We start from the raw sequence: 71276 nt of genomic DNA on the forward strand, positions 1-71276 counted from the left end.
ATCAAAGAAGTACAGAGATTAAATTAGCAATAAAGCCACTTCCCACAAGGAAAAACCCAAAACCAGATTGCTTCATTGGTAACTTCTACCAAAGTTTAAATAACAATTAACACCAATTCTTCACATACTCTTCCAAAAAACACAAGAGGAGGGAACACTCCCACTCATTCTATGAGGTTAGAATTACCCTGATACCAAACTTAAACAAGGACGTCACAAGAAAAGGAAATTACAGACCAATATTTCTTATGAATAAAGGTGAAGAAATTCTCAACAAAATACTAATAAACCAAAAACAGCAGCTTATAAATAGAATTATTATGCCATACCCAGGTGAGATTCATCCAAGGGATGCAAGATTGGTTCAACAAACAAAAAACAATTATTGTGCCACCGTATTAATAAAATAAAGGAAAAAATCCCATTAATCATCTCAATTGATATATTAGAAAAAAAACTTTAGACAAAATCTAACACCCTTTTATTGTCAAAAAGCAAAAACAAAAAAAAGAACTGGACAGACTAGGAATAGAAAGGAACTTCCTCAACCTGATAAGGGGCACCAGTGAAAAATTCACAGCTAACATTGACAGGTGAAGCTGGCTGGGCTTCTGGGTCAGGTAGGGACTTGGAGAACTTTTCTGTCTCGCTAAAGGATTGTAAACACACCAATTAGCACTCTGTGTCTGGCTAAAGATTTGTAAATGCACCAATCAGCACTCTGTAAAAACGCACCAATCAGCGCTCTGTGTCTAGCTAAAGCTTTGTAAACGCACCAATCAGCACTGTGTACAAACGCACCAATCAGCGCTCTGTGCCTAGCTAAAGGTTTGTAAACACGTCAATCAGCACTCTGTAAAAACGGACCAATCAGCACTCTGTAAAATGGACCAATCAGTGCTCTGTAAAATTGACCAATCAGCAGGACATTGGTGGGGCCAAATAAGGGAATAAAAGCTGGCCATGTGAGCCAGCAGCGGCAACCCGCTTGGGTCCCCTTTCACACTGTGGAAGCTTTTTTCTTTTGCTTTTCATAATAACTCTTGCTGCTGCTCACTCTTTGGGTCCACACTACCTTTATGAGCTGTAACACTCACTGCAAAGGTCTGCAGCTTCACTCCTAAAGTCAGTCAGACCATGAACCCACCAGGAGGAACAAACAACTCCAGCCACCTTTAAGAGCTGTAACACTCACTGTGAAGGTCTGTGGCTTCACTCCTGAAGTTAAGCAAGACCATGAACCCACTGGAAGGAAGAAACTCCGGACACATCTGAACATCTGAAGCAACAAACTCTGGAAACACCATCTTTAAGAACTGTAACACTCATCGCAAGGGTCTGCAGCTTCATTCTTGAAGTCAGCTAAGACCAAGAACCCACCGGGAGGAACCAATTCTGGACACATTTTGGCACCCAACGTGGGGCTATCATCTATCACCAAATGGTGAGTACCATCAGACCCGTTTCGCTTGTTATTCTGTCCTATTTTTCCTTAGAATTTGGGGGCTAAATACCGGGCACCTGTCGGCCAGCTAAAAGTGACTAGCATGGCTGCCAAACTAAAGACACGGGTGTCAGGCTTTCTGGGAAAGGGCTCTCTAACAACCCCCGACTCTTCGCAATTTGGAGCGTTGTTTGCCTGGAACCAGCTTCCACTTTTCCTGTACTTCTGGGCTGAGCTGAGGGTCAACAGACAGGAAAGCCATTCAGCTCCGGGGTTCCGACAATGAGTTGGCTGACTCTGCGGCCATAAGCAGAACTCTTAAACTCATGTTGCCCAAGTGAGACTTGCCCATCTATCCTATCTATGATGACCCTTGCCTCCTGGGTCCTAATGCTTGTCAGATAAACTTCCTCTCGCCTCTCTTCTCTGAAGCTAGTCCCACTTCTAAAAACCACTCCCTGTCTCTGGTGCTTTTCTAGTTTCTCCTATAAGAATGATTTCTAGTATAAACTCCAGGACTCTGTTACCTTCTTTAGGCACCCAGGCTCACCAATCAGAAAGACATAATTTTTGCCCAAAGCTCCACTGGGGCAGGGGACTATCTTATCTGGAATTTTAGGATCCCTCCTCAGACTAGCAGGCCTAACAAAAGCTATTCCAGAAGCTAGGATATGGGGAGCTTCAGAAATTATAGCCTTCCTATTCATATAAGTGAGGACAAAAATGCATCACTCTTCCAACTCTGGAGATCCCTCACCTCCCTCAGGGTATGGCCCTCCACTTCATTTTGGGGGCATAACATCTTTATAGGACGTGGGTAAAGTCCCAATACTAACAGGAGAACACTTAGGACTCTAACAGGTTTTCGAGAATGTGTCAGTAAGAGCCACTAAATCCATTTTTTCTCAGTCCTCTTTGTGGTCTAGGAAGACAGGCAAGGGTGCAGGTTTTTGAGAATGTGTCAGTAAGTGCCACTAAATCCTATATTCCTCGGTCCTCCTTGCGTTTTGGGAGGAAAACTAGTGTTTCTGCTGCTGCATCAGTGAGCGCAACTCTTCCAATCAGCAGGGTCCAGGAACCGTTGCAGGTTCTTGGGCAAGAGGTATTTCTGCTGCTGCATCAGTGAGTGCAACTATTCTGATCAGCAGGGTCCAGGGACTGTTGCAGGTTCTTGGGCAGGGGGAGAAACAAACAAACCAAAACCACGGGTGGTTTTGCCTTTCAGATGGGAAACACTCAGGCATCAACAGTCTCACCCTTGAAATGCATCCTAAGCCATTGGGGCCAATTTGACCCACAAACCCTGAAAAAGAGGCGGCTCATTTTTTTTCTGCACTACAGCTTGGCCCCAGTATGCTCTCTCTTATGGGGAAAAGTGGCCACCCAAGGGAAGTATAAATTACAATACTATCCCGCAGCTTGACATTTTCTGTAAGAGGGAAGGCAAATGGAGTGAAATACCTTATGTCCAAGCTCTCTTTTAATTGAAGAGAATACACAACTATGCAACGCTTGCAATTTACATCCCACAAGAGGACCCCTCAGCTTACCCCCATATCCTAGCCTCCCTATAGCTCCCCTTCCTATTAATGATAAGCCTCCTCTAATCTCCCCCACCCAGAAGGAAACAAGCAAAGAAATCTCCAAAGGACCACAAAAACCCCTGGGCTATCAGTTATGTCCCCTTCAAGCTGGAGGGGGAGGGGAATTTGGCCCAACCTGGGTACATGTCCCCTTCTCCCTCTCTGATTTAAAGCAGATCAAGGTAGACCTGGGGAAGTTTTCAGATGATCCTGATAGGTACATAGATGTCCTACAGGGTCTAGGACAAAAGTTCGATCTCACTTGGAGAGATGTCATGCTATTGTTAGATCAAACCCTGACCTTTAATTAAAAGAATGCAGCATTAGCTGCAGCCTGAGAGTTTGGAGATACCTGGTATCTTAGTCAAGTAAATGACAGAATGACAGCTGAAGAAAGGAACAAATTCCCTACCAGTCAGCAAGCTGTCCCCAGTATGGATCCCCACTGGGACCTCAACTCAGATCATGGGGACTGGAGTTGTAAACATCTGTTGACCTGTGTTCTGGAAGGACTAAGGAGAATTAGGAAAAAGCCCATGAATTATTCAATGATGTCTACCATAACTCAGGGAAAGGAAGAAAATCCTGCCTTTCTTAAGCGGCTACAGGAGGCCTTAAGAAAATATACTCCCCTGTCACCCGACTCACTCGACGGTCAGTTGATTCTAAAAGATAAGTTTATTACCTAATCAGCTGCAGATATCAGGAGAAAGCTCCAGAAGGGAGCCCTGGGCCCTGAACAAAATCTGGAGGCATTATTAAACCTGGAAACCTCGGTGTTCTATAATAGGGACCAAGAGGAACAGGCCCAAAAGGAAAAGCGAGATCAGAGACAGGCCACAGCCTTAGTCATGGCCCTCAGACAAACAAACCTTGGTGGTTCAGAGAGGACAGAAAATGGAGCAGGCCAATCACCCAGTAGGGCTTGTTATCAGTGTGGTTTTCAAGGACACCTTAAAAAAGATTGTCCAATGAGAAACAAGCTGCCCCTCACCCACGTCCACTATGCCGAGGCAATCACTGGAAGGCACACTGCCTCAGAAGACAAAGGTTCTCTGGACTGGAAGCCCCCAACCAGATGATCCAATAACAGGACTGAGGGTACCTGGGGCAAGTGCCAGCTCATGTCATCACCCTCATGGAGCCCCAGGTATGTTTAACCATTGAGGGCCATGAAATTGACTTCCTCCTGGACACTGGTGCAGCCTTCTCAGTGTTAATCTCCTGTCCTGGACAACTGTCCTCAAGATCCATTACCATCCAAAGAATCCTTGAACAGCCTGTAAGCAGGTATTTCTCCTACCTTCTCAGTTGTAATTGGGAGACTTTGCTCTTTTCACGTGCCTTTCTTATTATGCCTGAAAGTCCCACACCCTTATTAAGGAGGGATATATTAGCCAAACTTGGAGCTATTATTTACATGAATATGGGGAGCAAGTTACCCATTTGTTGTCCCCTACTTGATGAGGGAATCAACCCTGAAGTCTGGGCATTGGAAGGAACAAACTCAAGCTCCAGCCTTAAGCCTTCCCACAGGAAAAAACTTCTCTTTATACATCACAGGGAGAGCAGGAATAGTTCTTGGAGTCCTTACTCAGATTCATGGGACAACCCCACATCAGTGGCATACCTAAGTAAGGAAATTGATGTAGTAGCAAAAGGCTGGCCTCACTGTTTACAGGTAGTTGTGGTGGTGGGAATCTTAGTGTCAGAGGCTATCAAAATAATACAAGGAAAGGATCTCACTGTCTGGACTACTCATGATGTAAATGGTTTACTAGATGCCAAAGGAAGTTTATGGCTATCAGACAGCCGCCTGCTTAGATACCAGGCGCTACTCCTTGAGGGACCGGTGCTTCAAATACACACATGTATGGCCCTCAACTCTGCCACTTTTTTCCCAGAGAATGGGGAAACCAATCAAGCATGACTGCCAACAAATTATAGTCCAGACTTATGCCGCCCAAGATGATCTCTTAGAAGTCCCCTTAGCTAATCCTGACCTTAACCTATATACCGATGGAAGTTTATTTATGAAGAATGGGATATGAAGGGCAGGTTATGCCATAGTTAGTGATGTAACCATACTTGAAAGTAAGCCTCCTCCCCCAGGGACCAGCACCCAGTTAGGAGAACTAGTGGCACTTACCCAAGACTTAGAACTGGGAAGGGGAAAAAGAATAAATGTGTATACAGATAGCAAGTATGCTTATCTAATCCTACATGCCCATGCTGCAATATGGAAAGAAAGGGGGTTCCTAACCTCTGGGGGAACCCCCATTAAATACCACAAGGAAACCATGGAATTATTGCATGCAGTGCAAAAACCCAAGGAGGTGACAGTCTTACACTGCCAAAGCCATCAAAAGGGGAAGGAGAGGGGAGAACAGCAGCATAAGTGGCTGGCAGAGGCAGGGAAAGACCAGCAGAAAGGAAAGAGAGAAAGAGACAGAAAGTCAGAGAGAGAGAGAGAGGAAGAGAGAGACAAAGAGGGAGTCAGGGAGAGAGAGAAAGAGAGACACAGAAAGTCAAAGAGAGAGAGGAAGAGACAGACAAAGACGGAGTCAGAAAGAGAGAGACAAAGAAGAAGTCAAAGAGAAAGAGAGATAGAAGTAGTAAAGAAAAAACAGTGTACCCTATTCCTTTAGAAGCCAGGGTAAATTTAAAACCTATAATTGATAATTGAAGGTCTTCTCTGTAACCCTATAACACTCCAATACCACCTTGTTGTCAGTGTAAACAAGGGTATAGCCTGAAAGCACTGAGGCCACTGACAACACGTAGGCTTCCTATCAAAAATCCTTAACCCAGCAGGTTTCCTAACAGGGGATCTAAATCTTAATTAATTACCATACAAAGGTCAGACCAGATCTAGGAGGAACTCCCTTCAGGACAGGACGATAGATGGTTCCTCCCAGGCAATTAAGGAAAAAAGACACAATGGGTATTCAGTAAATGATAAGGAAACTCGTGTAGAAGCAGAGTTAGGAAAATTGGCTAATAATTGGTCTGCTCAAATGTGTGAGCTCTTTGCACTCAGCCAAACCTCAAAGAACTTACAGAATCAGGAAGGAGCCATCTATACCAATTCTAAGTTAATATGGACTGAACAAAGTCTTATTAATAGCAAAGAATAATTGAAATCCCAAACTTACAAGGTTTTCAACAAAAGTAAAGTTTGCTAAAAGTTAACAGTGTAAACATATATCATCCTAACTTCTAATCTTGTGGAAATCAGACCCTATCAGTACCCCTCAAAGCTCAAGTCCATCAGCACAGAGCCATACAACTAATACCCCTACTTATAAGGTTAGGAATGGCTACTGCTACAGGAACCGGAAGAGCCAGTTTATCTATTTCATAATCCTACTACCACACATTCTCAAAGGATTTCTCAGACAGTTTGTAAGAAATAATGAAATCTATCCTTACTCTAAAATCCCAAATAGACTCTTTGGCAGCAGTGACTCTCCAAACTGCCAAGGCCTAGACCTCCTCACTGCTGAGAAAGAAGGACTCTGCACCTTCTTAGGAGAAGAGTGTTGTTTTTACACTAACCAGTCAGGGAGAGTACAAGATGCCACCCGGCATTTACAGGAAAAGGCTTCTGAAATCAGACAATGCCTTTCAAACTCTTATACCAACCTCTAGAGTTGGGCAACATGACCTCTTCCCTTTCTAGGTCCCATGGCAGCCATCTTGCTATTACTCGCCTTTGGGCCCTGTATTTTTAACCTCTTTGTCAAATTTGTTTCCTCTAGGATCGAGGCCATTGAGCTACAGATGGTCTTACAAATGGAACCCCAAATGAGCTCAACTAACAACTTCTACCAAGGACCCCTGGACCAACCTGCTGGCCCTTTCACTGGCCTAAAGTGTTCCCCTCTGGAGGACATTAAAACTGCAGGGCCCCTTCTTCACCCCTGTCCAGCAGGAAGCTGCTAGAATGGTCATTGCCCAATTCCCAACAGCAGTTGGGTTGTCCTGTTTAGAGGGGGGATTGAGAAGTGAAGCCAGCTGGGCTTCTGGGTCAGGCGGGGACTCAGAGAACTTTTCTGTCTAGCTAAAGGATTGAAAACACACCAATCAGCACTCTGTGTCTAGCTAAAGGTTTGTAAACGCACCAATCAGCACTCTGTAAAAACGCACCAATCAGCACTCTGTGTCTACCTAAAGGTTTGTAAATGCACCAATCAGTACTCTGTAAAAACGCACCAATCAGTGCTCTGTGTCTAGCTAAAGTTTGTAAACACATCAATCAGCACTCTGTAAAAAGGGACCAATCAGCACTCTGAAAAATGGACCAATCAGTGCTCTGTAAAAGGGACTAATCAGCAAGACATGGGCGGGGCCAAATAAGGGAATAAAAGCTGGCCACCCAAGCCAGCAGCGGCAACCTGCTCGGGTCCCCTTCCATGCTGTGGAAGCTTTGTTCTTTCGCTCTTTACAATAAATCTTGCTGCTGCTCACTCTTTGGGTCCACGCTACCTTTATGAGCTGTAACACTCACTGCAAAGGTCTGCAGCTTCACTCCTGAAGTCAGCAAGACCACAAACCCACCGGAAGGAACAAACAACTCTGGACACACCACCTTTAAGAGCTGCAACACTCACTGCGAAGGTCTGTGGCTTCACTCCTGAAGTCAAGTGAGACCACGAACCCACTGGAAGGAAGAAACTCTGGACACATCTGAACATCTGAAGGAACAAACTCCAGACACACCATCTTTAGGAACTGTAACACTCGCTGCGAGGGTCTGCAGCTTCATTCTTGAAGTGAGTGAGACCAAGAACCGACCAGAAGGAACCAATTCTGGACACAACATCATACTTACTGGTGAAGTACTGAAAGCTTCCTCCCTAAGAACAGGAGCAAGACAAAAATGTCTACTCACCACTTGTATTCAACATTGTACTGGAGATTCCAGCCAGAACACTTAATCGAGAAAATTAATAAAGACATACAGATTAGGAGAGAAGAAGTAAAACTCACTATTTGCAGATTACATGATTCAAGGTTGCAGGATATAAGATCAATAACAAATAATGGTTGTATTTGTATATCAGCAATGAAAAAGCCAAAAATGAAATTAAGAAAACAATATCATTTACAACAGCATCAAAAAAGTACAATACTTAGGAATAAATTTTACACAAAAAGAGCAAGATCTGTACACTGAAAACTCCAAAACATTGTTGAAAGAAGTTTAAGAAGACCTAGACAGCGGAGGCCTAGGTGGCAGACAGGGGGCCCGGGCCGCTGCGTGTTGTCCACCCAAGATGGAGTTCCTCCTGGGGAACCCGTTCAGCACACCAGTGGGGCAGTGCTTCGAAAATGCCACACAAACACAACCATGGGTATTTAGCTCTACTGAAACAGATGAGGGAAGTAAGGCTGACAGAGGAGCTCAAATCAGTTCTGATTTTTCTCTTCATAAAAGAATTTCCATTCTGCAGCATTCATTCAGGAAGCACTCATGAAGAGCCTACCAGGTGCCGGCCCTGGCCTGGGGCTGGGCTTAGAGCCGGGGCAGGATGGCCCAGCATCTGCTCCATGGAGCTCACAGCCCAGCCTAGGCTGGCAACTCCAGTCTGCCCCAGTTTCCAGTTCTGTCCATTCCCCTTGCAGCTCAGCATGGATGAAGCTTTGAAATCCAGCTCTCCCTCTCCCTCTCCCTCTCCCTCTCCCTCTCCCATCTCCCCACGGTCTCCCCCGTCTCCCCACGGTCTCCCTCTCCCTCTCCCGTCTCCCCACGGTCTCCCTCTCCCTCTGTTTCCACGGTCTCCCTCTCATGCCGAGCCGAAGCTGGACTGTACTGCTGCCATCTCGGCTCACTGCAACCTCCCTGCCTGATTCTCCTGCCTCAGCCTGCCGAGTGCCTGCGATTGTAGGCACGCGCTGCCACGCCTGACTGGTTTTCGTATTTTTTTTGGTGGAGACGGGGTTTCGCTGTGTTGGCCTGGCCGGTCTCCAGCTCCTAACCGTGAGTGATCCGCCAGCCTCGGCCTCCCGAGGTGCCGGGATTGCAGACGGAGTCTCGTTCACTCAGTGCTCAATGGTGCCCCGGCTGGAGTGCAGTGGCATGATCTCGGCTCGCTACAACCTCCACCTCCCAGCCGCCTGCCTTGGCCTCCCAAAGTGCCGAGATTGCATCCTCTGCCCGGCCGCCACCCCGTCTGGGAAGTGAGGAGCGTCTCTGCCTGGCCGCCCATCGTCTGGGATGTGAGGAGCCCCTCTGCCTGGCTGCCCAGTCTGGGAAGTGAGGAGCGTCTCCGTCCGGCCGCCATCCCATCTAGGAAGTGAGGAGTGCCTCTTCCCGGCCGCCATCCCATCTAGGAAGTGAAGAGCGTCTCTGCCCGGCCGCCCATCGTCTGAGATGTGGGGAGCGCCTCTGCCCCGCCGCCCCGTCTGGGATGTGAGGAGCGCCTCTGCCCGGCCGTGACCCCATCTGGGAGGTGAGGAGCGTCTCTGCCCAGCCACCCCTTCTGAGAAGTGAGGAGACCCTCTGCCTGGCAACCGCCCCGTCTGAGAAGAGAGGAGCCCCTCTGCCCAGCAGCCACCCCGTCTGAGAAGTGAGGAGCCTCTCCGCCCGGCAGCCACCCCATCTGGGAAGTGAGGAGCGTCTCCGCCCGGCAGCCACCCCGTCCGGGAGGGAGGTGTGGGGGTCTCCCCCCCGCCCGGCCAGCCGCCCCGTCCGGGAGGTGAGGGGCGCCTCTGCCCGGCCGCCCCTACTGGGAAGTGAGGAGCCCCTCTGCCCGGCCAGCTGCCCCATCCGGGAGGGAGGTGGGGGGGTCAGCCCCCCGCCTGGCCAGCCGCCCCGTCCGGGAGGTGAGGGGCGCCTCTGCCCGGCCGCCCCTACTGGGAAGTGAGGAGCCCCTCTGCCTGGCCACCACCCCGTCTGGGAGGTGTGCCCAACAGCTCATTGAGAATGGGCCATGATGACAATGGCGGTTTTGTGGAATAGAAAAGGGGGAAAGGTGGGGAAAAGATTGAGAAATCGGATGGTTGCCATGTCTGTGTAGAAAGAGGTAGACATGGGAGACTTTTCATTTTGTTCTATACTAAGAAAAATTCTTCTGCCTTGGGATCCTGTTGATCTGTGACCTTACCCCCAACCCTGTGCTCTCTGAAACATGTGCTGTGTCCACTCAGGGTTAAATGGATTAAGGGCGGTGCAAGATGTGCTTTGTTAAACAGATGCTTGAAGGCAGCATGCTCGTTAAGAGTCGTCACCACTCCCTAATCTCAAGTACCCAGGGACACAAACACTGCGGAAGGCCGCAGGGTCCTCTGCCTAGGAAAACCAGAGACCTTTGTTCACTTGTTTATCTGCTGACCTTCCCTCCACTATTGTCCTATGACCCTGCCAAATTCCCCTCTCCAAGAAACACCCAAGAATGATCAATAAAAAATAAATTAAAAAAAAAAAAAAAGAAGTTTAAGAAGACCTAAATAAAGACATCTGTGTCTGTAGGTTAGAAGACTTAATATTGCTAAAATGACAATATTCCCCAAATTGATCTACAGATTTAGCATAATCCCTATCAGAATTCAGCTGACTTCTTTTGCAGAAATTGACAAGCTGGTTCTAAAATTCATATGGAAAGTCAAGGGATTCAGAATAGCCAAAGCAATCTTGAAAAAGAAAAACAAAGTGGGAGGGCTCACACTTCCTGATTTCAAAACTTACTACGAAGCTACAGTAATCAAACTGGTTTGGTACAGGCACAAACACAGACATATAGGTCAGTGAAATAGAATAGAGAGTCTGAAAGAAACCCATATATCTATGGTCAATTTAGTTTTGACAAGGGTGCCAAGTCCATTCAATGGGAAAACAATTGTCTTTTTGACAAATTATGCCAGAACAACTCGACATCCACATGTAAAAGAATGAATTTGAACCTAGCCTCACTCCATACACAAAACTTAAAATGGATCAAAGATCTAAATGTAAGAGCTAAAGCTATAAAACTCTTAGAATTTTAAATCGGCCAGGTATGGTGGTTCACACCTGTAATCCCAGCACTTTGGGAAGCTGAGGTGGGAGAATCACTTGAGCCCAGGAGTTTGAGACCAGCCCAATCAACATAGTGAGACCCCATATCTTAATAAATACATACTTTAAAAAATAAAAGAACAAAAAAATGAAAAAAATAAATAGCCAGGCATGGTGGTGTGTGCCTGTAGTCCCAGCTACTCAGGAGGCTGAGGTGGGAGGATCACCTGAGTCCAGGAAGGTCAAGCCTGCAGTGAGCCAAAGTTGCACCACTGCACTCCAGCCTGGACAACAGAGTGACACCCTATCTCCAAAAAAGAAAAAGAGAGAAAGAAAATCATTTTCTCTTAGTGTTCAAATTTGTCACCATCAATATTTCCTTGTATTTATTTAAATTTCCCTGTGGCTATTTCACCTTTTTCATTCCACTTCATTCTCTTGATTACCCAGGTTGGTAAACTGTGTATCTTTAAAACTGGTCTTGTCAGAATACTGCCTTTTAAATTTATTTTCCACTACCCATCTTTGTTTTCTATGCATTAATTTAAGTTTTGATCTTTATTTGACTGCTTTCCAGATTCATCTGGTGTATCTTTTTCTAGTTTCCTAAGGCTTTGTGAGGCACCGAGTCAAGGGAAGAGAGGAAGTGCTAAATCTCACCAGACGCTAGAGAGTGATATGGGGATGCACCGTCATGGTCCTCCCTGCTTTGCCATGCTGATGATAATGAGAAGGGACTGTGGATGGACTTCACATGAGGAGAGCCCTGCTATGGAATGGCACTCAAGTGCTCTATTTTTCCACCCTCAGCTCTGACACATCTCTGACAGGAGGCAAGCAGACACATGGTACTGAGGAGAGAGGCCATTTCTCTTACTGTCTCCTGTCTCTGAAGAGAATGAGGAAGTAAAAGCTGAAGAACAACAGGAATGAAGTCAGTGGCAAGACCAACTGGTGCCACTGACCAGACCTGAGATTGAAAGATTAACCCTCCCCACCCCCAACTCTAACCACATGTGCTCTCAATCTATCACAACACTTTCACATGGACCCCTTAGAGTTGAAAGCCCTAAAAAGGGCCAGGTTTCACATGGACCCCTTAGAGTTGAAAGCCCTTTAAAGGGCCAGGAACTCTTTCTTTAGGGAGCTCGGTTCTTGAGATGCAAGTCGGCCAATGCTCCCGGGGGAATAAAGCCTCTTCCTTCTTTAACCCAGTGTCTGAGGGGTTTTGTCTGCAGCTCATCCTGCTACAGTACAAGTTCCCCTGGAGTTTGTTTCTGACAGAGACACATCTCTGTGGCAGATGTCCCAATCCCTATGTCATAATGCAATTGTGAATTCAGAGCTCTCTCCTCACTCACGTTACTCATGCCAGACCTTGGGAAGCAGAGAAATCAGGGCTAATGAACCATCTAAGGACAGGCCATGAGGGTTCGATTTTGTGTAAGAGACATGGCCAGATCTATTAGGTGGACCAGGAATGGGTGGGTATCTCCCTGGGCTTTACAGGACTTGAGAAAAGAGAGGATGTTAAAGTAGTAATTGTCTTTGTATAGAGCCATAGAGAGAAACAGTCTTAACTCATTTATGTACTTCCCATTTAATTCTGATGACAGACCAAAGGCAATTTAATTTTGGTTATAATTGAGGATGTTGAAGAAAGCATTGAATGGAAGACATTGCAGAAGAAGAAACAGCAGAAAATCAAGGTGAGAAGAATTCCATGTACTTAAGAGAAATCCAGAACATTTATAACTACATCATAAGGTGTAGGACTTTGCCTCTTATCAATCCAGGGTCTAATTAGGAGTCAACTCAATGTTGGCTCATTTTTCCTCCATTCTCTTCTCAGTCTGGGCTGTCTGGATCTGGGCCTGACTGAGATATTGAGAGTGATTGGAAAGAATGAAAGCCTTGGGAGGCCGAGACAGGCAGATCATGAGGTCAGGAGATTGAGACCATCCTGGCTAACACGGTGAAACCCCATCTCTACTAAAAATACAAAAAATTAGCCGGGTGTGGTGGTGAGTGCCTGTAGTCCCAGCTATGCTACTCAGGAGGCTGAGGCAGGAGAATGGGTGAACCCGAGAAGCGGAGCTTGCAGTGAGCCAAGATCACGCCACTGCACTCCAGCCTGGGCAACAGAGCGAGACTCCTTCTCAAAAAAAAAAAAAAAAAAAAGAATGAAAGCCATCAAGAAATGCATAAGGCTGAGAGGTGAGAATGTGAGAACTTGGAATTAGAGAGTAGACTGTTCAAAATATGGAAAGACTTGGAGTAGAATATGTGGTCAGGGTATTGAAAACCTACCATAGTATCAAAATATGGTCATAGCAGACAGAAATCAGCCAGTGGTGGTTTGGGGCTGGAATTAGCAGATAATTACCAGGCAGAAGGTTATGAGGCCTTTCCAAACCCAGTGAGCACCAAAGAGGTGAGTGTGACTAACAAGGTCCCACACATCCCTATTGCACCCTTCTAGTTACTAATGGTTTTTCCCTTGATCCATGCACTGCAGAAATAGTCTGCAGAAGAACTCTGTGACTCTAAGATTGAAGTGATGTGCCCACAGTGGCAGAGGAAGGTCACCACCAGGTCTGATGGCTCCTAGTCAGTGTCCTGCTAACTTCCCTGAATTCTGAGGAAGGGCTGTGTTTTGAGAGAGAAAATCCAGGCTCCTTCCAGGAAGATCCTAGAAGTTGGTGGCAGGAAGTTTTCTGACTGATCGCTCTTGTCTCTGCCTAGGAAAAACTTAGAATAAGAACAAAAGCAGCTGTAAAGATCCAGGCCTGGTGGCGGGGCACCCTGGTGCGCAGGACACTGCTGCATGCAGCCCTCAGGGCCTGGATAATTCAGTGCTGGTGGCGGATGACGCTGTCGAGGGTGCTGGAGAAGAAACGGCAGGCAGCTCTGATCGCCTACGCAACCAGAGAGAGGGCAGTGATCAAGCTCCAGTCTTTGGTCCGTATGTGGCGTGTCCGCTGGCGATACTGCCAGGTGCTCAATGCCATCTACATCATCCAGGGCCACTGGCAATGCCACAACTGCCAGACCTGCGCTCTCCTCCAGGGCCACTGTGTGGTCACAGCCACTCACCTGCAGTTCCACATTGAGATCATCAACTCCTAAGGGCTGGCAAGAAGGGCACTGTGTCTACTGTCCCTATTAAAGGTCTAACCTGGTCTGGTGTGTCTCATGGGCTCCCCCAGCTAATGGGATTCTTGAGACTTGGACCTTGCTGCCTCCTCTTCTCCCTGAGAAAGAATTTCAGTGAGGTTTGCCCCCTGTGTCCAAGGACCCTGTTTTGGACTGACAATGGCCATAGGAAGCCCCAGTCTGCTCTGATATATGACAGAGCCAGAAATCCCAGTTCCCATCCCCAGCCTTATTTTCTTCTCACCGGGGGATCTGGGAGGCAGTTGGGCTCCATCTTCCTGAAGATTCTGGGCACCTCTGCACATATGGATGGACTATTGGGCCCTGCTCTGTCAACCTAGAATCAAGGTCGGCTGGGGTTTGGGATGCCTCAGTTTCCTCTTTGGCAAGCACCTAGATGGAAAGGCAATATTTGGCTGATTCTCCTGGGAGCAATGTAGTGCAGCCCCAGGTGAAGGATAAGAGGCTGGCCTTACTGGTAGGTGGGGCTGGGGCTAGGCATGCTAATGATTAGGTGGTGACCCTAAGGACTAGTGGAAAACAGAAGTTTACAGAAGTTCATCTTTTCTCTACAATTTCCTCACTAGAACTCGTCTCCCCAAGGGCCAGGTGACAAACAGGGCTCCCTCTGATATTACCCCCACCCCTACTCTTATCTCAATTATTGGTGATTTTATCATTGGTCAAGATGACCCTACAATCTCCTCCATTCTAACCTCAAACCTTTTCTGCTCTTCTCCTCAGCTATTCACTCCCACAGTCATACCAAAACAATGCTATTCTATGGAACTTCTGTGATGATGGAAATCTCTCTCTATGCTGTCCAACATAGTAGCCACTAGCCACATATAGTTGTGGTGCACCTGAAATGTGCCTAGTGCAACTGAGGAGTTGAATTTTTTATTTTATTTAAATTTAAATAATCATTGGACAATGATGCTCTAGACCTCATCATCACCAATAATTGTACTATTGCTCAAATTGCTTTTTCTAATTTTCCATTCTTTGATTACTTTCTTCTTTCAGTTCACCTTTTCAATAACCCCAATATTTCTTCAGATATGATAAGGTCTTCCAGTTTATTGATGCTATCATTTTTTTACAGCCACCACCCCTGACATGCTCTTGCATGTTTCTTTACCTAGTGCAGATTCCATGGTTAATTATCATCTCTCCCCTGCACTACCTCACTTCCTTGGCCCACTTTCTTTCTGCAAACATGTATGAGATGAAGGCAACCGTCTCCCTGTTCCATGCCTACAGAATAAGGGAACATGGCTGGGACAAAACCAACAACCATGAGGCATGGTCTTCATTTATATTCATGACCACATATATCAACTGGACTAATTTCCCAATGAATTTATTTAGTATGTTTGCATTTATATTTTCCGAGTTGAATAATTTACACCACCTCCTCTCCAAATGTTTGTTATTTCGGTTGGAATAAATGGTGTCAGAAATGAAACCTGAAAAAGAACACTATTGGAAGGGATTGGCAATTCTTGGAACTGGTGTGCAGGACCCACTAGAGCCCTTTGAGCTCTCTGCTTCCAAGGCTTGCCTGTTCTTCCCTGGTGAGTCTTCTCTCAGGCTGAGCCTCTCTCTTTTTGGTATTATTTGATATTATTTGGGATCTGGTTTGGATCACGCAACCTTAATAAAGACCATACATCTCTCCTTGAATGATAAAAAGACTTTTTGCCTTTTCTGGTAAGTTCTTTCTTGTATAAAGATGTGTGTCTTTCTGAATTGAGTACTCTTAGTTTCTACAGAATTTACAGTCAGCCTGTGAGGCATGTCTTTTCTGGTTTGTGGAACTCATTTAATATTTTGATCAGGATGCATAGGTTACAATTTTTGCAAACACTCTTATACTGGTTTCTTTTGATTTGGCTTAACTCTTTAGTTTCTGAAAATCTTCTGAAAGCAAAAACAAACATTCTGGATGGTGGGTGCAGGATGGCTAATTAAAAGCCACTAGGGCAGTCCCCACCATCTAAAGCACCAGCCTAAACTCCTGAAGTTCCCTAACAGGATTTATAGAATTTTCTTTGCTCTTGAGAGATTAATAAGAAACAGAGTGGAATTCTCAAACATTAAGGCATACCAGGTTTTCTGGGACTCCAGCTGGCCGCATATTACAGCCCACTCTTGTGAACATTTTAAAATTGATGAGCAAAATTATTTATTTTTATTTTTACTTTTTATTTTTGAGACAGTTTTGCTCTGTCACCCAGGCTGGAGTGCTGCGGCACCATCTCAGCTGACTGCAACCTCCACCTCTTGGGCTCAAGTGATCCTCCCCCCTCAGCCTCCCAAGTAGCTGGGACTACAGGCATGTGCCACTGCACCTGACTAATTTTTGTATTTTTGTAGAAATGGGGTTTCACCATGTTGGCCAGGCTGCTCTCGAACTCCTGGCCTCAAGTGATCCTCCTGCCACAGCCTCCCAAAGTGCTAGAATTACAGGCAGGAGCCACCACACCTGGCATCTGATGAGCAAAATTAAATCAGCAAAAATTCAGAACTGAAATGATAAATATTCTAAAAGCCTGCAATTGTAAAGTTAACATGTAGAGTCTTCTAAGTTCTCTGTGCATTTTTTTCTGCCTACTTTGAACCTGCTGACTTTTCTACTAGTGTTGAGATAAAACCTACTCCTTATGGCATTCTGGCCAAGTTTTTTTAAGCGTTAAAAGGCTTTCAAATTAATGACTTTACAAATTATAACAGTTTCATAGTAACCAAAACTTAGACACCTTGTAGAACTATAAATTTAGGGCCGGGCATGGTGGCTCATGCCTGTAATCCCCACACTTTGAGAGGCCAAGGTGGGCAGATCACCTGAGGTCAGGAGTTTGTGACCAGCCTGGCCAACATGGCGAAACCCTGTCTCTACTAAAAATACAAAAATTAGCTGGGAGTGGTAGCAGGCACCTGTAATCCCAGCTACTCGAGAGGCTAAAACAGGAGAATCACTTGAACCCAGGAGGTGGAGGTTGCAGTGAGCCAAGATCACACTACTGCACTCCAGCCTGGGCAACAGAGTAAGACTCCATCTTTAAAACAAAACAAAACAAAAAAAACTATAAATTTAGGTTTGCCTGACTAATAATTGCATATGGTAATGGAATGCTTAATTGAAAATTTAGTAATCTCAAGGAAAATATACTAGATAAATGTTTATAAAAGTTAGGCTCTCACATCAAACAGGTCAAAATCTTGAGTTCACAGCCATGCTATAAGGCATCTCTGTCCAGCATAAAAATTTTACTTTTTCGGCCACACAGAGGCCAAAGAGAAAAAGCTGGAAAAAAATTGCTAAAATCTTTCCCCTCCTGCATATGCTAATCAGGAAACCAGACCAGCAAACAAAAGATAGATTTGTTACTAGTTTAAGACTACTTGGAGATTTTGTTTTCCTTATACAATTCAGCCAGTCTTAGCTAAAATGTAAACCTGGAAAATTTAACCCTAAACTTTGAAATTTAAAAAGGACAAAAAGAAGGTAGGGGTGAAAGAAGCTTTTAAAAATCAATCTGCTATGGAAACTGCTTTCCCCAAAATTTTAGTTCACAGGCTTCATTAGAATACCTATAGGAAAAACAAAGTTAAGCCATATGAGTAGGTTCCTATTTTCTCCAAAATGTAATTTAGATCCAACTGTCTTTCATAAACCAGTGAGCTTGTGTTATTGTCTCATGAAAAAAATTCTAAAATGAAAGCTGTAGATCTCTCTCTCTCTGTCTCCTTCTCTCTCTCTCTCTCTGTCTCTGTGTGTGTGTGTGTGTGTGTGTGTGTGTGTGTGTGTGTGTGTTTGGATGTGTTTATGTAAGTATATATGTATTATATGTTTTGTCAACATGGTAAAATCTGACATAGTCATTCAGAAATCCCTTAAATTTGTTTTATTTAGATTGAATTAGGCAAACGGGACTGTATATAAAATATATAGGAATTAACCCACATGATTTTTAGTTCCTGTGACTTAAGTAAATATTTAATAAATAAGCTAATTTTAAAATTGTTTGTAAAATTGTAAAATGTGTTCAAAATTGTCAGTATACATTTTTGCCTGGATTTACTGGTCAGTTTTATATTTGTCTCTAAAAGATGTTTAAGGTGTCAGAGTTTGACACAATAGTTACAGAACCATAAACCCAGCCTAAAACAGAATTTTCTTTGTTTGTGTAATTTTTTATAAATAAAACCAATTTAATATTGTTGGTTTAGTGAAAATAGCTGTATCTTCTGAATTACCAGCAAAATAGCCATATATTTAACTTTAAGGTTCCTACTTAGGTGAACACTTGATATTCACAGGCTATAAAAATGGTTAACAAGAAAATAATGTGAAATAATGACTAGTTTGTCTAATATTCCATTTCTTGTAAGTAATACAGGTAAGCACTAAAAATAAATAAGTAATGCAAATATAAGCTAGATAAATGCATATAAATGAACTTTTAATGTAATTTGATGTCTTAAAGTTATGTTAAATTAAATAATAGATACCCACTAAACATTTGGGTTATTTCCACATAAGACTAAAAAATACTAAAACAAATTGCTGAACATAAATATGAGTTTGTTCTTGGCTTCTTAAATTCTATAGAAAGCCTAAATATATTTTAGACTCAATATACATTTTTAAACTATGGGGAAACATGTTTCTAAAAATTATAAAATGGTTCTCATTTATAAAATACTGATATGTGACAGACAATTCAAGGTTTCTTATTTCCAAGGTTTTTCACTACAATTTAAGTTTACTAAGAGTTAAAAATTCTAATTGATATATAATTGGCATGTAAAATGTGCCAAAAAAGTAAGATGTGCTTCATGTACCCTAAAACTTAAAGTATAATAAAAAAAGAAATAAATAAATAAAAAACCATTGACTTTTTAAAAATGGGAAAAAAAGTAAGATGTGCTTTTGATCAGAAAAAATATATAAGAAAAACATTAAAATATGTTCTTTATTTTAAACTAAATCACCTAATTTTGAAGCTATTTAAAGATTATTTGAAAATATGAAACAAGATAGGAAGCAGTAAAGAAAGTTATGGATATGAAGATGTATTTTTGGTAATGAAGGTTAAAAAGAAAAGATAATATTTTTGTATAAAAATCTTATGTGGCCTGGTGCGGTGGCTCATGCCTGTAATCCCAGCACTTTGGGAGACTGAGGTGGGTGGATCACGAGGTCAGGAGATTGAAACCATCTTGACTAACACAGTGAAACCCCATCTCTACTAAAAATACAAAAAATTAGCCGGGCACAGTGGCGGGCGCCTGTAGTCCCAGCTCCTTGGGAGGCTAAGGCAGGAGAATGGTGTGAACCCGGGAGGTGGAGCTTGCAGTGAGCCGAGATAGCGCCACTGCAGTCTGGCCTGGGTGAAAGAGCGAGACTTCATCTCAAAGAAAAAAACAAAACAAAACGACAACAACAACACAACATGAATAGAAGGAAATTACCTCAACATAATAAGGAGTATATGGGAAAAGCCCACAGCTAATAGTTGGTGGCAGCCAAAGCAACTTTATCTTGGATATTAATTCACCATGTTCACTTCCAATTAACCCCTGGTTCCAGGAATGCTTCTGATATGATTTGGCTCTGTGTCCGCACACAAATCTCACCTTGAATTGTAAAAATCCCCATGTGTCAAGGGTGGGACCAAGTGTAGGTAATTGTATCATGGGGCAGTTTCCCCCATGCTGTTCTTGTGATAGTGAGTCTCACAAGATCCAACAGTTTTATAAGCATCTGGCATTTCCCCTGCTTGCACTCACTCTGTCCTGCCACCCTGTGAAGAAGGTGCCTGCTTCTCCTTTGCCTTCTACCATGATTGTAAGTTTCCTGATGCCTCCCCAGCAATGCAGAACTGTGAGTCAATTAAACTTCTTTCTTTTATAAATTACCCAGTCTCAGGTATTTCTTCACAGCAGCATAAGAACAGACTAATACAGTTTCTAAGATTTCTACTTTATCTACTTTTACTGTAAATCCTTCCCTAAGGCAGATTCACATAGCATTCTCACCTTTTCCTGAGGGGTTGGTTTCAATCATCCTACACATTCCTTCCCTGTGATAGATAAGCCCTGGGTCTGGAGGGTGATGGTGCAGGGATCCACCATCTTATCTTGCTGCTACCGGAGACACAGACACGGCTTCTGTTTGTAAGGCCATATTAAATGTTTCTTTCTAAGAAACTGGATTTGTCATCCTCTTTCTTCAACCTCTCAGTTTCCTCAGACTTTGGGGACAGGTTTGCATAGATCTGCTCACCACAGAACATATCCTCAATGGTGGAAGACCGAAAGCTTTTCCTCTAAGATCAGGAACAAAGCAAAATGACTGCTTTCACCACTTCTATTCAGCATAGTATTGGAAGTTCTAGCCAGGACAACTAGGCAATAAAAAGAAATAAAAGGCATCCAGATTGGAAAGGAAGGTGTAAAATTATCTCTGTTTACACACAATATGATTTTATATGTAAACCCTGCAGATTACACACACACAAAAAAAACTTAGAATAAATGAATTCAGCAAAGTAGTAGGATACAAAATCAACACACACAAAAAATCAGCTGCATTTAAGGAATAAAAGACTAGAGAAATTAATAAATAAAATTTTTTAAATTAAAAAAAATTTAAATCAGTTGCACTTCTGTACACTAACAATAAACAATCCAAAAGGGAAAGTAAGAAAACAATTTCGGCCAGGCCTGGTGGCTCATGCCTGTAATCCCAGCACTTTGGGAGGCCGAGGCAGGCAGATCACGAGGTCAGGAGATCAAGACCATCCTGGCTAACACAGTGAAACCCTGTCTCTACTAAAAATACAAAAAATTAGCCGGGCATGGTGGCGGGTGCCTGTAGTCCCAGCTACTCAGGAGGCTGAAGCAGGAGAATGGCGTGAACCTGGGAGGCGGAGCTTGCAGTGAGCCAAGATCATGCCACTGCACTCCAGCCTGGGCAACAGAGCGAGACTCCGTCTCAAAAAAAAAAAAAAAGAAAAGAATTTCATTTACAATATCATCAAAAAGAATAAAATACTTAGGAATACTCTTACCCAAGGAAGTGAAAGACTTGTACTTTGAAAACTACAAAATGTTGCTGAAAGAAACAAAAGAAGGCACAAACAAATGTAAGGACATCCTGTGTGCTAGACTACAAGACTTTATGTTGTTAAAAATCCAGTACTACCCAAAGGAATCTACAGATTCATTGCCATCCCTATCAAAATCCCAATGACATTTTTTGCAGAAATAGAGAAATTATCCAAAACTGGAGAGAGGTATGAAAAAAAGAAAAAAAATGTATTCTAAAGTTTATTAATTTTTTTTTTTTTGAGACAGAGTCTTACTCTGTCACCCAGACTGGAGTGCAGTGGTGTGATCTGGGCTCACTGCAAACTTCACCTCCTGGGTTCAAGTGATTCTCCTGCCTCAGCCTCCTGAGTAGATGGGATTACAGGTGTGCCATACCACACCCGGCTAATTTTTGTGTTTTTAGTAGAGATGGGGTTTCACCATGTTGGCCAGGCTGATCTCGAACTCCTGACCTCAAGTGATCCTCCTGCCTTGGCCTCCCAAAGTGCTGAGATTACAGGCATGAGCCACCACACCTGTCCTAAAATTTATATGGAATCTAAAGAGACCCCAAATAGCCAAAATAATACTGAAAAAGAAGAGCAAATTTGGAGATCTCACACTTCCAAATTTCAAAGCTTATTACAAAGCTACAGTGATGAGCGTGGTACTGGCATATTAGACAGATCTTTAAGCCAGTAGAATAGAAGAGAGAGACCAGAAATAAACCTTCATGGATATAGTCAAATAATTTTCAACAAGGGTGCCAAGTCCATTCAATAAGGAAAAACAGTGCCTTCAACAAATGGTGACAGGAAAACTGGATATCCACAGGCAAAAAAAATGAAAAGGCACCATTACCTTACACCATATACAAAAATGAACTCAAAACATATCAAAGACCTAAATGTAAGATATGAAGCTATAAAACTCTTAGAAGAAAACATAGAGGAAAACCTTCATAACACTGAATTTGGCAATGACTTCTTGGATATGATACCAAAAGAACAGGAAACAAAGAAAAAAATAGGTAAATTCAATTACACCAAAATTTAAAACTTCTGGCCAGGCGCGGTGGCTCACGTCTGTAATCCCAGCACTTTGGGAAGCTGAGGCAAGCAGATCACTTGAGGCCAGAAGTTCGAGACCAACATGGTGAAACCCCATCTCTACTAAAAATACAAAAATTAGCCGGGTAGGGTGGCATGCCTGTAATCACAGGTACTTGGGAGGCTGAGGCAGAAGAATTGCTTGAACCCGGGAGGTGGAGGTTGCAGTGAGCCGAGATCATGCCACTACACTCCAGCCAGGTGACAGAGAGTGACTCTGTCTTAAAAAGAAAAAAGAAATTTAAAACTTCTTTGCATCAAAAGACAAAAACAACAGAGTGAAAAGCAATCCATAGAACGGGACAAAAATCTTTATAAATCATATATCTGATAAAGTATTAAAATCCTACAACACACTAACAGGACCAAAAAAACCCAATTCAAAAATGGGCAAAGAATTTGAATAGACATTTTTCCAAAGAAAATATTAAACTGCCAACAAGAACATGAAAAGATGTTTTTCACCGCTAATCATTAGGGAAATACACATCAAAAATAATGAGATGTCACTTCATACCCATTGGAAGGACTGTTATGAGAAAAGCAGAGATAACAAGTATTGATGAGGAGGTGGAGAAATTGGAACACTTGTGCACTGCTGGTAGCAATGTAAAATGTTACAGCTGCTATGGAAAACAGTATGGTAGTGCACTATGCTAATGTGTTGTCCACACTAAGTTTCGCATCAATATGGTGACCTCCTAGGAGCAGGGCACCACCAGGTTTCCCTAGCAGGAGTGAACCATCCCAGACTGAAAATGGAGCAGGTCAAAATTCCTGTGCTGATCAGTAGTGGGATTGCGCCTGTGAATAGCAACTGCACTCCAGCCTGAGCAACATAGTGAGAACTTGTCTCTTAAAATAACAAAAACAAAACAAAAAAATTAAAAATAGAATTACCATATGATCCAGCAATTCCACTTCTGGGTATATACCCAAAAGAATTGAAAGTAGGATCTCGAAGAGATATTTGCACATCCATGTTCATAGCAGCGTTATTCAAATCGCCAAAAGGTGAAAGGATCCTAGTGTCCATCCACAGATGAATGAATAAAATGTAGCATATACATACAATGGAATTTTATTCAGCCTGAGGAAGGAAAATGTGACACATGCTACAATATGGATGACTCTTGAAGACATTATGCTAAGTGGAATAAGCCAGTCACAAAATGAGAAGTACTGTATGATTTCACTCATAGGAGGTACTTCGAGTAGTCAAATTCATAGAGACAGAAAGTAGAATGGTGGTTGTCAGGGGCTAGGGGAGGGAGGACTAGGGAGTAATTGTTTAATGGGTACAATGTTTCAGTTTTGCAAGATGAAAGAAGTTCTGGAGATGGATGGTGGTGATGGTTGCACAACAATGCGAATGTACTTAATGCCACTGAACTATACACCTAAAATGGTTAAAATAGTAAATTTTATGTTATGTATATTTTAACACCATGTTTAAAATAAATCGTTAAAATGTATTTTAAAAGGTTGGGCACAGTGGCTCACACCTGTAATCCCAGCAACGTCAGAGACCACGATAGGAGGACTGCTTGAAGCCAGGAGTTTGAGACCAGCCTGGGCAACATAGTTAGACCCCCATCTCTACAAGAAATTTTTTAAAAATTAACCAGGTGTGGTGGTGGGCATCTGTGGTCCCAGCTACTCAGGAGACTAAGGCAGCAGGAAAGAGTTGGAAGCTGCAGGAAACTGTGATTGAACCACTATACTCCAGCCTGAGCAACAGAGCAAGACCCAGTCTCTATAAATGAATGAATGAATGAATGAATGAATGAATGAATGAATGAATGAATAGCAAAGGATGACACAGTCTTCCATGCTGCACAACCACAGGGTGTTCCATTTACATAGTCTCCCTAGAGTTGGTTGACTTAGTGACCCTGAAACCCCAACTCTTCTACCTATGGCAGACATTGCTAATCAATCACAGGTCCTACTCATCTCAGACGGCTCTCAGAATCCTTCTCCACATGGAAACCAAGACAACCCCTGCTGATTCCTCACAGCTGACTTGTGACATGCCTAGTATTTCCCATCATTATCTCAAACAATGACCTCCTGAAAATACATCTGATGAAGAGAGCTGGGGACACAGATATAGCAGACCTGGTCATTCTTTTAATGGAAGGGGTATGCATTGTTGCACCTTACAAGCCTGTAAGCCCAAAGAGATTTCAAGTTGAATATTAAGTTGGTTTTCTTTGAGTTCATAGTGGCCCTCAATAAAGACACGGGAATGGCAGCTGTGCCAGCGCCAATAGACCTGGATGATGCGGACAGCGTTGAGCAAACGACAGTAACGCTGGCGGACACACCACATGCGGACCCAGGACTGCAGCCTGACTGCTGCCCATTCCTGCTGCACATAGAACTCCAACACCATCCTCCGCCTCTTTGCCAGCAGCTTCTCCAGCACCTGCCTCCACCAGCACTGAATGATCCAAGCCCTGAGGGCTGCATGCAGCAGTGTGCGTCGCACCAGCATGCCCCGCCACCAGGCCTGGATGAAAACAGCTGCAGACCTTTCTGTCATGATGGTCTTCTCTTCTGGGCCTTACAAGAGAAAACAGACACACTCAGGGTATGCTAGGAAGGGGCCCTGATCCTCTATCAATGATGGCTCCTTCCTCTAAAGTTCAGCACTGGGCAGGGCAACAGCTGAACCCAGGAGACCAGGTAGGTGTCCCCCCTCTGCCACCCACAGGTTAGTGGATGTGCTCACCTCACTTGACCTCTGAGTTTCAATGTCCCCATCTGCAAAATAGGTGTACATCTGCCCTAGCTACCTCATTCCATTTTCCATGGACCTTGCTGGCCAGTCTAGAGCAAGAACACTGTGACTTAGAGGTAAAAGAGCTGCCATCTACCTGGGATCCATGACTCTTCCCTTCAGAGCCCTCCCATCCGCTGAAGAAGTGGTGTCCTTTGCTCCTCCTGCCCTCTTTACTCTGACTTCAAGTCAAACCCACAAGCTGCTGTGTTCCTTCCTCCTCACCAAAGTGGTAACAGATTCCTCCACCTCACACACATTGTGAACAGCTTGAACTTCAGCTATGCATGCATCTGTACAAACATGCACACTCCACACACTAACACACATTTTGCCCCTTGGTCCTGCATTCCCCACAGTCCCCACTTGCAGCCCCCAGCCCTATATGGTCCGGGATCACACTCCTCTGCCCCACTCCTGGCCACAGTCTCCACTCCGTATCTCAGCCAGACTCACATCTCTCCGCCTGACAAGAAAATGGGGGCAAGAGACAGCCAGTCCCCATTCATTCCAGCTCTGCATACCCTGACGTTTCACCCCAGTTTTTCTGGAACACCCTGATTGATGTCAGGTAATGAGGACAGGTGCCTGTTTCCCTCACTGAAGCCACTCTTTGTACAATAAATTACAGGGTCATAGATCTTTGAGTCACTCTGCTGGACCACAGGGGTCAGAGATGTCACTAGTTAAGGCTCTCTGGACCCAGCCACTCACGGAGTTGTGGGTAAGGGTGTGGCCTGGTAGGGGTGAGGGTGTTGGGGGTGGAGTCGCTTCCCTCTTCTCCCCTTTGTTCCTTCCAGCTCTGTTCTATCGATGTGATTTCATCATTATGTTTAATGATCATTTAAAACAGCTTGCCATCCTTCTGGAATCAGAGTGTATGGGGGGAAATAGGGAAGAAAGTGAAAGGTGCTCTCCCACTGCTAGGTGCCAAGTCAAACACCATTCTCACTGTTTCTAGACAGCTTCCTGGCTTTCTCTAGGACTTCAAACATGGAGGGGGGTCCTGTCATGAGTAACTGTGGGGAACTTACTCTCCCCTCAGAAAGCTAGTGTGGTTCTGACTGCCTCTTACAAAACATCTGACTGGGGACAGGTCGTAAAATTCGCACAGGTCTGGACTTTACTAAATTACCCATGGTTAGGGGCTAGATGGTCCCATCACCCTCCGGCCCGCACTCCTCCGATCAGGACTCCAACAGGAAGAGTGGAGGAAGGGCGGGACCTGTGATGTCATAAGGGCACCTGTGATGCAGGCACCAGGACAGCTTCCAGCATATGAGCCTCTTCTAAGGAAAACCTAGAAGACCCCAAGTACTGACCCATTGACACAAAGGTATATAATGCTGCTCATTAAAATCTGGCTGGTATTCATTAAATGCCTTTCAGTTCCTTTACACCCTGGTATTCCAAATAACTATTAGAATGGGTTTGCTCTCTATGTACAGATATAGAAAAGTACAAGATTTCATAAGTGAATCAAATCAAGATGAAAGGCAAGGTGATCCCAATATAAACACACATTTATACACATGTGCTGTAAAGGCATTATCTTAAAAAGGGGGGATAGAAGGATGTACACAAAAACTAACAATATCTCTGATGAGGACGGTGGAATTGGAGGGACACGAAAAACTCCTTCACTGTTGCTAAGCCCCCTATGTCTGACCTATCTGCAGGTCAGTCTGTTTTTAGGCACCTGAGAGGACAGGACACACACAGGCCAGAAAACTCCTTGAGGCCCCCAGGACTAGCCTGGGCTCCATCCAAAGCTCAAATGGGTTAAAGTGCTCTCCTGTCTTCCTCTGTCCCTGAGCACCTCAAGGCCACGATCAGATAGATGAGGGTGGCCTCTGCAGAAGCAGGGCCCCTTTCTGCCTGATTGCAACCTCTTAAGACCCAGCTGGACGTGGTGAGGCACAGCCCCCGTGGTCACTGAGGAATGCACTGGGAATGTGTAGGGTGAGTATGGGAGAGGCCGATGTGGATCTGTAGGGGGAATGTAGGGAAGAGGAGGAGGTGCTTTGAGGATGGCGGGGGTGTCAGTTTGAAGTTAATGGAATGAGGGAGTGGGGAAGACAGCAATGAGGTGGGGGATGGGGAAATAGTGGGGTACAATGTGTAGGACAGAGAGGGAGCAGGAAGCACCTATTTGAAGATAAAGATCTTGGCCAGGCCCCCGGGAGACCTCTGTCAATTTAGTGCCTCCATCAGTCTGGCTCCTGAGTCAAGCCACTAGTCACCACATTCCTGTCCGTGGTAATAGCAATGCAGTGATATTAGTCCCACTTCGCAATGGAGGTGCAGAGATCATGCCTGGCTCACGTCACCCTGTTTCATAGCTGGTCAGCTGTGGAGCTAGCATTTGGTCCCAGCTCTGCTCCACCCTGAGCCTTGGCTCTAAACCACCACATCATGCAGACCCCAGCATCTCCATGTTTTCCCAAAGCTTCCGGTTCTCATCGTTTCTAGAAAAATCCCGCTAAAAAACCTCCATCCTGAATCTTAAAAAATTAGCCAAGCAAAAGAAGCCAGACTCTGAAGAAGGCACACTGTGAATCCATGTGTGTGCACTGCAGTGGGGACAGCTGTCGTCAATGGGGACACAGCAGTGGTTGCCCAGACTTTGAGATGGAGACTGAATGGGAACTATGTGGGTAATGGAATGTTCTAGATTTTTTCTTTCTTTCTTTCTTTTTCTTTTCTTTTCTTTTTTTTTTTTTTTTTTTTCGTGAGGCAGGGTCTAGCTGTGTCACCTAGGCTAGAGTGCAGTAGCACGATCATGGCTCACTGCAGCTGCAACCTCCTGGGCTCAAGCAATCCTCCAACCTCAGCCTCCAGAATAGCCACCACACCCAGCTAATTTTTGTATTTTTTGTAAAGACAAGGTTTCACCGTGTTGCCCAGGCTGGTCTCAAACTCCTAAGTTCAAGCAATCTGTCTCAGCCTTCCAAAGTGCTGGGATTACAGACATGAGCCACCACACCCAGCCTGCAATGTTCTGTATTTTGGTTGCCAAGATGGTCACACAGGTGTATAAACTTGTCCCCAAAAAAATCAATGAAATGTACATCTAAAATGGATATATATGTATGTAAATTATGCCTCAATAAAAGCTGATTTAAATACCTCTACCCATCTCATTTATAACACAGAGATCATCATACTAGGATCCAAGTGTGTTTGGGTGTTATGAGAAGGATAAAGGTCCCTGCACTCCAAGGGCACAGGAAAGATCCCATTACTAGAGCCCAGAGGAACAAGGGGGCTGGAGTCCAGAAAGGAGGGAGATCCAGACAGGAAAGAGGCCCAGGGGCTGGGGCATTGGTGGATGAGGTGACCCTAGAAGCAGGGTGGGTGCTGGGCCTTGAGTGCTACTAGAACCAGCTCAGCCTCTAGCCAGTGGGTAGGGAGGAGGCACCCCAGGGGCTGAGGAGCAGAGGAAGATGCCTTCCAAGGGGAGGTTGGAAAGTGTGCTGGGTGAGGGGCCTGGTGTGAGCATGGTGGAGTGAGCCTCCTGGAGCTGGGGTAAGGCATGCAGCACAGGGAGCAAGACACAGGCCCCTCAGGGCCACTGTGGGTGAGCGCTGAGCACAGAAGTACCAGCATCCTAGGGTACCATTCTCCCATCCCACCCCCACCATTCTCCACCTCCTCTACCAGAGTTTCCTCCAGAGGTTCTCAGTAGGCCCCTTGCAGGACGGCTGGAAAAAGGAGAAGAAAGCAGGACTCAGTGAGGGTTCCAGTGGGACCAGCCCTCTGCATGTGCTCCCAGCCCCATGGCCTGCAGAGGAGGAAACGCAGGTCTCCTGGGAATGGGCTGTTCTAAGGCAACCCTCAGCCCCTGCCTCAGGCATTTCTTCTGCAGCAGCCCCAGCCCCATCCCCAGATAAGTGACCCTCACATGCAGCCCCTGGCACAGCAGCCTCCCAGGAGGACCCAGGAGTTTACTTGGTGGGTCCTGCACCTTGGGAAGCCCCGTGGCCCCCTTTAAAGATCTCCACCTGATCTATATCCACCTGTGGTCCTCACCTGATCTTACACAGTCATCTGTTTGCTGACTGGCCCCTTTTCTCACTGGTTCCTAGAGGGCAGAGGCTGAGCATTCCTCATGTTTGCGACCCCAGAGGCTGCACAATACCAGGACATAGTAGGTGAAAAATAATTGTTCACCGAATGTATAATGAGTGGATGAATTAATGGACTATCTACTCATAGCCCACCTCTCTGAGGAGACCTGGAGCCCCCAGGGTCTGCATTCCTGGAGACAAATTCTGTCATTCCCTCCTCTGTCTCCTCTACCCTGGTAAGGGTGGGCATGGGCATGGAATGGACATGGGCTGGTGCTGAAAGTCCCAGATCAGAGGTGAGGAGGCTGGGCACTTTGGGACTGGAGGAGAAGGATGACACGGGGAAGGCAGGGGAGGGAGAAATAAAGAAACCTGGAGGGGTCGGGCACAGTGGTGCTCCCTGTAATCCCACCACTTCGGGTGGCAAAAAAGGGAGGATCACTTGAGGCCAGGAGATCAAGGCTGCAGATCGTGCCACTGCACTCCAGCCTGGGCAACACAGTAAGACCCTATGGAAGGAAGGGAGGAAGGAAAGAAAAGAAGGAAGGGAGGGAAGAAGAAACCTAAAGAGGGAAGAGAGAGGGGAAGCGTGGGGACTTGGAGTCTGAGGGAGAAAGGGGGAGCAGGGAGGAAGAAGGTGAAACAGAATGTGATTTATTTTTCTTTCTTTCTTTTTCTTTCTTTGTTTCTTTCTTTGTTTGTTTGTTTCTTTGTTTCTTTGCTTCTTTCTTTCTTTCCTCTTTTTTTATTTTTATTTTGTGACAGGGTCTCGCTCTGTCACACAGGGTAGGCTACAGTAATGTGATCTCAGCTCACTGCAATTTCCGCTTCCTGGGTTCAAGTGATTCTCATGCCTCAGCCTCTCAAGTAGCTGCGATTAAAGGTGTCCACCACCACGCCCAGCTAATTTTTGTATGTTTAGTAGAGACGGGGTTTCACCATGTTGGCCAGGCTGGTCTTGAACTCCTGACCTCAAGTGACCCGCTCACCTTGGCCTCCCAAAGTGCTGGGATTAGAGGTGTGAGCCACCGTACCCAGCCTTATAGTATTTTCTTATAGCAGCCTGGACAAACTAAGACAGGGGACTAGAACAACAGAAGTTTAATTGGCTCACAGTTCTGGAGGTTAGAAACCCAAAATCAATGTGTCAGCAAGGCCATGCTCCTGAAACCTGTAGGAAAAGGACCTTTCCTTTCCTCTTCCTAGCTTTGGGGGATGTGCTGGCATCCCCCATGGTGTTCCATGGCATGTAGACACATCGCTCCAATCCTCTGTCTTCACATGGCATTCTCCCTGTGTCTTCACATATTCTTCCCCCTGTGCACATCTGTGCCTGTGTCCAACTTTCCCCTTAATATGAGGACACTAATCATATCAGATTAGGGCCCACCCAATGACTTCATCTTATTGACTACATCTGCAAAAGCTCTATTTCCAAATAAGGTCACTTTTTGAGGTATTGAGGGTTAGGACTTCAACATATCTTTTAGGAGGGATACACTTCAACCTATAACACCAACCACAAGCCAGTGATTGGCTGCAGGATTCCCCTTAGGAGAGGACATAATCTTGGTCAAATCTCTTCCCTATGGCCAAAAACAATTCCCAATGGATGACAGCAGTGACCGAGCAGCAGCCAATATTCCCAAGAGATGTGGGATGAGTCACCAGCTATGAAGAAAGGATCCACTACATCTGCAAATCCACTGCAGCCCAACCCTTTATGCCACTCATATCTACTTGCTTCCCATAGTAAATGTTCACCATTTAAAAATAACGATTCTGGTTGGTCTTGTCTCCTGGGAAAACTTAAAAGAGAAGAGTTATGTCTTTGCTATTGTGAATAGTGCTGCAATAAACATACATATGCATGTGTCTTTATGATAGAATGATTTATATTCCTTACAACCTAAATGCCCATCATTGGTAGACTGAGAAAATGTGGTACATACATATACACCATGGAATACTATGCAGCCATAAAAAAGAATGAGATTATGTCTTTTGCAGGAACATGGATGGAGCTGGAGTCCATTATCCTTAGCAAACTAACACAAAACTGAAAACCAAATACCACATGTCCTCACTCATAAGTGGGAGCTAAATGGTGAGAACACATGGACACATAGAGGGGAACAACAGATGCTGGGGCCTATTGGAGGGTGGATGGTGGGAGGAGGGAGAAGATCAAGAAAAATAACTTATGGGTAATAGGCTTATTACCTGGGTAACAAAATGTACAAGAAACCCCAATAACACAAGTTTACTTATGTTTAATAAACCCGCATGTGTACTCCTGAAGAAAAAAGAAAAGGGTCAAAAGGACAAGTTACAGGCCCATCATTTACTTTGAGACCATCAGTCACACACCTTTTCCCCTTCATCCACTACCCTTTCTAGATTCCTTTCCTGTTTGACTTGCATCTCTGCTGTCTACACAGGTTGCCAGTAATGGGAAGGGAAGTGGGTGCAGTGGTGATCCAGACCCTCATCCCTGGCTATAATTCTCTGGCTATAATTCTCAGGCTATGATTGCTGTATGGGTTAATCTACCATTACACCTAGGCAGCGAAGCACCAAGAAATTTTCCAGTGAATCATCCAAGCCACATTCATAGTCTTTCCTGCTCACCCCCACCTAGTGTAGCAGCAGTGCATCTTCTCCTAATGATCAGTGTTAATTATTCCTGCCAACAGAGTGACTCCTTTCATTATAGAGTGACTTCTTGTCTCTTGGCATAAGGAGGATAAAGTGACCAGGTCACAGCCATAGCTTTATGTTTAGTGAGACTCTTACTGTGACCCCTGATAAATGTCTTTCCTCCCTAGAATCTAGTACCTCCAGTCAGATGGAGCCTGAAGTTACAGGGACAGAATGCATAAATTCCCAAGTGAATAACTTGAGGCGTAGTCACAGGTCCACTATCATTCCACATATTGGTTCCTGTTAGGGGCTCAGCATTGTGTAATGGACATTGACTTGGGGCATGGTTGGGCATTCTACAACTGGTAGGTCAATACAGCCCACTGCCTGCCTGTTTTTGTACATCCTGCAAAGAATATTTGTACATTTTGCAGTGATTGGAAAAACTCAAAGAATATTATTTCATGACACATGAAAATTATACAAAATTCAAATTTCTGTGTCTATAAAGTTTTATTGGAACACTACCATGCTTATTTGCTTATATATTGTCTATAGCCACATTTGCACTACAATGACAGAGTTAAATATTTGTTGAAGGGGACCATACATGGCACTCTCCTCATTTCCCCTGCTGCTCAGCCCACAAAAATCACAGAGGTGCAGTTATAGCTAAACAGTGTTCTGTGTGCCACATATACTGCTGTACTGTGACCTATTTTTTAATTACCAGTGCATGCCCATCACATCAAAATAAGAAGAAAAGACAAAAGCAGACTTTAAATGTCGCACTTTTAAGACAATGGCAAAGCATTGTGTCCATTATGCAATGACACTATAGCTATGCTAAAAGAACACGATGTTATCCATCAACATTACCAGACTAAGCACTCCACAATATTCTTAACTTGCAAGAAGTTAATAATCATCAAAGTTAAACATTTTAAGTGGCATATCTCATCACAGTAGAATTTCTTTACAAAAACTAAAAAATCAAAATGAGACTGCAAGCAAAATAGGTTACCAAGTTGCTCATTTGTTAGCCAAGCAGGGAAAGGTTATTTTTATTACCAGTAGTGAGTTAATTAAATCATATTTGATTGCAACAGCTGAAGAAATGTGTCCAGAGAAAATAAACATCATTAGCCTTTTTTTTTTTTTTTTTTTTTGAGGCTGACTGTAGCTCTGTTACCCAGGCTGGCGTGCAGTGGTGTGATCTCGGCTCAGTGCAACCTCCACCTCCCAAGTTCAAGCAATTCTCCTGACTCAGCCTCCCGAGTAGCTGGGATTACAGGCATGTGCCACCACACCTGGCTAATTTTGTATTTTTAGTAGAGACGGGGTTTCACCATGTTGGCCAGGCTGGTCTTGAACTCCTGACCTCAGGTGATCCGCCCATCTCAGCCTCCTGAATGCTGGGATTACAGATGTGAGCCACCACACCCAGCCCATTGTTAGTCTCTCAATGAGAATAACTGCTCAAAAAGTCAAAGACATGAGTAACAATATCAATAGCCAATTAAACAACAAGGCAAATGATTTCAAGTGGTTTTTCTTGGCTCTTAATGAGTTGACAGATGTACCAATACGGCTTGGCTGTTGCTTATTGAAGGGTAACTGCCAAGTTTGAAGTGACAGAAATTAACCTCTATGTGTATGAAACAAACATGGATGAGAATATTTGTTGAAGAAATTGAGAAAATGCTAATTCAACACAGCCTGAAATGGAATCTGCCAAGATGTGATAAATCTGATAGTAGTGAAAATATGTGTGAGGCCGAACAAAGGCTTAGTTGAAAAAACAAAGTTTATGAAAATGTAGGTGCTTAAAGCCTATGGTTATTCATTGTATCATTCATCTGTAGGTACTTTGTGGAAAACATTGGAATCAATCCTGTTACTGAACCAGTAGTGTCAATGGTAGACTTCACATGGCATCATTGACTCAACCATCATCAGTTCCATGAACTTTTTTTAGAAATAGAAGCTGAATTTGCTGACTTGCCCAACCACACAGCAGTTCCATAGCTTAGCAATGGTAAGGTTTTACTGAGAACTTTAAAGTTAAAGGTCGAGATTGAAATTTTTCTGAATGAGAAAAACTGCCTTTAACTACTATTATCCAGCACTGAATAGCACTAGAAATAAGTTTTTGCTGCAGTCTTTATGTTCCTTAATGAATTAAACCTGAAGTTAAAGGGAAAAACAAAACTTATACATAATATCTATACTATGGTAAAGTCAAGTTGGCAACAATGTTGAATCACAAGTAATGTTAAGCTGCTCTAAGTACTTCCCGAGCTGTCAAAAGTTAAAACATGAAGTGAGATATCCATTCCCACACAAATTTGCAGGGGGTATCTTTTCTGAACTCAAACTGCAGTTCCAGCAGCACGTGCATTTCAGACTTCTATGCAAGTACAAGGGGAATTTCAACATTTCTAAATATATTTATTTAAGCAATTGAGTAGTGACCACCTGAACTTCAGCTGGAAGTAGTTAATCAACAATGTAATGACATGCGTACAGGCAAATGTCAAAAGAAGAATCTAATAGAACTCTTATAAGTATCTCCCAAGTGAAGAATATTCTCAATCAAAGTCATATGTTCATGGATTCTACATTAGCTCATTTTTCCACTGCTATAAAGAAATACCTGAGACTGGGTAACTTATAAAGAAAAGAGGTCTAATTGGCTCATGATTCTTCAGGCTGTACAGGAAGCATGGCAGCATCTGCTTGGCTTCTGGGGAGACCTCAGGAAACTTAACAATCATGGCAGAAGATGAAAAGGAAGCTGGCACTTCACATGGCTGGAGCAGGAGGAAGGGTCGCAGGGAGGAGGCGGGGGAGGTGCTACACTTTCAAACAACCAGATCTCATGGGAACTCACTATCACAGGAACAGCACCAAGGGGATGGTGTTAAACCCTCCATGAAGGACCACCCCCATGCTCCAATCACTTCCCACCAGGCCCCACCTCCAACATTGAGAATTACAGTTCAACATGAGATTTGGTGGGGATACAGATCCAAACCATATCAGATTCATATTAGTATTTGGCAGTACCAAATATTTTACATAGTGCCTATACGTGTAAAAAGACATTGCAAAGATGAAATATATAAAATTCATCACATATAAGCATGTGCAACTGATTTTGATGACAGGAAACACTAACTTTCAGCACTGATTAAACTAAACATGGTCCTTCTGCCCACCCCCAAAAATGCATTGTTTTCATTAGTCCACCTGTATTACAAAACTTACTCAATTTTTATTATATCTTTAATTTCATCAATAAAAATTTGTGGAAACTTGTTTTCTCTCTTGCTATATAACTACGTATACACGTCATATCATCAATTTTGCCTCTCAGCCCATGAAGCTGGAAATGTTTACTATGTATCTAATCCTTTACTGGAAAAGTTTACTAACTCGTTTCTCTAATGGCTAATGGTGATGAGCATCTTTTCATGTGCTTAGTTGGTATCCGTATGTCTTCTTAGTAATGCGTCTGCTTAAGTCTTTGGCCATATTTTAATGGGCTGTTTATTACTGTATTCACTGAGGTTCTCCAGAGAAACAGAACCAATAGGAGGTAGAGATAGAAACAGATTTATCATGGGATTGGCTTACTGCAACTATGGAGGCTGAGAAGTCTCACAATCTGCTCTCTGAAAGCTGGAGAACCAGGAAAGCTGGTGATGTAATTTGGCTGGAGTTGGAAGGGTGGGAAAGGGAGGACTGCCCTCTGGTGCAAGTCCCAAAGTCGAAAGCCAGAGAACCAGGAGCTCTGTAGGAGAAGGTGAATGTCCCAGCTCAAGAAAAGAGAGTGTATTCACACTTCTTCCACCTTTTTGTTCTATTTAGGCTCTCAACAAATTGGATACTGGCCACCACATTGGTGAGGGCAACCTCATTGACCCAGCCTACCAATTTCAATGCTAATCTCTTCCAGAAACATACTCACAGACACACCAAGAAATTGTGTTTTACCAGCTATCTGGGCATCTTTTAGCCCAGTCAAGTCGACACATGCATTAACCATCACAATTGCTAATTAATTTTGAGAGTTCTCTATATATTATGGATAAAAATTATCTGTGAGGTATGTGATTTATATTTTCTCCCATTATGTGGCTTATATTTTCATTTTCTTAACAGTATCTTTCATGGATGAAGTCCAATTAATAAATTTTTTTCCTTTATGAATTTCACATTTGTTGTCATATCTAAGAACTCCTTTTCTAACTGTAAATAATAAAGATTTTCTCATATGTTATCTGCTAAGATTTTATAGTTATGTTTTACATTTATAGCCATGAATCATTTTGAATTAATTTTTATATGAGGATTAGGTTGAGGTTCATTTTCTTGCATATGAATTTCCAGTTATTTGACCACTTGTTGAAAAGACTGTCCTTTTTCCATTGGAATCCCTTTGTATCTTTGTCAAAAAATGATTGGCCTTGTTTGTGTGAATCTCTCTGGACTGTCTAGTCTATTTCATTGATCTATGTGTCTATCCCTTTACCAATACCACAGTCTTAATTATTACTGCAGCTTTATAATAAGTCTTAAAATTAAATAATATGATTACTCTAAATTTATTGGTTTTTTCAGAAGTGCTCTGGCTATCCTAATTCTTTGAATTTTCCACATAAATTTTAAAATCAGCTTGTCTATATCTATAAAAATCTTTCTGGCATTTTGATTGGAATTACATTAAATCTATAGATCAATTTGTGTATAATTAACATCTTTACTTTGTTGAGTCTTTCAATCTGTGAACACAGTATGTTTCTCCATTGATTTAGGCCTTCTTTGGTTTCTTTTGTCAGTGTTTTTTAGTTTTCCAAATATAGATTTTTTACACGCTTTGTTAGATTTACTTAAGAATTTCATTTTATGGAACTATTGTAAACAGGACTGCTTTTTATTTTTAAGTTTCCAATTGTTAGTATACAGAAACATGACTGAATTTTGTGTTAACTTTGTTTCCCGCAATGTTGCTCAATTATCTTATCTATTCTAGAAGATTTCTGGCTTTCATTTTGTAGATTCCTTGGGATTTCCTACATGGACAATCCTGTTGCTTATGAATAGGGGTAGTTTTATTTTTTTGTTTCCAATCTGTATATCTTTATTTCTTTTTCTGGCAGGAACCTCTAGTAAACAGGACTGGCAAGAGAAAACACCCTTGCCTTGTTCCCAACCTTGGTGGAAAGCATTTCATCTTTCTCTATTAAGTAGGATGTTAGCTGTAGGATTTTTGTAGATAAACTTTATCAGGTTGAGAAAATTCCCTTCTAGTCCTAATTTGCTGAGAGTTTTTATTATGAACAAATGTTGAATTTTGTCAAATGTTTTCTGTACTTCAAATGATGTAACCATGTGGTTTTCCCCCTTTAAATTAATCATATAAATTACAATGGTTGGTTTTCAAGTATTGAAACTGTGCATTCTTGAAATATTGAAGTTGTGCATTCCTGAAATGAGGCACACTAGGTCATGTTGTGGTGTGTGTGTAATACATACATAACAGTCATGCACTATATAACAGTATTTCAGTCACATATACACCAGTGGTCCCAGAGTGCTATAATACTATATTTTTACTGTACTTTTTCTATGTTTAGGTACACAGACACTTACCATTGTGTTATAATTGTCTAAAGTATCCAGCAGAGTAACATGCTGTACAGGTTTGCACCCTAGGAGCAATAGGCTTTACCTCTTCTCTATAGCCTAGTTATGTAGAAAACTATACCATCTACATGTATGTAAGCACACTCTATGTTGTTCCCACAATGATGAAATCACCTAATGATGCATTTCTCAGAACATATCCCCATCATTAAGCCATATGTGACTGTAATATTATATACTTCCTGCTAAATTGGATTTGCTAATATTTTGTTAATAAATTTTTTGCTTCTATGTTCATGAAGTATATTGGGCCACAGTTTGTTTTTTTTTTTTTTCTGAGACAGAGTTTCACTCTTGTCACCAAGGCTGGAATGCAGTGGCACGATCTCAGCTCACTGCAACCTCTGCCTCCTGGGTTCAAGCATTTATCCTGCCTCAGCCTCCTGAACAGCTGGGATTACAGGTGTCCACCACATCCGGCTAATTTTTGTATTTTTAGTAGAGACGGGGTTTCACCATGTTGGCCATGCCGGTCTCGAACTTCTGACCTCAGGTGATCCACCCGCCTCGGCCTCCCAAAGTGCTGGGATTATAGGCATGAGCCACCAGGCCCGGCCTTGTTCCATAGTTTTCTATTCTTACGCTATCTTTGTCTGGTCTTAATGTCAGGATAAAATGAATTGAGAAGTGTCTTTCCTATTTTGCAGAAAAGATTATGTAGAATGGGTGTTATTTGTAAAATATTTGGTAGAAGTTGCCAATAAAACTATCTAGAAGGTTTTAAACTGCAAATTCAACCTTTTAAATAGCTATAGAATGACTCGTTATTTATTTCATCTTGGATAACTTTTGGTATAGTAGTTTTTTGTTTTCAAGGAAATGATCCATTTCATTAATGTAATGTATACATACTTACTTGTTCATAGTATTCCCTTATTATCCTTATCAAGTACCATAGGAAGCTCTGATGCTGAAATGGCCTGGCAGAATTGCCCAATTTGAATGCGGTGGTCAGGTGGTTATCCATTCACCTGGATTAGTCATTGTGGGTGGCATCTGGAAGGGCTTGACCTTGGGCAAGGCAGGCTTTCTGCAGCTGAAGCAGTACCTGAAGGAGCTGACAGCTGCAGTCAGCACTCCCAGGAGCTCATACAACAAGTCCTCTGTTGAAGGGGAGTCTGAATGGTGCATCTCCACATCCACCACAAGCACGATCTGTCTAACCTAGCTTGAGAGTCTCTCTCTCTCTTTCTCTCTCTCTCTCTCTTTCTCAGAGACAGGGTCTCACTCTGTTACCAAGGCTGGAGTGCAGTGGCATGATCACAGCTCACTGCAGCCTCAACCTTCTGTGCTCAAGTGATCCTCCCACTTCAGCCCCCCAGTAGCTGGGACCACAGGCACATACCACCATGCCCAGATAATTTTTGTATTTTTTTAGAGATGGGATCGTGCTATGTTGCCCAGGCTGGTCTAGAACTCCTGGGCTCAAGTGATCCTCCCGCCTTGGCCTCCAGAAGTGCTGGGATTACAGGTGAGAGCCACTGTGCCTAGCCAGAAGTCTCATTTTCTAATAGGTGGGTATTACTAATTTGCATTTACTGATTCCTAATATATCTGGCTTATTGCTATATTATTTTGTACTCTAAATCTATCATTTCTCTTAAGATTTATTTTTATTGTCCTGTCTTTTGTTGGATTAACCAGGTTTTCAGGGAGTTTTGAGATGGGTGAGGTTTTTTTCTTCCTACTGTTTTAGAAATTGTGTCAGATATTGTGAGTTGCTTACCCATACTGAGTCCCACTTCATCACTAAAAAGAACTGATTTTATTGGGGTTGGCAAAGTGCGCAATTAAAGGAATAGCGTTTCTCGGCCTCCCTTGCGACTGGAGTGGTCACGTGATATTCGCTGGCCAATGAGATGTCAGCAGGAGTCGCTGGGTGGGCCTTCTGGGACACCACTTTAAGGAGCCAGGCTGGGCTCAAATGGGCCTTTTTCCCATTTCACCTTAACCCTCTTCTTCCCTAGAATGTGAACTTGATGGCCAGCACTCTGGTAACCACTTTGAGAGCATGAGGACATGGGTTATCTCCCCAACATGGTGGGGAGGTGGTGCGGAAACAGTAGATGCTTAGTTCCGTGATGACATCATGGCGCTGTCCACTGAGCCTGGACTGTCCACTCTCAGACTTCTTTTAGGTGATGTAAACCAACCCTCTAATTTGTTTGACTCACTGTATTTTAGATTTCTGTGTTAGCTGAATGTAGCTTCTAATTTACCTAGACGTTATATACCTCGTTGCTTTTCTTCTAGTACTTGTTAACACAGATTTTATTTTGCCTATGGAGCATCTGAAGCAAATCAGTATCACTTGGGCCTCAAATTAGGCAAGAACTTTAGCCCAAGTTCCTTTTCTCCATACAGTCTCCAGCAACCTCCCATGTTGCCATCATTTGAGAAATAGACATATTTTATGGAAATATACATATTTTGGCCAGACGCAGTGGCTCACGCCTGTAATTCCAACACTTTGTGAGGCTGAGGCAGGCGGATTGCTAGAGCCCCGGAATTTGAGACCAGCCTGGGCAGGATAGTGAGACCCCATCTCTACAAAAAATACAAAAATTAGCTGGGCATTGTGGCATGCACCTGTAGTCCCAGCTACTCAGGAGGCTGAAGTGGAAGGATCGCTTGAGCCTGGGAGGTGCAGCCTGCAGTGAGCCATGATCCAGCTACTGCACTCCAGCCTGGTGACAGAGAGATACCTTGTCTAAAAGAAAAAAAGAAATATATTTTATAGGAAAATCTTATTCAGTCATAACAATAAATGTTAGTGGCATCTGTACTCATCACTACGTCTTGTGCCATTCTCCTGGATTTGTTTTCCTTTGTCATGGAGTTAATTTCCCAGAGTTACAGTCAGAGACTTTTGATGTAGACTAAATTTTGAATTAAAAGAATGCCTTTCACTTTGGACTTACAATTGAATGACATTTGGGGTAGTATAGCATTCAATGCTCACATTTACTTTCTCTCAGAACATTGGGAGTGTTGCTCCATTTTCTCCTTGCACTCAGTTTTGATGCTGAGAAAGCTGATGTGAATCTGAAACTTGTTCCTTAGGAGGTGATGTGTTGATTCCTTTTCCTCTTTAAATATTTAAGTATTCTATCTTCATGAGTTATGAGATTGTGCTGTGACCTGTGTGAAGCTCCATCTGTTTTCCTTCATCTTTTGAGAGCAAGTGAGTCTCTTTAAGCTCTGGAAAACTCATCAATGCTTTGAATGTTTCTGCCTCCATCTCTGCAATTTCTTTCTCAGCAATACACAGTCAACCATGACTGGAACTTCTGGATCAATGCCTCATTCTTTTATTTATTTTCTTTAAGCTTTTCATTTCTCTGACCTTTTGTGCTACACTCCAGGAGGATTCTTCACATCAAAATTTCCACTCACTAATCCGCGCTTTATACGTGCATTCTGCTATTCATCCCATCTGCTGGGTTCTAATTTTGACAATCATTATTCCTTTCTGAGATCCATAAATGGCTTTTTAATAAGGGCTTGTTCTTTTGTATCTAAGATGTCTTCCTCCACCCAATGAGGATATTAATTTCTCAAGTCTTTCCCTTGGTTATCAGGTTTCTGCTTGCAGAGTTTAAGAATGCTTTTTCCTGCTATTGGTTTCCTCCAAAGCTTGGTGGTTCTTGTTTGGGTGCTTATCTTTGTTTTTAGATTAGCCTATTGAGTGCCACATCCCTGACTCCATGGATTGCAGGGGAGGGGGGAGGCAATACTTGGATAACATCAGGGTGAGTTTATGATTCTGCACTGAGAAAGATTCTTCTGCAGAAAGTTGGGGCTGTGGCTCCACTCTCTCTCTTTGCAATCAGTGTTGTTGCTGAGAAAGCTGAAGTCACCCTGCCTTACTCCTTGGTGGGTAAGCCACTGGTTTTATTTCCTGTTTAAATGTTTCCGTATTTTGGAGGGGCGCAGTGGCTCACGCCTGCAATCCCAGCACTTTGGGAGGCCAAAGCAGGTGGATCACCTGAGGTCAGGAGTTCAAGACCAGGCTGGCCAACATGGTGAAACCCCGTCTCTACTAAAAATACAAAAATTAGCTGGGTGCAGTGGTGGGCACCAGTAATCCCACTTGGGAGGCTGAGGTGGGAGAATCGCTTGAACCCAGGAGGTGGAGGTTGCAGTGAGCTGAGATTGTGCCACTGCAGCCTGGGCAACAACAGCAAAACTCACCTCAAAAAAACAAACAACAAACAACAAAAAAAACAAGTTTCAGTATCTTCATTCAGTTTAACTTCAGCCATAACATATTTTGGGTTCCATCTGTTTTCACTCATCTTGATGCCATTGGTCAACTGTCTTAAACTGTAGTTCTTTCTAAAGAATCTCATTAAAACTCTCACTGATGATGGGAGATCCTCTCATTCATGCTTGCATGCTCCTTTCCTCCATTCTCCATCCTTTCTCAGAAGCACACATTCGACCAACAGTGGAACTTCTGGGTCTTCCATTTCAGTGAGGTGGCCTGTCAGGGTGGGACCTCTGTGGGTGGTCCTCTGGGCAGGGTCCCTGCTGTGCAAGGGTGTCACATGGCACCAGGCCCTGGGGGGGTCACAGAGCCCTCTGCCGTCAGCCACCGTCTTGCCAACTGTGTAGCTCAGCAGAGAGCTGGCTGCTCCTCCTATGGGCATATTCCAACCAGCGCCCTGCAGAGCCCACAGCCCTGCTGTCCCTGGGCCAGCTAGCTCCAAGCATGGAGAAACTGCATGGCCACTCTTGCCTTTGCCTTTGCCTTTTCTAAAGCTTTAATTTATTGTCTTTCAGTTTTTCCACATATACCTTCTGTCTTTTAGGGATTCCACATGCTTTCTATTCTCTGAAGGCCCCCTTCCTATATTTTAGGCACTAGTACAAACTTTTGAAATCAATGTATTTTTTCCTGTTATTCCTATGAATTTGTAGTGGGAGAGGAAGGCCTGAGCCTCAAACATTTTGATTCATTATTTCATGAACAATTTCCGGATCTTCTCTGTGGTTATGCTTGCTTGAGGTTTGAGGTGAAAACGTTGAAGCAGATGTTAGCCCATGATTGAAAATTTTCTTCTGCAGATGCTTTGTCTCCTTTTTTTTTAATTGAAAATTTAGTTTTCTCTTGCCCTTGCCTTCATTTTTTTTCCCCCTTTCCTTCCTGAATCACTCCGTCAGTCTGAAATCCTCAGGCTGGGCAGTGCAACATAGCTGCACCAGGGGGAAAGAGAGCCACCATGGAACAGAGCCAGGTGAGGGAGGGTCACAAGACAGAGGAGGAAAGCATTGTTCTAGGAGGGACCAGTATGGAACCCAGGCAGTGGGAGGAGGAGTTCACACAGGGATGTAAGTCCATACCAGTAATAGCGTCATATTGGGCAGGATGAGAAGGGCATCCTTGGTGGCATAGACCATCAGAACTTGAGCACAGTGAGGAGGATATCCACGCAGAGGGTAGCCTGACATTTTGTGTCAGCTCAGGTTGGGTGAAAGAGCATTTACCCCAGTCGTCAGACCAATGTAGGGAGCCACAGCCTGAGCCACAAGAAGAGGACAATAGACGGCATCGTATATCAGAGATCAAGAGAAATGGGCCATTGTCTCTGTGAGAGAGGGGCCAGCAGTAGCTGTGCAGAATTAGTTGCACAAAGGGAAGATCAAATAAGAAAATGTATTAAAGATCATGGGAGCTAGGGGTGTCATTCTCAGAAAAGAAGAGGTAGAAATATGGAAAGGAGGCCGGGCACAGTGGCTCACACCTGTAATCCCAACACTTGGAGGCCGAGATGGGTGGATCACTTGAGGTCAGGAGTTCACGACCAGCCCAGCCAACATGGCAAAACCCTGTCTTTACTAAAAATACAAAAATTAGCCAGTCGTTGTGGTGGCCGCCTATAATCCCAGCTACTCGGGAGGCTGAGGCAGGAGAATTGCTTGAACCAGGGAGGCGGAGGTTGCAGTGAGCCGAGATTGTGCCAGTGCATTCCAGCCTGGGCAACAAAGCCAGACTCCATCTCAAAAAGGAAAGAAAAGAAAAGAAATATGGAAAGGAGAAAACTAGAGTGAATTCTTAAATTTGGGATTGGAGGTATCAGTGTGAGCTCACAGATTTCCATATAGATAGGCACAGAAATGAACACAGATATAAATGTGCGATGCTTGTGCATATACACAAACATGTATTTCCTGGCTCTGTCCACTGAGGAGGCCTGGGAGTGGGAGTACCTCAACAATGATGAGCATGCCTCCATATGCTCTGCTGGGCCACTCCAGCTGACCCCAGAATTGGCTGCTTTTTCCATGGCTACCAGTATTTAAGGCTTGTTTGTGACCCCTTTCCTTGTTTTGATGCTGATGCAGAATTATTTTTTAGCTTTATTGAGGTATAATTAACAAAGTTAAATACAATGTAGGTGTACAAACTTGATGTTTTGAAGATGCTAGTTTTTATGGTGCTTGACTGTTTACCCTGGAAGGTGGGGAAGGTTAGCACCAGTTCACAGCTCAGGACACTGGTCTCAGAGAGGGGAAATCACTTGTCTATGGCCACAGGGCAATGAGAGGTGGAGCAGTCAGAGGTCAGAGCTCTGTGCCCTGATACTCTGAACACAGGACAACAGGGGCAAGGAGAAAGACAAGAATCCTTCAGAGTGGGTATGAGAGACCCAGGCCCTGAATGAGACACAAGGGGCAGGACATGGCAGGACAGAGCAGGAAATACAGAGCTCATGCTCGAGAGCTAGAGCCTGAGACTTCTGGGCAGCATCTCAGAACATCTATGAGCTGAGGGACCAGCTCTCCAGGGCACAGTCACTGAAGCAGGGCTGGACATAGGGCTGTGACCCAGACCTCAGAATCCTCCCTCTGTGCAGGGAACCACAGGACAGGGACAGCAGTGTTGACAGGCAGATGTTCAGCCTAATCTTAACCTCTTTTTTTGTTGTTATTAATTTTTTAATTTATAATTGACAATAATTATACATAATTATGGGGTACAATGTTATATTTCAATGCATGTATATATACTATAATGACCAAATTGGGATATTTACCATATCCATCACTTTAAACATTTATCATTTCTTTGTAGTGACAACATTCAAAATCTTTTTTTAAGTATCTAGAAATATATACTACATTGTTACCTGCTAAATGGCAAACAGGTATATGAAAAATTGTTCAACATCAGTAATCATCAGAGTAATGCAAATCTTCACCTCTTATTTGGCCCTTATCATCACCTGGGCCCCAACCCCACCCCAGCTGGCAGCATTTCACAGGGAGGGACTTTCAGAGGAGCCAGCTCTGCCTGGATTGGCCCTTGCAGAAGTTGGGCCAGTGGGGAGGGTAAGGAACACAAAACTAATGCCTCCTCAGCTCCTGCAGCTGTGATAGCCTGAGGTCTAACACTCACCAGAGGGTTGGGTTGGCAGCAAAATGCCCTCTCTCCCACCCCCTTGCCTGTGGAACCTCCCATACCAGCCTGGTCTGGAGGAAAATGAGTCCTAGTTTTCATACGGGGCTCGAGGGCAAGGGACAGTTGGGGTTTGGGGTTAGGATGAGGACTTGAGTTATGCTAACAGCTTCCAGTTTGGGTCTCAGATTCTTAGAAGCCAAGTATAAGGACATAGCCCCCAGTGCAGCAGGGAGACAAGATCACAGGGCTTGGGGTTGGGGGGCTCCTCTCAGTCCTAGGGGTTGGGGAACAAGCCCTGAGCAACTAGACCCAGACGAGTGAATTCCTGGAGAATGTGTTGCCATTGCCATGACCACCACCCGCCAGGCTTCCATTATACCAAGTCCTAGGGAGGGTGCACTATGTACACAGAATGATGTAAATACGAATGATGCTCCATGGAGTTGGCCAATTGACTGGTCTGTACCCCCAACTTTCCTTCCTACGGCACACATTGCTAATCAATCACAGTCTCTGCTCAGTCTAGAAAAGAGGCTCAGAGTCCTGCTCCACATGAGGCCTCAGACAAGCCCTGCCCATTCCTCAGAGCTGGTATATCAAATGCCAGGTATCTGCCATCCATTGCTCTGACCTGAAGCTTGTCAGAGACTATCTGGAAAAGACCACTTCATTCCTTTATTGAGAAGGGAATACACTCTGTCACAATGCAAGGCCCTGAGTCCAGCAAGATCTCCAGCTGGAGATGCAGCTGGTTGGCTGTGACTCTGTACTGGCCCTTGATGAACCCCCGGGAAGCACAGGAGCGGCACCTCCAGTAAGCCTGGATGATGCGAACAGCATTGAGCACCTGGCAATAGCGTCTGCGGATGCGCCACATGCGGGCCTGGGACTGCAGTGTGACTGCTGCCCACTCCTTCCGGGAGAAGGCCTCTAGCGCTGCCTGCCGCCTCTTCTTCAGAATCTTGGACAGTATCAGCCGCCACCAGCACTGAATGATGCAGGCACTGAGGGCTGCGTGCAACAGTGCCCGACGCACCAGGGTGCCCCGCCACCAGGCCTGGATCTTGGTGGCTACCGTATCTTTGTCAGAGAGCTTCTTTTGGTTTTCTGGGGGCTTTCAAGAAAAAAAGAGGGACCTTCAGAGAATGCTCCCCACTGGCTTCAGCTCTGGGGTGTGCCAGGAAAGGCCCTGATTCCCTATCAGCAACTGTCTCTTTTTCTGGAATTCAGGAGCACTGGGCAGGGCACTGGCTGGAACCAGAAGATCAGGTAGATGTCCTGCCTCTGCCATCCTCTGGTTGATAGCCACAAGCACAACAACTTGCCCCTGGGTCTCAGTGTCCTCCCCATCTTGGGGCACACCTGCCCTGGCTACCTCACCCAGTTTTCCATGGACCTTGTTGACCAGCAAGAACACTGTGATATAGGGTCAAAGGGTTACCATGTTCCACCCAGGCCTGATCCTTTCTTTCAGACCCCTTCCACCTACTGGAGAAGTCACATCCTTTGCCGGCCCTGCCTTCTCATCCCTGACAACCGTTCATAGCCACAGCCTGTTCTCTCCCTCTGTCATGTCTGAAGACTAAACCCTGATTTTTTCTATGTTGCCCAAATTCCTATCTAAGGGGTCTGGGGAGTCATGCCCCACAAATCATAACTTCTCATCAGATGGGTTTTATTTAACCCTATATATTGTGACTGATTTTCAAACCTGACCCTGGCATAACATTACCAGACAAGGAAGAAAAATATTTTATCCCAAAACATGTTTCTCTGCCATATTTTGAAATGGCCCTGCAAAGCTGTTCTTTGTGGAGGAAAATTTGCATCTGAGTCTCTATTAACATAGCTAGATCTTTTTCTTCCAGACCCTCTCAATCCTAAAGAGATTAACTAACATCTGAATAGGAAACATTTGTCCTCTGTTGTCTCTAAGGGGAGACACTACAAGACTTCAAAAGAACTTTGGTCTCCACAATCTTTTATCTTAACCCAAATGTTCCCTTTCTATGAATCTCAGGTCTTTAGACAAACTCAACCAATTGTCAGTCAAAAGATGTATAAATTCACCTGTAGCCTGGAAACACTGCCCTCTCCCCAGCCACCACTACGAGTTTTCCCACCTTTCTGGACCAAACCAATGTATTTCTTAAATGTATTTGATTGATGTCCCATACCTCTCTAATTTGTATGAAACCAAGCTGTGCCTGGACCACCTTGGGCACATGTTCTCAGGACTTCCTGAGGGCTGTGTCATGGACCATGGTCACTCATACTTGGCTCAGAATAAATCTCTTCAAATATTTTGCAGAGTTCAACTCTTTTTTCTTTCCGTCAACATGTCATAGTATTAAAAGTTCCTCCACCCCAAAGTTCAAACTTACATCTCTTCCCTATCATCATTTTTCTTAACTTTCACATTTTAAATCTTAATTTACAAGCACATATACATGCACAAGCTCAAACACGCGCGCACACACACACACACACGCACACACACACACACATACTTCTAACTGAGCCCAGCTTCCCATATCATGGTCATTCCATTCCACCAGCACAGCCCCCACATCCCCAGCCCCAGCCCTGTGTGGTTTGGGAGGTCATACTTTTTCTGATTTCTCATTGGCATTGTCCACTGTCTGTGTCTCAACCAGAACTGGAGTTTTAGCCTGAAAAGGAAATGGGGAAAGAGAACAGACAAGATTGAGTTGTTTATTTCTCTTCTTAGCCCAGCACTGTTAGATATGAGTTCTAAATTTCTCTTCAAAGAATCAGTATGTCAGTATGTTCAATTCTTTGCCTTCTACTTTTAAACTTAACTTCCTCATAAAGCAAGATTTTTCGATTACCGGCTCCACCCTGACTCATTCCCATTACCTGCTCAGTCTCCACCCTGACTCATTCCGATTTCCTGCTCTGCCATAACCATTTTTCCTGCCAAACCTCTCACCCCATCACTCTCTTTAAATTAGCTGATCAGAATTAGTTTAGCCTGTGCGGTCTAACCCTAGCCAATAGGGGAACGACACAGCAGCAGGGGCCACGGGCATCAGGGATAAGAACCCCTTCCCCTCCCTTGTCCAAGTGTGCACTCACCATTGCTCCGTCTGAAAGGGCGCACCCTTCTATAGAAGTGCATTGCCTTGCTAAGAATTAAAATTTATATTTGAGTGCTATTTCTTTTGCGGCACCGAAGCTTTACTTATAACAATTTGGGGGCTCGCCTGTGATTACATTCCCCTCCGGGGGTGGTCTCTGGTTCTCCAACGTGAGGAGGCATGCCCCACCCCCTTGTGGCAGCCTCAGGGGTGAAAAATCAGGACCCACCCAGTGTGAGGAATAACGCAACGCGAGCTCTCAGCAACGCGGAAAGAAACTGGCCAGCAACCTAGCTTAAAGGATCCTCACATACTGCGGCAACAACTCTGTGCACAGACCAAGGAAGGAGAAGCTGTGGGAGCCGATAAAGTACTTCCTTGGTGGTCAAATTCTGGAGGGCTAAATGTGTGTGCGTGAATGATCACAAACAACCCTATTTGCAGTGTTGTTCGTGTGGACAGTGACGAGTCCTACTGCTCGACGGAGTGAGTGGGTCCTCTCTGCAGTTCTGTAGCTACCTCTTACACTTAGGGCGGATCCTGCCATGGGATTTATACCAGCACGCCAACACTAAGGCAAGACACCCCCTGGTTTGAGGGGTTGAGCCTTCCGGGGCAGGCAAGGCGAGACGTCCCTGCTTTGAGGGGTCGAGCCTTCTACAAATTTCAGGGGGTTGAACCTCACACAAACCTCCAGTAGTAAGAAAAATATTCAGAACACCCCTTTCCTTTCTTCTTGAGGGAAGAAAGAGTAGCTCCACTCCCAACGGTACCTCCCCTAGGGGAAGGGGAAGGAGAGGGAAGAACAATAGTATAAGCGGCTGGCAGAGGCAGGGAAAGACCAGCAAAGAGGAAAGAGAAACTGGGAGAGGAAGTCAGAGAGAAACACAGTCAAAGAGAGAGAGAAAGAGACAGAAAGACAAAGAGGGAGTCAGAGAGAGAGAGAGAGAGAGATGGAAGTAGTAAAGAGAAAATAGTGTATCCTCTTCCTTTAAAAGTCAGGGTAAATTTAAAACCTATAATTCATAATTGAAGGTCTTCTCCGGGACCCTATAACAGTCCAATACCACCTTGTTGTCAGTGTAAACAAGGGCGTAGCCCGAAAGCACTGAGGCCACTGACAACCCGTAGCCTTCATAACAAAAAAATCCTTAATCCAGTAACCTGAGGGTGGCCCAAAGGCATTCAATCTGTAATGGCAACTGCTTTGCTAACAGAAGAAAGTAGAAAAATAAGTTTTAGAGGAAACCTCACTGTGAACACACCTCCTCAGGTCAGAACTATCCTAAGTCAAAAAAAAAAAAAGCAAAAAGGTAGCTTACTGACTCAAGAAACTTGAAGTATGAGGCTATTCTGTTAGAAAAAGATGATTTAACATTAACCACTGAAAATTCCCTTAACCCAGGTTTCCTAACTGGGGATCTAAATCTTAATTACCATACAAAGGTCCAACCAGACCTACGAGGAGCTCCCTTCAGGACAGGATGATAGATGGTTCCTCCCGGGTGATTGAGGGAAAAAGACACAATGGGTATTCAGTAAGTGATAAGGAAACTCTTGTAGAAGCAGAGTTAGGAAAATTGCTCAAACCTGCAAGCTGTTTTGCACTCAGCAAAGCCTTAAAGTACTTACAGAATCAGGAAGGAGCCGTCTATACCAATTCTAAGTTAATATGGACTGAACAGATCTTATTAATAGCAAAGAATAATTGAAATCCCAAACTTACAAGGTTTTCAACAAAAGTAAAGTTGGCTGAAAGTTAACAGTGTAACATGTATTATCCTAACTTCTAATCTTGTGGCCTTAGACAGTCTAGTCCACAGGCATGAAGGAAGTTCACATTGGAAAAGAATGGTTATCATCTTCGAGGAAAAAAAAGGGGGTGGGGGGAGAATTTATGTAAAAAGGGATATTATATGGTAAATTCTTGTCCTAAAATAAATTAACTGGTTGTTTAAAGAAAGGGGTGTTTGCAACAAGTCAGAAAATTGAGGCATGTTGAAGAATTATCTGTGAAAGTCATGAAAAAAAAGTTTTAAAAGGGAATTTATGCAAGAAGTGTTGTATAATTTAAAAGTAATTAGGCCTCCTGAATGTAAAACTATTGAAGAAACAGTTTATGTGCAAGGTGTGTAAGGAAAGTAAAATATACCTTTGGTAAAAGGATTATAAGGAGGCATAAGAATGTGGATTTTTACCTACATTAAAAGGTTAAAAATTTTTTTTGTTTTAAAGGTTTAAGCAAGTTTTGAAACATTAATTGTAAAGGAAGTTCTGTGTGTAAACATATTGGCTAAAGTTAAAGGGGTATCATCCAGTTTTTCTGTGAACTGGACATTAAAATAAAAGCACAACAGGTTTTTCTTAAAGCATTAACCTGCTCTTTAACAAAAATTATAAAAGGTTAAAAACAGTCTATAAAATTCTTACCTTATGGTCAGACATCAAAAATTGGATAAATATGTCTACAAGGTTTTATTAAAATTAAGTTTAACATTAATAACACACTTAATATAAAGGTGAAATTTAGCTTATCTGGTATAAAAATCATACAGGAAGCTTGTCAAATATAAAATGGTGTTTGGCTTTCTTTGGTCTAAAAACTAATAAAAATAGGTGCTAAAGGAAATTTCTCAGTAAGAAGGCACCAAGGACAATAAAGTCCACTGCTGATGTCCCCACATTTAAAACAAAAGGTCAGTTTCTTAGAAATCATATACTCGGTTTATCTTCCACTTTCCTTTCCCTCAAAACTAAAAGTCTTTTAGCACAGGTACCACCCCTAGAATTTCCGGTAAACCAGCACCAGCCTGAAGATCACATTCTCATCAAAGGGTGGAAAGAAGGAAAACTGCAGCCAGCCTGGCAAGGACTCTACCCTGTGCTGCTAACCACCGAGACTGCTGTTGTACAGCGGAAAGGGGATGGACTCACCACACCTGAGTCAAGAAAGCGCCACCCCTTCCAGAGTCACGGGCCATAGTCCCAGGGGAAAACCCTATCAAACTAAAGCTAAGAAGAATTTAACTCTCTTTCATCTATTCTATTACTCTTTCTTCTTTCCTCGCTCTATTGCTGACCATCTAGTTATTAACATAACCAAGTCAATTTCACTTCAAACTATTGCATTTGATGCTTGCCTTGTTATACCCTGTGGGGACTTGCCAAGTCAAAGACAGCTCTCTACTTCAGAAAAGTACCTCTGTCCCTCCTGACTCTCCTCAGACTGGGTATTAGTGAATTGGGACCATTTAATCCTGGGAGATTTTGATAAAGACCCCAGTGTCAACCAGGAGTCTTGCCCCGCGATGTAGAGCTTTTATACCATAGTTGGTCCAGGGTTCTGTGGACCACTAAAGAGCAAGGATGGACTGCCCCAACCGGTTTTTGTAATTTCCTAAAACCATACATTCATCTTACTAGAGGGACAGCCCCCGCCTCCCACTAACTGTCAGCTAAACCAGTGCAATCCTATACAGGTTATTACCTTGAATCCTCAAAGTTCTTTCCCTTTTCTAAGCCAGTTCCCTTCTTTAAGCCAGTGTTATGGTATGGGGGCTGAGGTTTCAGGGACAGACCCTATTGGATTCTTTGAAATGCATTTCTTTGAACCCCCACCGCCTGCACCTTCCTCTAAGCCTTCTTCCAAAACCTCTCACATGGAACAATTGCTCCTCCTCCATCTAACAACAAGACCAAGATAGCTATCGTAGAAGCGAAAGACTTAAAACAAACTTTGGCAATTAAGACAGGATACCAAGATGCAAATGTCTGGTTGGAATGGATCAAATATTCCGTCCGCACATTAAACAAAAGCAATTGTTATGCTTGTGCACCCAGCAGGCCAGGGGCCCAGAATGTCCCCTTTCCACTAGGGTGGTCCTCCAGTTGACTGGTTGTGGGCTGCATGGTAGCTCTTTTCCAGGATTCTACAGCCTGGAGTAACAAGTCGTGCCATGCTCTTTCTCTCTGCTATATTCTGAAGTCTGGCACCCTGTGGGTCGGCCCCCGAGGGTCATCCAGCTTCCATCTCCCAATACTAAGTTCACTTCATGTCTCTCACGACAGGGAGGAAACTTAGCATTCCTTGGAGACCTGAACGGATGCAGTGAGCTTAAGAATTTTCAAGAGCTTATCAATCAGTCAGCCCTTGTTCATCCCCGAGGGGATGTGTGGTGGTATTGTGGTGGACCTTTACTGGACGCTCTGATGAATATCTGAAGTGGCACTTGTGTTTTAGTCCAATTGGCTATCCCTTTCACCCTGGCATTTCATCAACCAGAGGAAGGAAAAATAAGACATCGTAAAGTGAGAGAAGCCCCTTATGGGTCTTTTGACTCTCACATCTATTTAAATGCAATTGGAGTCTAGCAGGGAATACCAGATCAATTTAAAGCCTAAAATCAAATAGCTGCAGGATTTGAGTCAATATTTTGTTGAGAGACAATTAATAAAAATATAGATTGAATAAACTACATATGCTACAACCAACAGCGATTTATTAACTACACTAGAGATGGTGTTAAAGGAATAGCTGAGCAATTAGGGGCTACTAGCCGGATGGCTTGGGAAAATAGGATAGGCTTAGACATGATAATAGCAGAAAGAGGAGGAGTTTGCCTCATGATTAAAACTCAATGTTGTACCTTCATCCCAAACAACACTGCCCCTGATGGAAGTATAACAAAGGCATTGCAAGGTCTGACTGCCCTGTCCAATGAGTTAGCCAACAACTCAGGGTTAAATGAGCCCTTTACAGGATGGCTAGAAAAGTGGTTCAGTAAATGGAAAAGAATTATAGCCTCAATTCTCACTTCCCTGGCAGCCGCAATGGGTGTATTTATTCTTGTTGGGTGCTGTGTCACACCATGCGTCCGTGGGTTGGTGCAAAGAGGCTCATAAAAACAGCACTTACTAAAACCTCCCTTAACTATTCTCCACCTTATCCAGAGAAGCTTCTTCTTTTGGAAAATCAAGCAGAACATCTAAGCCAAGACATGTTAAAGAAGTTTAAAGAGAAAGAGCTGTAAGGAAATGCAAGAGGAGAAGTTGTTAGGTATGAGTTCTAAATTTCTCTTCAAAGAATCAGTATGTCAATATGTTCAATTCTTTGCCTTCTACTTTTAAACTTAACTTCCTTGTAAAGCAACCTTTTTCAATTACCTGCTCCGCCCTGACTCATTCTGATTACCTACTCCCCCCTGACTCATTCCGATTACCGGCTCCACCCTGACTCATTCCAATTACCTGCTCAGTCTCCACCCTGACTCATTCCGATTTCCTGCTCCGCGGTAACCATTTTTCCCACCAAACCACTCACCCCATCACTCTCTTTAAATTAGCCAATCAGAATTAGTTTAGCCTGTGTGGTCTAACCCTAGCCAATAGGGGAATGACACAGCAGCAGGGGCCACGTGCATCAGGGATAAGAACCCCTTCCCCTCCCTTGTCCAAGTGTGCACTCACCATTGCTCCATCTGTAAGGGCGCACCCTTCTATAGAAGTACCTTGCCTTGCTGAGAATTAAAAAGAAAATTTTATATTTGAGTGCTATTTCTTTTGCGGCACAGAAACTTCACTTATAACAGCACCATGCAAAAGACACTAGCTACTAGCACTAGGACATGGGATCAATGACATCCAAGTCAGGGCTCCTCCTACCTCTGCCTTTGACTCTGCTCCTAAGGACAAATGGGTTGGCATCTCCTTCTGCTGAGGCTCATCTTCTTTTGAGGGTTCCTTCGTCTTTTGGGGCTGCTTCTCCTCCTGCAATCAGCATTAGGGGAAAGGCAAGAGTGAGGCTGCGGTCCCTCCCTCTCCATTCAATATGGCACACATCCCCAGCTTCCAGGGCTTCTTAGAGTCTTCAGTGTCAGGGGGTCCCTTCACCCTGAGAGATCTATGGGGACATCCCTAACAAGCCTGGTGTGTCTGGCTTTCTCTTACCATTGGTCACATATGGATTGATTGTAGATGGTTCAAATCCCCTCACATCTGTGTTCATCCAGCCATAGCATAGGCAGGAAGGGTGGAGGAAGAAAGGCCTGTGATGTCATAAGGGCACCTGTGACTCAGGCACCAGATGGCTCCTAACAAGTGAGCCCCCTCCAAGGGAAAGACAAAAGCGCTGCCCATTCTTTTCTGCCAGAAATGGCCAAAGCCCTGACTTCAAAGGCAAGATGCCAGAAATACTGGCCCATTGCTGTAAGGTTTATAAAAAGCCAGTCATTTCTAATAACATTTAATTGAAAAAACTTGGCCAGGCGCAGTGGCTCAGGCCTGTAATCCCAGCACTTTGGGAGGCCGAGGCAGGCAGATCAACTGAGGTCAGGAGTTCGAGACCAGCCTGGCCAACATGGCAAAACCTTGTCCCTACTAAAATTACAAAAATTAGCTGGGTGTGGTGGCTGTCACCTGTAATCCCAGCTACTCAGGAGGCTGAGACAGGAGAATCGCTTGCACCCAGGAGGTGGAGTTTGCAGTGAGCCAGGATCATGCCACTGCACTCCAGGCTGGGCAAGAGAGCAAGACTCCATCTCAAAAAAAAAAAAAAAAGAAAAGAAAAAACTTATATAGCCAACTTAAATAATCAATAGGGGATTAATTTAATGATGCATAGTTCATTCATACTATAAAATACTACATAACTATTAAAAATAAGAATTTGATCTATATTACTAATGAGGAAATATATAAAGATGTATTTATAAGTAAAAAACTAAAGTTCCTTTTGATCCCACTATGCAAACAAAACTAGGAACATAATTATACACATAAAATTGAATAATTTATGCCAGAAGTTATTACATGATACACATTATATGTTGTAAATGAATATAAAGAAGAAAAAAGGTATATATACCAAACTATTACCAATGATTACCTTTGGAGAGGAGAGTTAAATTGCTGACTCATGCCTAACACAGTCCCCAAGGAACCCCATGAGGGCCTGAGGACCAGCCTGGACTCCATCTGAGGCTCAAATGGGTCCAAGTGCTCTCCTGTCTTCCTCTGTCCCTGGGGTCTCAAGGCCACAATCAGATGGATGAAGGTGGCCACTGCACAAGCATGGCCCCTTTCTGCCTGATCTCGGCCTCTGAAGACCCAGCTGGACAGGGTAAGGCCATGAGAGGCACAGCCCCTGGGGTCACTGAGAAGTGCACTTGAAATGTATAGGGTGAGTATGGGAGAGGCCAATGTGGATCTGTAGGGGGAATGTAGGGAAGAGGAGGAGGCCATTTGAGGCTGGGATGTGAAGTTAATGGGATGAGGGGGTGGAGAATATGGGAATACATTGAAAGATGTGGGAAGTTGTGGGTGTGATATAGTTTGGCTCTGTGTCCCCACCCAAATCTCATCTTGAATTTTAACTCCCGCAATTCCCATGTGTTGTGGAAGGAACCTGGTGGGAGGTGACTGAATTATGGGGGCAGGTCTTTCCTGTGCTGTTCTCATGATAGTGAATGAATCTCAAGAGATTTGATGGTTTTAAAAATGGGAGTTTGGGCTGGGTGCAGTGGCTCATGCCTGTAATCCTAGAACTTTGGGAGGCTGAGGCGGGAGGATCATGAGGTCAGGAGATCAAGACCATCCTGGCTAACACGGTGAAACCCCGTCTCTACTAAAAATACAAAAAATTAGCCAAGTGTGGTGGTTGACACCTGTAGTCCCAGTTACTGGGGAGGCTGAGGCAGCAGAATGGCATGAACCTGGGAGGCAGAGCTTGCAGTGAGCTGAGATCATGCCACTGCACTCCAGCCTGGGCGACAGAGCAAGACTCCATCTCAAAAAAAAAAAAAAAGGCAGTTTGCCTGCACAAGCTCTCTTTGCCTGCTGCCATCCATGTAAGACGTGATTTGCTCCTCCTTGCCTTCCACCATGATTGTGAGGCCTCCTCAGCCATGTGGAACTGTAAGTCCAATTAAACCTCTTTCTTTTGTAAATTGCCCAGTCTTCAGTATGTCTTTTCAGCAGCTGAAAATGGACTAATACAGTAAATTGGTACCAGTAGAGTGGGGTGTTGCTGAAAAGATACCCAAAAATGTGGAAGCAACTTTGGAACTGGGTAACAGGCAGAGCTTGGAACAGTTTGGAGGACTCAGAAGAAGACAGGAAAATGTGGGAAAGTTTGGAACTTCCTAGAGATTTGTTGAATGGCCTTGACCAAAAAGCCTGATAGTGATATGGACAATAAGGTCCTGGCTGAGGTGATCTCAGATGGAGATGAGGAGCTTCTTGGGAACTGGACCAAAGGTGACTCTTATGTCGCCAAAAAGAGACTGGCAACATTTTGCCCCTTCTGTAGAGATTTGTGGAACTTTGAACTCGAGAGAGGTGACTTAGGGTATCTGGCAAAATAAATTTCTAAGCAGCAAAGCATTCAAGATGTGACTTGGGTGCTGTTAAGAGCATTCAGTTTTATAAGGGAAGCAGAGCATAAAAGTTCAAAAAGTTTTCAGCCTGACAATGTGATAGAAAAGAAAACCCCATTTTCTAAGGAGAAATTCAAGCCGACTTCAGAAATTTGCATAAGTAATGAGGAGCCAAATGTTAATCCCCAAGACAATGGGGAATATGTCTCCAGGACATGTCAGAGGCCTTCACAGCAGCCCCCCATCGCAAGCCCAGAGGCCCAGGAGAAAATGGTTTCATGGGTTGGGCCCAGAGTCCCTGTGCTGTGTGCAGCCTAGGGACTTGGTGGCCTGTGTCCCAGCCACTCCAGCCATGGCTGAAAGGGGCCAATGTACAACTCAGGCTGTGGCTTCAGAGGGTGCAAGCCCCAAGCCTTGGCAGCTTCCACATGGTGTTGAGCCTGTGAGTACACAGAAGTCAAGAATTGGAGTTTGGGAACTTCCGCCTAAATTTCGGAGGATGTATGGAAATGCCTGGATGCCCAGGCAGAAGTTTGCTGCAGAGGCTGGGCTCTCATGGAGAACCTCTGCTAGGGCAGTGTGGAAGGGAAATGTAAGGACAGAGGTCCCACACAGAGTCCCTATTGGGGAACCGCCTAGTGGAGCTGTGAGAAGAGGTCTACTGTCCTCCAGACCCCGGAATGGTAGATCCAGCTTGCACTGTTCACCTGGAAAAGCCACAGACACTGATCGCCAGCCCATGAAAGCAGCTGGGAGGGAGCCTGTACCCTGCAAAGCCACATGGGTGGAGCTGCCCAAAACCATGGGAACCTACCTCTTGCATCAGCATGACCTGGATATCAGACATGGAGTCAAAGTAGATCATTTTGAAGCTTTAAGATTTGACTGCCCCACTAGATTTCGGACTTGCATGGGGCCTGTAGCCTCTTTGTTTTGGCCAATTTCTCCCATTTAGAATGGCTGTATTTACCCAATGCCTGTACCCTCATTATATCTAGGAAGTAACTAACTTGCTTTTGATTTTACAGGCTCATAGGCAGAAGAGACTTGCCTTGTCTCGGATGAGACTTTGGACTGTGGACTTTTGAGTTAATGCTGAAATGAGTTGAGACTTTGGGGGACTGCTGGGAAGGCATGATTTGTTTTGAAATGTGAGAACATGAGATTTGGGAGGGGCCAGGGGTGGAATGATATGGTTTGGCTCTGTGTCCCCACCCAAATCTCATCTTGAATTATAACTCCCACAATTCCCACATGTTGTGGGAGGAACCTGGTGGGAGGTGATTGAATTATGGGGGCAGGTCTTTCCTACGCTTTTCTTGTGATAGTGAATGAGTCTCATGAGATCTGATGGTTTTAAAAAATGGGAGTTTGGGCTGGGCGTGGTGGCTTACACCTGTAATCCCAGCACTTTGGGAGGCCGAGGCGGGCAGATCACCTGAGGTCAGGAGTTCGAGACCAGCCTGGCTAACGTGGTGAAACCCTGTTTCTACTAAAAATACAAAAAATTAGCTGGGCATGGTGGCTTGTGCCTGTAATCCCACTACTCAGGAGGCTGAGACAGGAGAATCGCTTGAACCTGGGAGACAGAGGTTACAGTGTGCCAAGATGATGCCATTGCACTCCAGCTTGGGCAACAAGAGTGAAACTTCGTCTCAAAAAAAAAAAATGGGGGTTTGCCTACAGTAGCTCTCTTTGCCTGCTGCCATCCATGTAAGACACGACTTGCTCCTCCTTGCCTTCTGCCATGATTGTGAGGCTTCCCCAGCCATGTGGAACTGTAAGTCCAATTAAACCTCTTTCTTTTGTAAATTGCCCAGTCTTGGGTATGTCTTTATCAGCAGCCTGAAAATGGACTAATAGAGGGTGTGACAGAGAAGGTGTGATATGTGTTCATTTGAGGATAATAGGATACAGGCCTTTGTTGTAACACTAGTCAGTTTTTTACTTCCCCCAACTCCCAACACTCCCTACACCTCCCCACCAACACACACACACATACTCATGAAAGCCTTGTGCTTCATTATCTGGAAGAATAAACCCCAAACTCCTCACGACCTAAGTAGTGGGCATCGGTTTTTTGAGAGAGAAGAAGACAAAAAAGTCCAGGTGTGGTGGCTCACACCTGTAATCCCAGCACTTTGGGAGGCCAAGGCAGGTGGATCACTTGCACCCAGGAGTTTGAGACCAGCCTGGGCAACATAACGAAACCCTGTATCTACAAAAAATACAAAAATCAGCCAGGCATGGTGGTGTGCATTTGTAGTCCCACCTACTTGGGAGACAGAGGTGGGAAAATCACCTGAGCCCAGGGAGGTCGAGGCTGCAGTGAGCCATGATTGCACCATTGCACTCCAACCTGGGTGACAGAGCGAGACCCAGTCTTTAAAAAAAAAAAGATAGAAAATTTAAATCAAAAATCTAATTACTGATCAGAATATATGGGGTAACTCACATCCTGTGAAGAATAAAAAGCCCTGGCAACATCAAGAGAGGAAATGAAACGTATAAAGGCTGGTCTGGGCATGGAAGGGCTTCCCTCCAGAGTAGCCAGAAAGGAGGAAGAAACGCCACTGCATGGGAATGTCAGAGGGCTCCACCTCCAGTTAGGATGCAGAGGGTCACAAAATACTCCCGCAACAACTGCACAATAAGAAAACACCTGACAAACTTAAAACATCACATAGCAGTAGGTATGGAGCATCTAAAACTGAATTCTAAAGTGGCTCTGTCCCTGTCTAGTTGCACGGAGGTTAGTGGCTGCTTTCATGCCTGTGGATATGTACCAAATCTCTGGACACAAGGACCTGCAGGAGTAAGCCCGCCATATGCAGTGAAATGCTGTGATGGGGAGAAACCAGCTGAACTTGAACTTTCAATGGTTGCATGCGAGCTGCAAGACAATTTGGAATCTGGAAAAGCCACACACACACACACACACACACACACACACACACACACACACACACACACACACAGTGAGTCCTCTGCTGCCACCATTCCCTCCCATGGGACTTCTGCTGGACCCACAGCAGCACAGGGAGCCAGGGGCTGGCCTGGACAGCAGAGAGAGCTCTCAAGTCTCACAGTGCTAATATTCCACACTTTTGCTGGAGAAAGGAGCCTGATCCCAGCCTCAAGACATTTGAAACTGAGGGGGATGCAAACCAACTAAAGTGTCAAAACAGCCCCAACCTAACTGAACTCCTGATTAGTTGAAAAATGGCCCACCCTAGTCTCTACTGCTTTTATCTAGTGTTTGCATACAATTTTAAAAATGAGACACATGAAGAAGCAGAAAAATGTGACCTGTAATCAAAAGGAAAAAAAGCAATAGAAGCAGACTCACAGATGACTCATATGTTAGAATTAGCAAAGACTTTGAAACAACAAAGATTATATAAATAGACATATAATCGAAAATAATTTACAGGTAAAGGTAGAAAAAAATGAATAAAAAGATGGAGAATTTTGGCAGACAAATGGAAACTCTAAAAAACAGAATACAAGAAATGCAATTTTTTTTTCTACTTAAAGAGACAGGGTGTTGTTATATCATCCACTTTAGTCTCAAACTCCTGAGCTCAAGAAACACTCCTGAGTAGTAGGGACTACAAGCACGTGCCACCATGCCTAGTTCTGAAATTCTAAAACTGAAAAATACAATACCCAAAATGAATAGTTCACTAGAGAGAGTAACAAAAGAAAGGATTATCAAACTCAAAGGCAGGTCAAAAAATTATACGAACATGATAAATACAAAGAAAACTACATATAGGGACAATAATGAAATTGATAAAAATCAAGGGAAAAGAAAATTGTTTCTAAAAAACCAGGTGGTTCCTGCCTGTAATCCCAGCACTTTGGGAGGCTGATATGGGCAGATCACTTGAGGTCAGGAGTTCGAGACCAGCCCGGCCAACATGGTGAAACCTCATCTCTACTAAAAATACAAAAATTAGCTGGGTGTGGTGGCATGTGACTCTAATCCCAGCTACTCAGAGGCTGAGGCAGGAGAATCGCTTGAACCTGGAAGGTGGAGGTTGCAGTGAGCTGAGATTGCGCCACTGTGCTCCATCCTGGATGACAGAGTAAGACTCCATCTCAAAAAAAAAAAAAAAAAAAAGAAACCAGAGATGGTCGGGTGTGGTGGCTCACACCTGTAATTCCAGCACTTTGGGAGGCTGAGGCAGGTGGACTGCTTGAGGCCAGGAGTTCAAGACCAGCCTGGCCAAGATGGCGAAACCCCATCTCTACTAAAAATACAAAAATTAGCCCTGCATGGTGGTGCATGCCTGTAATCCCAGCTACTTGGGAGGCTGAGGCACAAAAATCACGTGAACCCAGGAGGCAGAGGTTGCAGTGAGCCAAGATCATGCCACTGCACTCCAGCCTGGGTGAAAGAGTGAGACTCTGTCTCAAAAAACAAACAAACTGCCGGGTGCAGTGGCTCACGCCTGTAATCCCAGCACTTTGGGAGGCCGAGGTGGGCAGATCATGAGGTCAGGAGATCGAAACCATCCTGGCAAACACCGTGAAACCCTGTCTCTACTGAAAATACAAAAAAAGTAGCCGGGCGTGGTGGCGGGCGCCTGTAGTCCCAGCTACTTGGGAGGCTGAGGCAGGAGAATGGTGTGAACCTGGGAGGCAGAGCTTTCAGTGAGCTGAGATCTTGCCACTGCACTCCAGCCTGGACAACAGAGCAAGACTCCATCTCAGGGAAAAAAAAAAAAAAAAGAAACCAGAGGAAAAGGTCACATTACATTTAGGGGAAGAAAAATAAATAGTATAGATAACTTGTCATCAGAAACAAAAAGAAGCCAGAAAAAAAATGGAAAGACATTGTAGAGTGCTAAAGAAATGGGAAGAGAAAAATAAGCCAACCTAAAATTCTATACCCAGAGAAAATGTCCTTCAAAAATAAAGATGTAAAAATAAAACTAAAAGTTCTGCTCTTATCATTTCCACTTAATAATACACTAAAAGTCCTAGCCAGTGCAAATGGCCTTAAAATTCTGTTTAAAGAAAGAAAACTGTGTTATTCACAGACAGCATGATTATTTGCATTAAAATGTCCCAAAAAATGTACCCAAAAATCCTACTACAGCTGATAAAGCAATTCAGCAAGCTTGCTAGATATTCATGGTGATGGTGGCACATGTCTATAAATATACTTAAACCATTGAATTGTGCATGTTACATAGGTGAATTGTATGGTATGTGAATTATGTCCCAGTAAAGCTGTTTAAAAAATAAAAGTCATCAAAAATTTTCAAGATACAAGGGTAATATATAAAAATCAACTGCATTTTATTTTATTTATTTATTTATTTATTTTTTGAGACACAGTCTCACTCTGTCGCCCAGGCTGCAGTGCAGGGTGCAATGGCATGATCTTGGCTCACTGCAACCTCTGCCTTCCATATTCAAGTGATTCTCCTGCCTCAGCCTCCCAAGTACCTGGGATTACAGGCACGCACCACCATGCCCAGCTAATTTTTGTATTTTTAGTGGAGACAGGGTTTCACCATGTTGGCCAGGCTGGTCTCAAACTCCTGACCTCAAGTGATCTGCCCAGCTCAGCCTCCCAAAGTGCTGGGATTACAGGCGTGCCACTGCGTCCAGCCAATCAACTGTATTTTCATAATCAATGGACGATTGGGGAATTCTTGATATAGAAGAACAAAGTTAGCTGGACACAGTGGCTCACGCCTGTAATCCCAACACTTTGGAGGCTGAGGCACATGGATCACTTGAGGCCAGGAGTTGGAGATCAGCCTGGGCAACACAGTGAAACCCCGTCTCTACTAAAAATACAAAAAATTAACTGGGCATGGTGGTGGGTGCCTGTAATCCCAGCTACTCAGGGGGCTGAGGCAGGAGAATTGCTTGAACCTGGGAGGTAAATGTTGCAGTGAGATGGACAGAGCGAGGCTGTCTCAAAAACAAAAAAAAAAGAACAAAGTTGAAGGATTTATATTATCTCATTTGAAGACTCACTATAAAGTTACAGTAATCGAGACAGCATGGTGTAAGAAGAGACAAACAGATCAATGAAATGGAATAGAAAAGCCAGAAAAAGACTTACACTTATATGGTCTATTGATTTGTTTAATGTATCAACATAATTCAATGCAGAAGGAAACGCATTTTTCAATTTAAAATAAAAGAATCTTGATCCTTATCTAACACCATAGACACAAATAATAATTCAAGATGGATCATAGCCTAAACGAAACCTAAAACTATAAAACTTTTAGAAGAAATCCTATGAGAATTATTTTGTGCCCAAGAGTCGACAAAAACTGTTTTCTTAGCAAACAGAAAACACTAAGTATAAAATATTGATAAATTTGCCAGGCGTGGTAGCTCATGCCTGTAATCCCAGCACTTTGGGAGGCTGAGGCGAGAGGATTGCCTGAGCCCAGGAGTTTGAGACCAGCCCAGACTCAAACATGTTGAGACCTTGTCTCTACAAAAAAATTTTTTTAAATTAGCCAGGCGTGGTGGCGTGCGCCTGTAGTCCCAGCTACTCAGGGAGGCTGAAGTGGGAGGATCACTTGAGCCCAGGGGTCAAGGCTGCAATGAGCCATGTTTGCACAACTGTGCTCCAGCTTGGATGACAGAGTGAGACCCTGTCTCAAAAAAAATTTGATAAATTAGACTTTGTCCAAATTAAAACTTCTGCTTATCGAAAGACAGCACTCGGCCGGGCGCGGTGGCTCACGCCTGTAATCCCAGCACTTTGGGAGGCCGAGGCGGGCGGATCACGAGGTCAGGAGATCGAGACCATCCTGGCTAACATGGTGAAACCCCACCTCTACTAAAAATACAAAAAATTAGCTGGGCATGGTGGCGGGCACCTGTAGTCCCAGCAACTCAGGAGGCTGAGGCAGGAGAATGGCGTGAACCTGGGAAGCGGAGCTTGCAGTGAGCTGAGATTGTGCCACTGCAGTCCAGCCTGGGTGACAGAGCAAGACTCTGTCTCAAAAAAAAAAAAAAAAAAAGAAAAGAAAGAAAGACAGCACTTAAGCTACAATCTGAGGAAAGAATATTCACAATACCTATATCTGGCAAAGGACTCCTACTCAGAATATAAGAACTCTTACAACTCAGTAATAAAAAACAAACTAATAAAAATGGACAAAAGGCTTAAACCAATACTTTATAAAAGAAGATATTCAAGTGGCTTCCAAACACATGAAATTTGCTCAACATCATTAGATATCAGGGAAAGACAAAATTTAAGCCACCATCATGATGGCCAAAATTAGAAAAAAGAAAAGAAAAGGAGAATACCAAATGTTGGCAAGGATGTAGAGCAAATGAAACTCTCATACATTTTTGATAATACAACCAATTTGGAAATTCATTTGGCTATTTCTTTTAAAATTAACCATATACCTACACCTACTCTCTGACTCAGCGATTTCATTCTTAGGTATTTACTAAAGAGAAATGAAAACATATTCACAAAAAGACTTGTACAGGAATGCTCATAGCATATACTCATAATAGTCAAACATTGGGAACAAGTGAAATATCTATAAATAGGATAATGGATACACAAATTGTGGTATATTCATAAAATAAAATACAATTGGGCAATAAATAGCCAAGAACTAATGATACATGCAATAACATGGGTGAATCTTATCCATGACATTATATTGAGCAAAAAAAGCCAAATGCAAAACAGAACATATTGTATAATTCTATTTATATCAAATTTAAAACATGCACATTTGTTGTGGTGGCTCATGCCTATAATCCCAACACTTTAAGAGGCCAAGGATCTCTTGAACCCAGGAGTTTGAGACCAGCCTGGGCAACCTAGGAAAACACTGTCTCTACAAAAAATGTTTTTAAAAAAATTAGCCAAGGATGGGTGTGGTGGCACATGCCTGTAATCCCAGCACTTTGGGAGGCCGAGGTGGGTGGGCCACCTGAAGTCAGGAGTTCAAAACCAGCCTGACTAACACGGTGAAACCCCATCTCTACTAAATACAAAAAATTTAGCCAGGAGTGGTGGCACATGCCTGTAATCTGAGCTACTTGGGAGGCTGAGATAGGAGAATCACTTGTACCTGACAGGCGGAGGTTGCAGTGAGCCAAGATCATGCCGTTGCATTCCAGCCTGGGCAACAAGAGCGAAACTCTGTCTCAAAAAAAAAAAAAAAAAATTAGCCAAGTGTGGCGGTGTGCACCTGTGGTCCCAGCTACTTGGGAGCCTGAGGTGGGAGGATCACTTGAGCCTGGGAGGTCAAGGCTGCAGTGAGACAGGATCAAGCCACTGTACTCCAGCCTAGGTGACAGAGCAAAACCCTGTTTTTTAAAAAAATGCAAAACTAATATATTATGATAGAAATCATGAACAATGGACCAGGCGTGGTGGCTCACGCCTGTAATCCCAGCACTTTGGGAGGCTGAGGCGGGCAGATCACCTGAGGTCTGGAGTTGGAGACCAGCCTGACCAACATGGAGAAACCCCATCTCTACTAAAAATACTAAATTGGCCAGGCATGGTGGCGCATGCCTGTAATCCCAGCTACTCGGGAGGCTGAGGCAGGAGAATGGCTTGAACCTGGGAGGCGGAGGTTGTGGTGTGCCGAGATTGCACCATTGCACTCCAGCTTGGGCAACAAAAGTTGCCCATCTCAAACTCCATCTCAAAAAAAAAAAAAAAAATCTCGAACAGTGGTTGCCTCTGGGAGTTGAGATTGATTGGAAAGGGACACAAAGGGACTTTCTGGGATGATATGAGTGTTCTATATCTTGATGAGGTGTGGATTTGAGATATATGCATTTGTCAAAATTCATTTAACTTCACATTTAAGATTTCTCCATTTCACTGTATATAAATTATACCTTCGCCTTTTCAAGGAAGGTGAAATAAAGACATTTTCCAAAATATAAAAGCTGAGATAATTTATTACCAGCAGACTCACACTGCCAGAATGCTAAAGGAAGGTCCCGGGTGGAAGCTCAGAGCAGCAGGTGGAAATGAAAGCCTCACAATGGTGATTATGTGGGCAAACAGAAAAGATCATCTTTTTAAATGTCTTTAAAATACCATTGAATCCAGTGCTGGCAAGATGAAGTAAGTACACTACAGACAATCTTTCCCAGTGATTACAATGGAAAACTCTGGACAGAATACAAAGTCAACTAGACTCTGAAAAGTAAACAATAGCGGCCGGGCACGGTGGCTTACGCCTGTAATCCTAGCACTTTGGGAGGCAGAGGCGGGCGGATTACCTGAGGTTGGGAGTTCGAGACCAGCCTGACCAACATGGAGAAACCCTCTCTCTACTAAAAATACAAAATTAGCCGGCCATGGTGGCATGCACCTGTAATCCCAGCTACTCGGGAGGCTGAGGCAGGAGAATCACTTGAACCCGGGAGGTGGAGGTTGCAGTGAGCCAAGATCGGGCCATTGCACTGAGCCTTGGCAACAAGAGCAAAACTCCATCTCAAAAAAAAAAAAAGAAGAAGAAGAAGAAGAAGGAAAGAAAAAGTAGCAATAGCACACAGATTGGGGAAGAAAGTCAAGTCAAAGTCAAAGATAGCCTAAAATGCAGAACCGCACAAGTGTGAAAGTAAATAATCCAAAAGAAAGTCCTTATTTTGGATCAGAGGATCAGAAAAAGACACTTCCTCATGCTAGAGAGTATGGACAGCATCCTTCTTCTTTCTTTCTTTCTCTTTTTTCTCTTAGCCCTACCCCAAGGCCAGGCCCAGTCACAGAACCGCATTGTCCCGGTGGTGGTGCTATGGGCACCTGAAAAATCATCTCCCTAGCTAGAGTAAATGTACAAACGGACGGGACCCCTGTAGTCTGAAAGAAGTAATTTTTTCTCATTTCTTTTGCCCCTTTGCCCTGAAGGCAGCTCTAGTCACATGGAACTGCATGGAAGTGTGGTGGTCTAAAACTCTGAGACAAATCCATATTTCTGGCCAGAGGAACCAAGAACATAATCTCTAGGAGTGGAAGAATGAGGAAAGTTCAGAAAATAAGGAAAAAGGAATCCCCTAATTCTGTGTATAACAAACACATGTCTCAGGCTCACGCCTTAGCTGCACATAATAAATCAAAAATAAAATTCTAAGCCCCCAACCACCTGAATGGACCCCTCCTCTTGGGCAAGGGCACTCCAGAGTTAACCTGTAAAACTAGTTCAGGCCATGATGGAAAGTGGGAGTCAGACATGCCTCATTACTATTAATATCAACACAGACCTTAAGACTGATAGAACAGACTCTTTAAGGCTGATAAGAAACACATGCAATCTATTTTCTCTAAAGCCTGCTACCTGGGGCCTCCATCTGCATCATAAACCCTTGGTCTCTGCAACCCCCTTATAACCCAGACATTCCTTTCTATTGATTCCAAGTCGTTAGATAATAACTCAACCAATTGCCAATCAGAAAATCTTTGAATCTGCCTATGACGTGGAAGCCCCCACTTCCAGTTGTCCCGCCTTTCCAGACCACACCAAGGTACATCTTACATGTATTGATTGATGTCTTATGACTCCCTAAAATGTATAAAACCAAGTTGTAGGCCGACCACCTTGGGCACATGTCATTAGGACTTCCTGAGGCTGTGTCACAGGCATGTCCTTAACCTTGGAAAAATAAACTCCTAAACTGAGACTTGTCTCGGATGCTTTTGGTTTACAGCATCCTTTGAAAAATGAACTACAACAAAAAACCACTACCAAGTCCCAAACTAACCCCTACGTAGCACATGCAAGGGCAGACTCAAACAGCATAGAAAAGGCTTTGAAAACTGACACTGACATTAGAATCATCATCCACGGAAAGCAAGACAAAGCCTCTGACCTTTACGTAACTGATTTGCCTGCTAAAATAAAAACTAAACATTGTCCAGAGATGTAATATTTAAACTGTCTAGGATGCAATCCAAAATTACTCAATACGTGAAGAGCCAGGAAAATCTGATTAATTCCCAAGGGAAAAGACAATCAGTTTTTGCCATTCCCAAGTCACTCACGTGTTGGAAATATCAAAGACTTTAAAGCAGTTATCATCACCATTATCCATGAAGCAAAGGTGAACCCTTTTTTTTTTTTATTTTTGAGACAGAGTTTTGATTTTGTTGCCCAGGCTGGAGTACAATGGCGTGATCTCAGCTCACTGTAACTTCTGCCTCCCAGGCTCAAGTGATTCTCCTGCCTCAGCCTCCCGAGTAGCTGGGATTACAGGTGCCTGCCACCATGCCTGGCTAATTTTTGCATTGTTTTAGTAGAGGCAGGGTTTCATCATATTGATCAAGCTGGTGTCAAACTCCTGACATCAGGTGATCCGCCTGCCTCGGCCTCCAAAACTGCTGGGATTACAGGCATGAGCCACGGCGCCTGGCTGAACTCTTTTTAAATGAATAGAAAGATAGGAGCTCTCAGCAAAGAAATAAAACAAAACAAAAATATAACCAGGGCCCTGCCCTCCCTCTCCCTCAGGAGGGCAGACAGGTCCACCAAAAATTTAAAAATAAAGAAATATAACTGAATCGAAATTTTAGAACTGTGCCGGGCACGGTGGCTCACACCTGTAATCCCAGCACTTTGGGAGGCCGAGGCGGGCGGATCACGAGGTCAGGAAATCGAGACCATCCTGGCTAACACAGTGAAACGCCGTCTCTACTAAAAATACAAAAACTAGCTGGGCGTGGTGGCAGGCGCCTGTAGTCCCGGCTACTCAGGAGGTTGAGGCAGGAGAATGGCGTGAACCTGGGAGGTGGAGCTTGCAGCTTGCAATGAGCCAAGATGGTGCCACTGCACTCCAGCCTGGGCGACAGAGCGAGACTCCTTCTCAAAAAAAAAAAAAAAATTTTAGAACTGTAAAATACAATCAATAGCTGACATAAAAAAATCCACTGACAGGCTCATTGGCAGAATGTCAATGACAGAAAATCAGTGAATTTGAATATAGGGCAATCGAAATTAGCTAATCTGAACAGCAGAGAAATAAAAAAATAATAAACAGAGCCCTAGTGAACTGTGGAACAGTATCAAAAAGCCTAACATTCATGTTATTCAAGACCTAGGAAGGAAGGAGAAAAATTGTTTAAAGAAATAATGGCTAAAAATTTCCCAAATTTGGTAAAAGGCATAAATCTACAGATTTAAGAATCTCAGCAAATACCAAAAAGGATATACTCAAAGAAAACCATGCCCAGATACATTATAATCAAACTGTTGAAAACCAAAGACCAAAAAAAAGAAAGAAAGAAAGAAAAGAAAAGACAAAACACCTTAAAAGTAGCCAGAGAAAAAATGATGCATTACTTATAGAGAAATAATGATTCAAATGACCGAACTTCTCATCAGAAATCATGGAGACCAAAAGACAGTGGAACAACATCTTTAAAATGCTTCAAGAGAGCCGTCACCCAGAATTCTATATCTAGGGAAAAAAATTGTTTTGAAATCATGGTGATATAAAGACATTCTCAGATGAAGGAAACAAGAGAATTCATTGCCAGCAGAACTGTTCCTAAAGAAATGCTAAAGGAAGTTAGGAAGAAGAGAAATAATACCAGAGGGAAACTTTGAACTTCAGGAATGAAGACAATACAACAGAAATGGTTATCTAGGTAAATATAATAGACTAAAAGTAGTAGTCTTTTAAGTTCTTTAGAATATGTTTGAGTGTTGTTATAGCATTGTCTGGTGGGGCTTTCAAATTATACAAATGAAATGCACATGGCAACTATTACATAAGAGGGGAAGATAAAGGGACTTGTATGGTTGTGAAGTTTCTACATGTCACTTGAAGAGAGAAAGCATTAATTCTAACAGATTGTGAAGGTATGCTATATGTATAAATATATAGTAACTCTGAGAGAAAACACTAAAAAAATACAAAGAGACACATTCAAAAATCCAAAAGTTAAATTAAAATGGAACACTAAAACATATTCAAATAACCCAAAAGAAATCAGGAATGGAGAACAGAAGGGGAAATAAATAACAGAGGGAACTCACAGAAAACAAATGATAAACTGTAGTCTTAAATTATATCAGTAATAATATTGAATGTAACCAGTCTAAATATGCCAATTAAAAGGAGGTATTAACAGATTGGCTTTTTTTAAAAAGACAAACTGTGTGCTCTCTATAATAAATCTATTTAAAATGTAATTATATAGGTATGTTAAAAGTAAAACAAGTACTTAATGTACAATGAAAATAGTTAAAATTGTAAATTTTATGTGTATAAAAAAATTTAAGTAAAAGGATGGGACTTCCATTTCCAGCCAAGATGGAGTAACAGTAACTGGATTTACTCTCCCACCTGAAACAACCAAAAACTAGACAAAATCTAGAAAACAATGATTTTTAAGATTCTAGAAACCAGGCAATGAAGGACAGTAATCCCCAAGAGAAAGGAAACAAATGAGAGTTTACTGCCTGGAGAGTTTCCAAGCAACCGCACAGGAAGGGGGAGCCAAAGAAGATATCTCAATGGTAAACAAGCCTATGTACAGATACTCAAAATCCTTAGTAATTAGGGAAATGCAGACTAGGACGATAAACTATTATGGCCCACATATTAAAATGCCTATAATTTCAAAGACTTATGCCAAGTGCCAGTAAGGATGTAGAGCAACTTGAACTCTTTAGATGAGAACAAACTCGTATAGACTGCTTATGAGAATGAAAAATGGTACAACTGTGCAAAAAAGTTTGACAGTTCTTAAAACATTTTACATATACCTACCACGTAACTCTCCTATTCCAGTCCTAAGTATTTACCCAAGAGAAATGGGAGCACATGTGTACATAAAGACTTGTACACTAATGTTCATAGCAACTTTATTTGTAATAGCCAAAACCTTAAAACAACACAAATGTGAACGCATAAACAAAATGTAGCACACCTATTCAATGGGACACTATTCCACAATAAAAAGGAATAAACTATTGATACATGCAGTAACAGGAATTAATCTCAAAATAAATTTTGTTTGCACGTATACAGATGAGGCCGGGTGCGGTGGCTCACGCCTGTAATCCCAGCACTTTGGGAGGCCAAGGCGGGCGGATCACGAGGTCAGGAGATCAAGACCAGACCATCCTGGCCAACATGGTGAAACCACGTCTCTACTAAAAATACAAAACAAATTAGCCAGGTATTGTGGCGTACGCCTGTAGTACCAGCTACTGGGGAGGCTGAGGCAGGAGAATCGCTTGAACCCGTGAGGCAGAGGTTGCAGTTAGCTGAGATCGCGCCACTGCACTCTAGCCTGGCGACAGAGCAAGACTCCGTCTCCAAAAAAAAAAAAAGGATACAGATGAAAAGAGTATATCCTAAAACATTTATCATTTCTTTTTTTTTTGAGATGGAGTCTCCCCCTCTCGGCTCACTGCAAGCTCCGCCTCCAGGATTCAAGCCATTCTCCTGCCTCAGCCTCTCGAGCAGCTGGGACTACAGGCACCCGCCACTACGCCCGGCTAATTTTTTGTATTTTTAGTAGAGATGGGGTTTCACCGTGTTAGCCAGGATGGTCTCAACCTTGTGATCCGCCTGCCTCGGCCTCCCAAAGTGCTGGGATTACAGGCGTGAGCCACTGCGCCCGGCCAACATTTATCATTTCTTCGTGTTGAGAACATTTCAAATCTTCTAGCTATTTTGAAACATACAATAAATTCTTTTTTTTTTTTTTTTGAGACAGAATCTCACTCTGTCACCCAGGCTGGAGTGGAGTGGCTTAATCTTGGCTCACTGCAACCTCCGTCTCCTGGGTTCAAGCAATTCTTGTGCCTCAGC

General features: G+C 43.6%; 3 protein-coding genes, 1 long non-coding RNA gene and 1 pseudogene across 6 annotated transcripts, besides 1 other annotated feature; 3 read left to right on the plus strand and 2 right to left on the minus strand.

Moving 5' to 3' along the window:
• Positions 1-12399: 12399 nt before the first annotated feature.
• Positions 12400-14209, plus strand: IQCF2 (IQ motif containing F2). Its single transcript, NM_203424.2, has 3 exons — positions 12400-12469; positions 12643-12735; positions 13772-14209. Exons 1-3 carry the CDS (start codon positions 12452-12454, stop codon positions 14153-14155), a joined length of 495 nt encoding a protein of 164 aa, NP_982248.1. The 5' UTR covers positions 12400-12451; the 3' UTR covers positions 14156-14209.
• RN7SL504P (RNA, 7SL, cytoplasmic 504, pseudogene) lies at positions 22963-23249 on the plus strand (annotated as a pseudogene).
• IQCF5-AS1 (IQCF5 antisense RNA 1) lies at positions 24381-26552 on the plus strand. The gene is made up of 3 exons (NR_109984.1): positions 24381-24537; positions 24621-25083; positions 25173-26552. It is a non-coding gene; the product is annotated as an IQCF5 antisense RNA 1 (long non-coding RNA).
• On the minus strand, positions 24506-26386 carry IQCF5 (IQ motif containing F5). The gene is made up of 2 exons (NM_001145059.2): positions 26313-26386; positions 24506-24960 (listed from the first exon to the last, which is right to left on the minus strand). The coding sequence occupies exons 1-2, from the start codon at positions 26314-26316 to the stop codon at positions 24518-24520; spliced, it is 447 nt and encodes a 148-aa protein (NP_001138531.1). The 5' UTR covers positions 26317-26386; the 3' UTR covers positions 24506-24517.
• A 19108-nt stretch (positions 26553-45660) lies between the features above and the next one.
• On the minus strand, positions 45661-54138 carry IQCF1 (IQ motif containing F1). 3 transcript variants are annotated; one of them, NM_152397.3, is made up of 4 exons: positions 54055-54138; positions 53770-53874; positions 47617-47679; positions 45661-46121 (listed from the first exon to the last, which is right to left on the minus strand). In NM_152397.3, the coding sequence occupies exons 1-4, from the start codon at positions 54055-54057 to the stop codon at positions 45675-45677; spliced, it is 618 nt and encodes a 205-aa protein (NP_689610.2). In that variant the 5' UTR covers positions 54058-54138; the 3' UTR covers positions 45661-45674. The 3 variants fall into 3 exon arrangements, with proteins under 3 accessions (NP_689610.2, XP_016861218.1, XP_011531668.1); XM_017005729.1 differs by lacking the exons at positions 53770-53874; positions 54055-54138 and adding an exon at positions 53575-53609; XM_011533366.2 differs by lacking the exons at positions 53770-53874; positions 54055-54138 and adding an exon at positions 48107-48130.
• Positions 52696-53895: an enhancer, noted in NCBI's record as "P300/CBP strongly-dependent group 1 enhancer chr3:51935927-51937126 (GRCh37/hg19 assembly coordinates)". NCBI's record gives its function as "activates an origin of replication core promoter dependent on BRD2, BRD4, P300/CBP, MED14 and CDK7 cofactors, with strong dependence on P300/CBP, by STARR-seq in HCT116 cells {active_cell/tissue: HCT116}" and the evidence as "EXISTENCE:reporter gene assay evidence [ECO:0000049][PMID:35650434]".
• Positions 54139-71276: the final 17138 nt, after the last annotated feature.

The sequence above is a fragment of the Homo sapiens genome, chromosome 3 (assembly GCF_000001405.40).
Source record: "Homo sapiens chromosome 3, GRCh38.p14 Primary Assembly".
Taxonomy (NCBI): Eukaryota; Metazoa; Chordata; class Mammalia; order Primates; family Hominidae; genus Homo; species Homo sapiens.

Excerpts from the sequence above, each read along its gene's own strand:
- IQCF2 (NM_203424.2), top strand. Across the intron at positions 12,736-13,771 it reads AGAAACAGCAGAAAATCAAG|GAAAAACTTAGAATAAGAAC; the intron begins GTGAGAAGAATT and ends GTCTCTGCCTAG.
- IQCF1 (NM_152397.3), bottom strand. Across the intron at positions 47,680-53,769 it reads GAGCAGAGTCAAAGGCAGAG|GCTAAAACTCCAGTTCTGGT; the intron begins GTAGGAGGAGCC and ends TTTCCTTTTCAG. Across the intron at positions 46,122-47,616 it reads CCAATGAGAAATCAGAAAAA|CCCCCAGAAAACCAAAAGAA; the intron begins GTATGACCTCCC and ends TTTTCTTGAAAG.